Genomic DNA, 72089 nt, shown 5'->3' on the forward strand with positions numbered 1-72089 from the left:
TCTCTATTCTTTGATTAATGCAATACATATAGGAAGGGGTTTTGAGAAACTTCTTTCCCCTAGATAAATCTTTGTGTATGTGTGATAAATTTTCTTGAATGTTTATGATTTATTTTCTCGATCGTGAATTAAATTCCACAGAATAGTAGAATAGATTTGAGTCTTCTGTTTTAGTAAATTACATGAGCAGTTTCATATCTACACAATAATTTCTACATGTTATTTCCTTATATGTTATTATTGGTATAATAATAAATAATATTTGTTATTATCATTCCAATATATTATAATAATAATCATATCCATTATAAGTATTATTATATTGACTTCACATATATTATTGATTACACAGAGTGACAATTATCGAACATATGGATGAATGGAGGAGAGAGACTGAAAGAGAGGGAGAAGGAGAGACGTGGAGAGGGAGAGAGGGGGGAGAGAAGGAGAGAGGGAGGGAGATAGTGACAGAGCTTGAGGGCAGAGAGAGAGAGAGAGAGAGAGAGAGAGAGAGAGAGAGAGGGTGGGGTAGAGGGGGGGATGTGGGAGTTGGAGGGAGAGAGAGGGAGGGAAGAACAAAGACATAGAGAGATAGATGTGGAGAGAAAGAGAGAGTGGAAAGGGAGGGATGGGGAGAGAGTGCGGGAGAGGGAAGAGGAGTGAAGAGAGAAATAAGGAGAGGAGAAAGGGAGAGAAGAAGAAGAGAGAGAAGGAGAGAGGGAGGGAGATAGTGAAAAAGTTGGAGGGAAGAGAGATAAAGAGAGAAAGAGTGATGGGGGGGATATACAGAAGGAGGTGGGAGATAAAGGAAGAGAGAGGACTTTAGAGAGAGTTGAAGAGAGGGAGGGAGAGAGAGATGGAGTTGGAGGGTGAGAGAGAGAGGGAAGAAAAAAGAAATAGAGAGAGAAAGGTGGAGAGAGAGAGGGAAGAAAAAAGACATAGAGAGATAAAGGTGGAGAGAGAGAGAGAGATAAAAACATATGAAGAGAGTGTGTGCATGTTTGGGTAGTGAGAGAGAGATACAAAGGAGGAGAGATGAAGGGAAATAGAAATATATATGGTGAGGGGAGAGGGAAGAACAGAGAGAAAAAGAGAGGGAGGGAAGGAGAGATAGATAGATATGGAGAGAGTTTTGGGGAGTGAGATAGAGATACAAAGGAAAGAATGAGGGATGAAAAAATATGGATGGAAGGGGAGAAGAGAGGGAAGAAGAGAGAGACGGAGAAAGGGAGTGAGATAGACATAGATATGGAGAAATAGAGAGAGGGAATATGGAAGAGACACACAAAGGCAAATACATATATAATATAATATTATATACTATTGAACAATATTAACCATAGAGGAAGAGGAAGTAATGATTTTACAAAAGGTAAAAGAAGTTGGATTTATAAAGCCATGAAATTTTGGTATTTCACTAAAATAGATGCATTGATTTAAATGTAAATGTTGATTTCTAATACTATTTTATTCCTTGCACTAGATGCATTGATTTTAGTGTGGATGTTTATTTCTAATTTTATATAACTATATCTATGATTTACGGTAATTTCAAAGTAATTAGATTAACAATGTGCATTTATTTTAGTGTAATGTTTATAGTGTTGCACCCACCAACATTCATGGGATCTCCCTGGTATGAAGTCCTAATTAGACCTCACACTGTTTGGTGTAGAAGTCCCATCGGGTATAAAGGCTTGGTTTCCAAATCCTTAAATATTTTCCTTGGCTATAGTTGTCATCACGAGAGAGGGATGCAATGGTGTCTTCAAAAAGCAAGGGAGGTGTGCCTAGTGAGTGTTTAGTTGCAAACATGTCGAGGTTATTCTACTACAGAGAGGGGAGAAAAGTGAGCCTCTAAGTGACAAGTAATAGTACCACACAAGAAGAAACACACATAAACCAAAAAATATCATCTAACACCTAGAAGAATAGTCCACAACGGATGCGACGATTGTTACAACCAACAAATAGAGAAAGGTATGTTTGATATCCCGTGAAATATTCCATAAGGATGGGACAACGATAAAACCCATTACAACACATTCTCAATAAGATAAGTACTAAAATGATCAAAATAGTTCAACTATCTTAGCGCATGTGAAAGCAAACATGAAATGCAAACATCTCCAGAATAGTCTTACAAACATTCATAGTCCATGCATGAAGAACGTCCTGGTCTTGAAGGCTTCTGTTATGAAGTAAAATTTCCAAGACACATGTTAACAATTTACATCACTATCACCAATAATGGGACATTAGATCGACTCCTTGATCCTCAAATAACTAGCTGATCTCTTTAATTCCTTGCAGAAGGAGCCAATGTGAAAAGTCTTTTTCTCATACAATGAGGGAGTATATATAACCAAGGGTGAATCTTTAACTACCCTCATGACTATTTGACTTCCTATTACTTTTCAACTTACATGACTCTTTACATTTCATGTGTGTCCTTCGGACTTCCACTTTACAATACATTTGAATACAATATACATGGTCCGCAATAGTGATGTGGCATGTGACCAATCATGACATGACATGACATGACACTGTTGACATGGACTGCTTGATGACATGGAAATGTCAAGTCATTGTTGCTGCTAAGTGATGGATATCTTCTTGGATATGATTTCTCTTTACCTCTGCATGGCTTGGAGATGCGGAATCTTCAATGATCTTTAGTCTTAAATGGTGGTTGCAAACTTGCATCCCTTCGCTTTCTCTCGATTGATCCACTTGTGATTTCAACTACAGGAGAGTATTTAGGCATGCTTCCCTCCTTCTTCTCCTTCTCCACCATCTTTCCATGACATGATAGTGTATATGTTCCTACTATTCACTCATGACAAGATGACATAAATATGAAAATCCCCTAATCTAAGATGATACATTCTGATCCATCAATTAAGCCCATAACAAGTGACAGGCTGGGGAGAGGGGTGTAATGACTGCACATTGCATATTTCCAAGAGTCAGGGGGAGATCTTGAGCTCTGAGACTACATATTTCATAGCTCATGGAGGCTTGAAGGACAAGACTGCACAGTTTTTGGAGACACTGGGGTCTAGCTAAGGGAATGGATGCTAGGAAAGCCAATTGCACAGTTTTATATGTCAAGGGAGGTTGGGCTTATGCGCAAATTGAGTAGGTTTTAGTAGCCAAGGGAATATATTGAGGGTTGAAGATGCTAAGTAGACAGTTCAAGGTAGGCCGGGATACATAACTACTCTATTTTGGGGGTCAAGGTTGGGAGTCAAGCACATAAATTGCACAATGCAGTAGCCCTGGGAGACAAGGATTGCGCATTGCATAGTTCCAAGTAAAAATATCACAACTTAGAGGGCTGAGACTGTGAAATGCACAGTCATTTGGGGCTCGGTGAAGCTAAGTTGCTCAGTCGGGAAGATTTTTCGAAAATAGCTAAGTGTGGGATAGGTGATGAATTGTGATGAGCCTTGACTATGATCACACACTTTGCATACTTTGATGACATGACAACATAGATCATCCAAACACATGAACAACCATTTCCCTTCATGTGATTGGCTCACGACAATTGTGACACTTAAGATAGGATTTAGGACGACCATGATGACACTTGTGTGACAATATTCAAGACTTTGTGTATAGATGTTACAAATGTTTACATGGTTAGCAAAACTTATATACACAAAGACATACCTTTGAAACCTCCAAAATAGGCTTGCGAACATTGTATGACAGCCAAACATGCCAAAAGAAGACAGTTAACCCAACATGCAAAAGGAACCAAAGGACTACAAGAAAGCTCATGAAATGAGCTCTAGTGTTTGCAACAACAATGTAAAATACCAAGCAAGGGTATGAAATCGACTATAAGCTAGAATTTTGGAGGGTGTTGTAGCAGCAACAACACTTGGAGACACACTAGTTGGACTCTAACTTCTTTTTCTTGGTTAACTTCTTCTATGCAGGGCCTTGGTTCTTCAAGGAGTATTGATTCATCATGCAAATTATTTTGGCCTTCCCACTTACCCAACGAATAGACATGGTCTCATTTATAACTTCTCGGTTGAACACAACATAAGATTCAACATAATCACAATGTTTCGACTTGAGAAGGGTAGTGTAGCTCACGAACTTAAGATTTTTAGAGTATAATTTTTCATTTTTGGTGTTTCTCCGCTACTAGTAGGCCTAGATAGTACCCCGACGAAGTTTCACAGGAAAACAAACATTTCTATACTACCAGCAAGCCTGGACGGTGCCCTGACGGAGTTGCTTGCTTCACGTCTTTGTGTAGCATGCCTTTCTCTTATTTTTCCTTTATTTATTTATTTAAATAGAATTGTGCATTCTTACTTATTTATTTTGGGGCAGAAGAGGGATCCCGACTTATTGAGAGCATAAGCGGTTGTTCCTTCAGAGAAGCTTATGTAGACCTATGATTTAGGTTTGCTCATTTATATTTTTCCCTTCTTCGTTTCTACTAGTTGGATAAGCTTGAAGACACCAAAACATAAAAACTGAGTATAGGCATGAGGTTTCCGGACTAGACATGGGTTCATGGTTGGACCAAAACTCTCCTAATGTATGGATCATATTTTATGTCTGAACTTCATCATTCAAAATATGTAACCAAAACAAGGAAGACAGACAGAAGGCTAGCCAAATGCTGAAGTGTCACAAGACTTTTTATAGTTTGGTTGCACACATATTTCGAAGCCACAACGTATTCATGCACAAAACTTATTCACATAATGAAAACCAAAACAAAACTCAAAAAACAAATGAACAACAACAAAAGAAAAGACTATGTACACGATGTAGGGCACAACCCCATATTTTCATTGAAAATATTGTTTCAAGTCTTGGCCATTGACAAGGAGAGATTCAATCTTCTCGTCAAGTGATTGAAGATGATATGTGTGTTGGCCAAGCTTTTCGTGCACCGTGAATGGCCCAATCCACAGGGACTGAAACTTAGTGTGTTTTCCTTTTTCCTTGTGGGCTTTATCCCACTTTAAGACTAAGTCACCCACACTAAAGTTGTTTTTCCCTGCAGACTTCTTATCAAACCACCTCTTGATATGATTCTAGTGAAGTGAAATTTTTTCTTTTTCTTTCAACCTTTCTTCCTATAGCTTATGAAGGGTATCCATCCTACATTGAACTAATAGACATGGCTTGCCTTAGGATTCTTGTGAGAGTTGGAGAGCATGCAAGTAGATGTTGGGAGGGAGGATGGATTCTTTTCTGTACACCAGGAAGGAAGCAGAGGTGTTCATGGAAGGTTTCAGTGTGACTCGATCATCCCATAAGGCATTTACCATACCAGAGTGTCAGTTTCAATGCTTAGAGAATATTGTCTTTTTTATAATGCAGATTAGGTTCTTATTCATGGATTCAATAATACCATTCCCTACGGATAATAATCGACTGAATGTTTCAATATGATACCATTTTCCAATGCAAAATCATAGATTTTAGTGATGAGAAGTATGTTTGATTATAAAAAACAAGTGAAGTAGGAATGTCAAACCTGGAAATGATGTTGTGTTGTAGAAAGCTTATGACTTCATGATCATTCACCTGTTTGAGCATAATTTCTTCCATCCATCGCGTGAAGTAATCTGTGGTAGTTAGGATGTAGCAGTGTTTCTTTGATGAATGTGGGAAAATTACCCCAATAATGTCCAAGACCCAATGTTGAAAAGGTTCTTCTGTTGCAATGGGATGTAGTGGGGTGGCTAACTTCTTGTTCTTGTCGGCACACCTTTGACAGACCAGACACTTGTGGTTGTAAGAATGAGCACCTTAAATAATGTAGGCCGGTAAAATATGGTCTTCATAACCTTATTCACTGTGGTGTTTCCTGCAAAGTGTCCCCTGCATGGTTTGTCATGGAGATCACACAATACCTACTCTGAATCATGTGCTTCCAAACACCTAAGCAGTACTCTGTTATTGTTAGGTCCCTATAATACTAGTGATTCCCCCATTACTAGTGTCATTGTATCCCTTATTGTTATTATTGTGCCCCTATTGTCCCCATATTTTTATTAGTGTTCCCCATAGAAACCCACTATTGCTATTGTTGTGCCCTTATGTTATTACTGTTAGGTCGGCTTGATTATATTGTGACCCCTTAGAATCCTATATATAGAAGGGAGGTTTAGTCATTTGTATCATCAAAGAATTGTTCATTTGTGTAATGTAAAGGAGGTGAAGAGCATGAATTATAAGGTGTTGATCTATATTTTCTATATTTTTGTGAGCTAGTTTCCTAACATTTGGTATCAGAGCTTTGGATTCTAGGGTTTCGCTACTCCAAATAGGTCATCGTGGCATTTTCTCTATAACTCTTTTTTTGCGAAGTTTCAAAAGCTAAAAAAAAACATTTGAGCCAAAATCGTTTTGAACTTTGGGTCAGAATTTTAGAGCTTTTCTCGCTATATTTTCAGAAATATGATCTGAGGAAGTTAGGGTTTTTGCAGACTCCCGAATTACATTCCAAACAAGTGACCTGGGGAAAATTATCATAAATTTTGTTCTGAGCATCAGATTGAAATTTCATAAGAATTTTAAGAAAGAGAACGACCTGTAGTTTTCCGTATATCAGTTTCAGGTACTAAGGTCAAAACAACGACACATGGTACTTCGCACATGTTTGTTCTACTTAACTAGTCTATAATCAGGTCACCGTTGGAGATTTGGCATAACTCTTCCTTGGAGAATCCAATCTTGATCAGACTTGCAGGGTTAGAAAGGGGACTCAAAGGGCTATTGCGTGACGCAATTTCAGATATTCAAGATCCGCAGTTATAGAGATACAACAAATTCAATATCGAACTCTTACAAAGAGACAAAACGGTGTGTAGTTTTTTTAAAATTTTGTATAAGATTAATTTGAAAAATTAGTTTGAAGGAATTCAAAGGGAATAATGAAGAATTATTAGCACTAATTGATGCCCCAAAGAAAGAAAATGGAAACACCTAGTAAGAAACCTGAAAGCTCCAACATGACTCGTGAAGAAGACGAAGAAATACAACATGATATATCAAAATTACAAGACCAAGTACAACAAATTGCACTCTCACAAAAGTTATCTAAAGCCAAGATGAATGGCGTGGAACCTAATATGAATGCCATGCAAGTTAATATGGATGGCATGGATGCCAATATGAATGGAATGGATGCTAAGATGGAAGAATTGAAGATAAATTTGAATAAGTTGCTACAAGAAATGATTACTAATGGTGAAAGGGTAGGAAAGGAAACTCATGATGAGAACAAAAGAAATGTTAATCATGATTTCGTAGACTCTAATGTTGGATTGAATACCCAACATGTTCCAAAAATTAATATGAGTAAGTTTGATGGCAAGGATCCCGGAACATGGATACTATAGATGGAGCAATTTTTCGATCTCCATAATGTGCAAAACACACAAAAGGTATGTATTGCAACTTTATATTTGGAACCAAATCAGTTTGTATGGTAACGATGGATTTTCCCCTGTAAACAAATTGTCACTTGGGCAATTCTTATGGAAGAAATGATAACATGTTATGAGGATACAAAAAGAAACACCTTTTTTAGCCAATTGGTAAATCCCAAACAAAAGCGTTCATTGATGGAGCACATTGAGGACTTCCAAAAATAGAACATAAGGGTAAAAGATATTCCAGAGGAGCATAGGATTGGTGTGTTCACAGGGACTTTAAAGGATAATATCCAACATGAGGTTCACCTTTGGGAACCTAATTCATTGGAGAAGGCATTCAGGTTAGCAAGAAAAATGGAAAGAAAAATTATGGCAACCACGAAGCCTACCACTCACAACTATAAAGATGGAAGTGTTGCTGCCCCTAACCTTGCACAACCTACAAGGTTGACACCACAACAATTGGGAGAAAAAAGATCAAAAGGGCTTTGTTACAGTTGTGATAGAAAATACACTAAAGGTCATAAGTGTGTTGAGAAGAAATTTTTCTACATACATTGTGAAGAGGATGAAGAAAAGGAACAAGAAATGTCAAAAGAAGAGGATATACTCTAGGAACAAACCCTATATAAAGAAGAAATGAATCCGACCATATCTTGTAATGCATTGGCTGGAATTACCACTCCTAAAACTATCAAGATAGAAGGACATATCAAGAAGAAAAAGGTGATAGTGTTGATTGATTCGGGAAGTACCCATAATTTTATTCACTGTAAGATAGCCAAGGAATTAAAGTGCTTGGACCTATATCCAACATCAGAGTGTCAAGTGATGGTTTCAAGTGGAGGAACCATAAATTTCTCTGGAAAGTGCCATAATATCAAGCTATCCATGGGAGAATATGTATTGAATATCCCAATGCTTTCCATTCCAATGGGTGGTGTTGATGTTGTATTAGGAGTCCAATGGCTACAATCCTTGGGTACAATAGCTTTTAATTTTCAAGAAATTTTCATGAAATTTTGTGTGGAAGGAAAGGAAGTTGAATTAAAGGGTATTACAAGGAAACCGGGAAAGATAATAAGCTCTAATGGTATGACAAATCTTCTAAAGAAGGAAAAACGAGGCGTAATTGCACAATTATGTTTGCTAGAGGTTCCCACATCGAAATCGTCTATTTCTCCAGATCTCCAAAAGTCTTGGACATTCATTCCAAGGTATTTGAGACTCCCAAAGGCACCCTACCTATTCGTGATCATGATCGTGATATTCATTTGATTCCGGGAAGTGTTCCTCCAAACATCAGGCCATACAGATGTCCCTATGCCCAAAAGAGTGAAATTGAATGTATGGTTGCAAAAATGCTAGAGGCTGGTATAATTCAACCTAGTCAAATTTCTTTCTTTGCTCCAGTAGTATTGGTGCACAAGAAGGATGGATCATGGTGCATGTGTTTGGATTATAGGGAGCTCAAAAAGCTCACTATTAAAGATAAATTTCCCATTCCTGTCATTGATGAATTATTGGATGAATTGTGTGGATCAATTTACTTCACCAAATTGGATCTTCATTCAGGATATCATCAAACCAGAATGAAGACTGAAGACATTCCGAAAACAACATTTAGAACTCATGAGGGTCATTATGAATTTTTTGTCTTGACTTTTGGCCTTACCAATGCACCTTCTACATTTCAAGGTTTGATGAATTCCATTTTCAAACCCTTAGAAAATTTGTGTTAGTATTTTTTGATGATATACTAATCTACAGCAAGTCTTCGAAGGATCATGTTGAACATGTTGACAGGGTGCTCAAACTATTGAAGGAGAAACAATTATATGGAAAAAGCTCCAAATGTTTCTTTGGAGTACAAGAGGTGGAATATTTGGGTCATATTGTATCTCATGAAGGTGTTAAGGTAGACACTAGCAAAATTAAAGCCATTAAGTAATGGAAAATCCCCACATCCATAAAGCATCCTCGAGGATTTCTAGTGTTGGCAGGGTATTATTGCAAGTTTGTTAAGAATTATGGGAGAATAAAAACACCTATAACAACATTATTGAAGAAAGATGCATTTTCATGGAACCCAGAAGCAACAAAGGCCTTCGAACATCTTAAAGAGGCAATGTGCCAAGCACCGGTCTTAGCTACGCCATACTTCACAAAAGCCTTTATTGTGGAATGTGATGCTCTAGGAAATGGAATTGGTGTTGTTTTAATGCAAGATGAAAGACCCATTGCTTTCAAGAGTCATCCAATCAAAGGAAAGTATTTACACAAAGTTATTTATGAGAAGGAAATGTTGGCAATACTACATGCACTTAAGAAATGGCGACCCTACCTAATGGGAAGACACTTCAAAGTAAAAACGGATCATGATAGCCTTAAATACTTTTTAGAACAAATATTATCCTCTAAAGAGCAACAAAAATGGGTCACAAAGATGTTGGGTTATGACTTTGAAATCATCTACAAAAAAGGGAAGCAAAAAGTTGTGGCAGATGCACTTTCAAGAAAGGATGAGGATGTGGAAGCATTGTTGTGCGCCATTTCTATTATCCAACCAAATTGGATAAACGAAGCAAGGGATGAATGGAAGAATGACGAAGAAGTGTGGGCACTCATTCAAAAGTTACAACAAGATCCCAGTACATCTGATACATTTAGCTGGAAAAATGATTCGTTACAGTACAAAGATCGCTTACACCTATGTAAGAATTCCCAACTCAAACAAAAGATTCTTGTGGAATTGCACACTTCTCCCTTAGGAGGGCACTCAGGATTTTTAAAAACTTACCACATGGTTAAGAAGGAATTTTTTTGGGATGGCCTTAAATCAGATATTCAAAAGTCTGTTGCGGAATGTTTGCTTTTCCAACAAAATAAAGTTGAAGCAATTAAGACCTCAGGTCTATTACAACGTTTATTCATTTCAATCCAATGTTGGGAGGAGGTTTTAATGGATTTTATCACAGGTTTACCCAAGTCCGAAGGAAAGAGTGTCATCATGGTAGTAGTTGACAAACTTACCATGTATGCACACTTTTGTGCATTATCACATCCATTTAAATCCAATATAATTTCTACTACATTTATGGAAACAATTCAAAAGCTAAAGATTATTGTAAGAGACAAAGATCCCATTTTCACTATAAATTTTTGGACAGAATTATTTTCTTGTCTCGGTACTCAGTTAGCTCATAGCTCACCTTATCATCCTCAATTTGATGGGAAAAATGAGATAGTAAAAAAATGTTTGGAAGGATATCTTCATTACTTTGTATCTGATAAACAAACACAATGGGTCAAATGGTTGCCTTTGGCTGAATGGTGGTATAACACTTCCTTCCATACTGCAGCAAAAATTACCCCATTTATGGCACTTTATGGATATCATCCACCATCCATCACATCATATTTAAGAGAAAATTCTAAGGTTCAAGCAGTGGAACATCACATCGAGCATCAACAACAAGTTCTCCAACTCTTAACGAATAACCTCATGTTGGCATAGAATAGAACGAAACAACAGGCAGATCAACATCGCAACAAAAGAAGTTTTGATGTAGGTGATTGGGTATTCCTACAACTACAACCATATAAAAAAATGTCCCTCAAGCAAGCTACGAAGGATAATAAATTATCACCAAAGTATTATGGTCCATACAAGGTGTTGCAAAAGATTGATACTATGGCATACAAATTGGAGCTTCCTGCAGCTTCCCAAGTGCACCTATTTTTCCATGTTTCATGTTTAAATAAGTTATAGGTGACAAGCTCCCAGTTCAAACAATATTGCCAGAACTTGACGAGGAAGGAAAAATCATATTGGAACCGAAAGCAGTCACAGAAACAAGAACTCGATAGCTACGAAATCGATCAATTTCGGAGTATCTCATCAAGTTGAAGAACTTATCCGCTGAAGATTCCACATGGGAGGATGAGAATTTTATACAAAAGCATCCAGAACTACTCAAGCATTGAGGACAACGCTTTTCAGAAGGAGAGGGGCACATTAGGTCCCTATAATACTAGTGATTCCCCCATTACTATTGTCATTGTATCCCTTATTGTTATTATTGTGCCCCTATTGTCCCCATATTGTTATTAGTGTGCCCCATAGAAACCCACTATTGTTAATGTTGTTCCCTTATGTTATTATTGTTAGGTCGGCTTGATTGTATTGTGACCCCTTAGACTCCTATATATAGAAGGGTGGTTTAGTCATTTATATCATCAAAGAATTGTTCATTTGTGTAATGTAAACGAGATTGGTGCCTCAAAGATGTTGAATTCTAAGGCGATGATCTATCTTTTCTATCTTTTTGTGAGCTGGTTTCCTAACAGTTATGGTGCTTTCTGAACAACACCCAATGCACCAACTGATAATACAATGCTTCAAGTCTGATTGGCCTCTTTTGTCATGCGAAAAAGTGGGAGGGCATTGTGTCGTGCTCAAGGTATTGGCGTACATCCGTGTACAAAGAGTTTGTGCTTTTAGTGGGGGAGGCTCGCTCAACAATGTACATCTTAAAAGTTGAGACCTAGTGAAGCTAAATTTTAACCAGTAGAGTACAAAGAGACAATTACCTTAAAAGTATAATTGTACAAAGGAGGAAATAAATTACACAATTAAAGAAAACCGAAAGAAAGGACTATAGATTTTGGTAATAATTGTTTTAATGATGTTAAAAATTATGGTTATGATAATAAAGGAGAATCTGAAAGTTAACAGTTTAATTGTTTCCTATGATAAATTTATTTCATGTATAGAAGTAGAGAGAAGTATAGGTTTTAAAATTGGAAGCAGATAAGATTTCATAGAAAAACAATAGGATTAGATAAGGCATCTCAGTGATCCACAAATTTTTGGACAGAGGTATGAGGAAGGACGAATGAATCTTATAACTCCTCTACATCAAAGTATTATTGAAGTACATAAGCTTGGTATGGATGGATAGGACCATATTTTGGTATGTGAAAATAATCTAAGGATGACACAGAGGTTGCAATATTCTCTTGTGAAGACATGGAAAAGGATGAGCTTGAAAAAGAGTTCTAGATTTTAATTGAATGAATTCTGAAAGATAGTATTGCGACAAAAAGGAAATACGCTATGGAGGATGAAGAATATCTTTAGAAAGGAGAGATTAATGGAAAATACGGTCATGTAAGAGTTTGGTACAAAGGAGATGATGATGAAGAATGAAAGAACAAGTAGGACGACTAGAATTTGACATCTATATAGCTAGAAAATTCAAGGCTCAAGACCATTCAAGGGTTAACCTTAGCATGAAATATAGAGTTCAAGATGAACAACCAAATGATCATTATTATATGATCACAAGTTTTAATGAATTTATGCAAAGAAATGAATTAAGAAATGACATTATTTATGGGCTATGTATGGTGGACAGATGGATAATAGTAATGGTCATACAACTTGTGAGTACAAAAAGGAAGTAGAAGTAAGTAAAAATGGTATGAAAACCTGGAAAATTTAAGATATTAGTGTTGTATAAAAGAGTTGAGGCATGTAAACAATGGAAACAACATAAAATTTGGAATTCATGAAGATGTCAAGCAGTAGTAGCAAAACAATACACTGGCCAAGTGAGAGGAGAGCAGTAAAATCAAGTTTGTGATCTTGGAGGGTTCAGTGATCAAATACACATTTCCAAGAGGTCATAAAAACTTTTACCTTGGGAGTCTAATGCAAAAGCATAGTATCTTAGAAATCAAATTTGTGACTAGACCTATATGGTCTTCATAATTATACCAAGGGAGTTGGTTCCTTTTAGTAATTTATTTAAATTTTAAATATTTAATTTAGAAGAATTTGTGTAGTTAGGAAGTTGTGTTGAAGTTTCCTTAAGGGACAAATATAATTAGATTGTTAGGAACATGTGGAATTAACTTCTAGAAGTAGAGACAAATGTAATCAAAGGAGAGGAATGCTAGTTAAGACATTTTGTAATGGGATATTGTTTTAGCTAATGGAGACATATGTTAGAGAAATATAGTGAGGGGATGGTGCTGATAGAGGAGAGAGAGGCCACAAGACCCAAAAAGGTCGAAAAGTATAGATAAGGGAAAATTAATTGTATAACTAAGCTAGACTATTAAAATCTGTGTGAACTAATATATATGTGTGTGTGTGTGTGTGTTGATATATGTGAGCCTGAAATAATATGGGTTGATGCTAATCGTTGAAGAAGAGTTAACTATGAAGATGAGTGATGCATCGCTTTGAAGTGAGAGTCCCAATTTCATGAGAAGGCCTTTTTCTTTATTTATCATTCATCTAATCAGTTATGGTGTAGACTCAAATTTAGAATTTGTGAAAAAATTGTTTCAAAGAAAAGGAATACACATGGGTTGATATCAGTCTTGCGACGTATGGTTTAGGTAATAAAAAGTAAGGGTTTTAAACCTTATTAGAGTTGAAGGCATTGTAATTTGTGGAAATGATAAAGCCGAGTTTTGGCAAAGTGTCATCAATTAATGGTGTTGACAACTTCCCCATTGAGCGTTCCATCCGCCATCAATCAATCGAAACATAAGTTTAAGTGTGGAAAAATGATTACAGGGCCAAGTTGAGACCATGAAAGTTGATTCGTCATAATATGAGCCCAACAAGAGAGATAATTCCCCATTGACTATGGTCTATCTAGAGATTGGGACATTAGGGAGAAGTACAAAGGCAGAGGTTTGAGATTCTGCGAGACTCGAGATTTGACATTTTCGGCTAACTAGATCTATCAACTAGCAGGCCTGGAAAAATTAATAGTTTATTTTATGTTACATATTGGTAGCCACTCTACCACCGACTCAAGAAGTGTTGAAGAGTTCAGGAGTAGCTGCAAGCAGTACTGTCAACAAATGAAGTTGAGTGGTGGAAAGTTTCATGTCACTTGTTGTGCCGCTTCTTGCCATTGAAACATTAAAGCAAGTGGCATCGACGTGAGACTTGATGTTAAACATGTCAACTAACAAGCCTAACCAACATATCCTTTTGCATTAAGTGTTGCTTGTTCTTGGTTTTAGACTTTTGGGATCAATGAATTGTTCTTAGGAGATTGTAATGGTTGGACATCGAGATGTTAACAAGCACCTAGTCCCAGCATTGGTCGTAGGCAGCAAAGTGAGGTAAGTTTTTGGGTTTCAGGGGTTTAAACATTTTTCCTTTATAATGAAAATAGGCGATAGGAGATGCTCGATAGGCCTTAATGTCTTCAGAGCTTAAGTTGTGGATTCCAAGCCATTGGTCATGTTAATTAGGTATGGATTAAGCCAAGGAACTAAAGGGCTATCAAGTTTGAGGGTGCACACAAAGTTGCATGTGGTTCAATTGTTTCCCTTGGGATTTTAAAAAACTCTAATAGTGTTGTTTAAAGAGGAACAAACCCACAATCTTTATTTGTAGGAAATCAGTGTGGGCCACCAACTAGATGGGGAAAAGTGGATGCACCCACTATCAAAGGGTGTCCGGAGAAACTAAAGGTCGTTGCAACTCTGCAGTTGTTGGAAAACTAAGGTACTGTGAGCAATGAATTTAGTCGAGGTCCTTCTATCCCTTTAGCAAAGATGTATCCAACATCTCACACTATATAATTGATTCAAAATGTGAAATTTCCTTTAGATCTACGACAATGCATAATCAAATTGTAAAACTTTGTGATTGTAACTCAAATTAGGTTGTAAAATAACATGATTAGCTTGGAGGAAAATAATGTTCCATATAAATAATCTGATGCACAATTAAAACAAAATCCCTATTCATATCGAAACCAACATATCTAATAAAATCACAATAAATTTTTTTGTGAAACCCAATTAAAAATAAAAACTAAAAATTCAACACGGTACCATGTAAAAGTATAAATTATTTATGGGATTAGTTACATCTATAATATCTTTATTATATAATAATAGAAATATACTATAGCAACTGATAAAATATTAATGGCTATAAACTTACAACTCACTCTAACTAGCTGAGAAAATAAGTCTTGGAAAACATCAAATTTAACCTAAATATTAAAGTAATTAGAGAAAATAACACATAATTAAATAAAACTAATCTTCAATTCAAAATTACCATTAAAATATGATATTTTCAACGAATAATAAATCAAAACTAACGTTTAAATTAAAATTATTTCTGATTAATACAAACTTTAATTTTTAAATAGCCATTATTTTATAAAATTATATTTTAAAATTTCATCCCATTTTAAATTTGCAAAAAATATCTCATAGCATTCACTACACTACTAAACAATGCCAACCACAATACACTTCATTTACTAATTATTAAACGATTCCAACCACAATGCAATATATTAGCTTACAAGATTTGTTTCATAATTTTTACTATGTTACTAGCATATTCTTTTAATAGTGAATGGAGATGTCAAAGTACTTCGAGAAGAGAATACATAATTAAGTAAAAATAATCTTCAATACAAAGTTATTATTAAAATATGATCTTTTCATCAAACTATAAAGGAAGCACTAATATTTTCACTCAAATTATTTTAGGATAATAGATTTCTAAATATCAAATTTTAACATTTTACCATTGCACTAGTGAAAAACTGGAAAACGTCTTAAAACATTTAATTTTTATTTTTATTTTTAACCATTTTATTATTTATAAATTGTATTTTTTAATTTTTAATAATGGTATCTATTATCTTAAAAAATTTAATGATTAATTAATCTGTCTTAATATTTTTATAGAGGGAAAATTTTATTCCTTACATAAATTAATAAATAAAGTAAAAATATCATTATTATTATAGATATTATAATATTTAATGTAATATTTTAAAATTATTTATTTAATATTTATATTTTTCAAGTCTCGGAAGGTAGTTCAGTAATGACAGTGAAAATGAAGTGTTATGTAGAAGGAAGTTCTAAGTTCAAATTCTCTTGATTCACCTATGTTTATGGAAGGAGCATAGCTCAACCCCTCGAGATTATAGTAATAACAATTAGAATAGACATGTATCAAATGAGTACAAACCCAACCTAATTACTGATTCCTTTATATAAATAAATATATTTTTTATTATACAATTGTTTTTTTAATTTATTATTTATAAATCAATTCATCTCAATATTTTAAACTTAAAAAAAAGACTTTATAAATATTCTTAATATATTAATGTTTAATAATCTTAAAATTAAAATAAAGCTAATTTTATAGATATTTTTAATATATTAATGTTAAATAGACTTAAAATTAAAATAAATCTAATTTTATATTATAAATATTAGCCTATGTTGTACAAGGACCCAATTTCCCAAAACAAAAAAAAACCATGTACCCTCTCGAAACTTTTAGATCCTTACAAAACATCTCCAAATTGTTGGGACTTTAGGATTCAGGGACGTGCTAGTTGATGAGCCCCAGAAATGGGTAACTATATGCACTCATTTTGCCTATTGTTTCCATTTAATCCACCATTCTCCATAGTTTTGTGCATGTTTTTTAATATTTTATGTCAATTGAATGAATGGGATAGTCACTTTACCACGAAGTCTAATGAGTGTTTATTGCAGATTTTTGGACATTTTTGGACCAAGATCGAGCATTTATGAGTAGATTGGCAGCGAAATTCGAAGAAACAGGGTTGAGGACTTATAGGAGGGGTGTCTCCTGCACTAAATAACCCCTTCCTCGAGTTCTCCATCAACAGCTCAGAGTACAACAGCCAAAAATGATGATTTCAAGGGGCAGCCGAGCAGGTCTAGTGAAGTTGTTGTTATCTGCAGTTTTGGCAGCCGAGTTCCTAAAGTTTAGGAGGACTGTTGGGAGTCCTCACTTGTATAAATAAGAAGGCCTCAGGCCTCAGTAGGTTAGCCATTTGATAGACTATTTTCGCACTTTAGTGCAGCACTTGTATTCAGCTCATTTTCGAGCTCCTTTTGCAAACAGTTTTGTGATGTAATTATTATTTTTTGATCAATGAAGATGAATCCAGCCTTGAACCAACTCTGATCTTTCTTAGGGGGCTGTAGCTCTTGGGGTTGGGCCCAACCCAAGTGCCCAACACCTCCTCTGTGTATTTATATGTTCTTTTCTTGCATTCATGAAATAATTTCTATTGTTTAGGTTAAATCTTGCTTTGTTACTTAGGTTTTTTTTATGATTAGAATAGTTCTTGCTTTAGGTTGATTAGTTAGTTTGCTACAATAATAGAAAAGGATCCACAAAAAGACTACCAAGCAGACCTTGATCTCCTTTCTCCCTCCTTGGGACCATGAATTGAGACCAAGTCACTCTTGTTGCCACCAAAACATTGTTTTTGCTTTCCAATGCAATTGCTAGTGTGTGATTTCGAGTTGGAGAAGTTGATATCAGTTGTATTTACATGCTTATATTTTTCCTCGTTCAGTTTCCATAGCTTTCTTTCATAACTTCCTATCCATAAAGTTCTGTTCAACACTTTTCTGGTTTTTAGGTCAGAATTAGGTTAAAATAGGTAAAACTCTATTTTTTTAGTTCTTCTTGAATCAATTTTCAGAAGTAGGTGTGCAGCTCACTTGAAAACCATTCCAGCTTATCCTCCTTTCGTCACCCAACTTGCTCCAATACATCTCTCAAGATTTCCTCCACTCATTCTCCATACTTTCCCAAACTGCCCTAATTTCTACATTCTTGTTCAAAATTGTTTTCTTATCTTTTGAACTAATCCAACCATCTCCTTCATGTTTGATCTTCATTGATAGAGTCCTAGACCCTTTAACATCCTCATCCAACCTTCATTTCCTTGTTCCCACCATTTTCCCTCCTCCAAACCTTCAAAAATCACTTTCGGCCTCCTCCTGTAGAACTTCCTATAGATCCCCTACAACCTTCCTGTAGAAGTTCATGCGAGCGATTTTTCGAAATCTGATCGCAATGGAAATCTCTAGAAGGGTACTAAGGACTTCTTAGGACCCCTCCACACCTTCCTCATCATCTGCAAAAGTCAACTCCATCTCCCTTCGCCACCAAACCTCTACATAGTCACAAATCGTTAAAACACAAGCATAATAATTCTGCATAAAATTGCTTAAAAGTACATGTCAGGCCAGGAGTAACTCCAGTTTGGCAGAAAACTGATTCAATTTATTTCATTAGGTAGGTATTGTTATATACAAAGAATGTGACTACTCAGTTCATCTTCTGATGACTGTTCACATTCCAAATTCACCCAATCGCAGAGGATTAGGTGTCAACATTCCCCCCCTTAATCTGAAGGGATGTTGGTGAGTCCAAGAATCGTTCTGAATCTTTCAAGCTTTTCTCTTCCAAGCGCTTTGGTGAAGATGTCTGCAATTTGCTCATTTTTGGAACAATGACGGAGATGGATTGTTTTGGCCTCAACATGATGTCGGATCAGATGATATTTAGTATTGATGTGCTTTGTACGATCATGGAACTTTGGGTTCTTGGCCAACTTTATTGCAGAGGTGTTGCCAATCATGAGTGGAGTTGATTGTACTTGTTTTACCTGCAAATCTTCAAGAATTTTCCTGAGCCACACAATTTCTTTCGTTGCTTCAGCTGCTGCCACGTATTCTTCTTCTGTTGTGGAATCTGCTGGAACTGATTGTTTGCGTGATCTCCAAGAGACAGCTCCTGATCCAAGACTCATAGCATATCCTGAAGTAGATACCCCTGTTTCTTTGTCTCCATCGAAGTCTGAATCAGAGTATCCAATCAAGCTGAAGTCGTCCACCTGTGTATACTTGATTCCAAGGTCTTGAGTTCCCTTCAAGTACCTTAGAACTCTTTTTGCAGCAGACTAATGTCCCTCACAAGGCTTTTGCATAAACCTGGAGAGGATTCCAACAACAAATGAAATGTATGGTCTGGTAGTAGTGAGGTAGATGAGACTTCCTACAAGCTGTCTATACTTTGTTGCATCCTCAAATTCCTTTCCTTCAATAGATATGAGCTTTAAGTTTTGTTCCATTGGAGTAGAAAGAGGATTGCACTCTGTCATTCCAAATCTGTTTAACAAATCTCCAATGTATTTCTTTTGAGAAAGAAATATGGATTTTGGATGTTGGGTTACTTCAATGCCAAGATAGTAATGAACATAGCCCAAATCAGTCATTTCAAAACTTTTCCCCAATTCCTTCTTTATGGATGCAATGTAGCTTTCATTGTTCTCTGTCATTAAAAGATCATCTACATATACCACAAGATATACAACTATTTTGCCAACTTTCTTGACAAATAAAGTTGCATCATCAAGATCAAAATGATTGAAGTTGAGTTTCAGAAGATGCTCAGTTAGTTTTTCATACCAGGCTCGTGGTGCTTGTTTGAGGCCATACAAGGACTTCACAAGTTTGCTTACTTTTTGTTCATGTCCTTTCACAGCAAATCCTTCAGGCTGGACATAAAAACATTCTCTTTTAGATCTCCATTCAAGAAGGCAATTTTTACATCCATTTGATGGACTTTCCAACCGTTCTGAGCTGCTAGTGCAAAGGGTGTCTGAATGGTGGCCCATTTTGCTGTGGGGGAAAAATTTTCCTCATAATTGACCCCTTCCTTCTGTACAAAACCTTTTTCCACAAGCCTAGCTTTGTGCTTGTCAAGTGAGCCGTCAGCTTTGCACTTGTTCTTGTAGACCCACTTGCAGCAAATTGGTTTGGTTCCAAATGGAGGATCAACCAGCTTCCAAGTGCCGTTCTTTATGAGGGCATCATACTCCTTTTGCATCGCTTCTTTCCATTTATCATGAGAAGCAGCTTCTTTGAAGGAAGTTGGTTCAAAATCTGTAGACAAGTTCATTTCACAATCATAAGAAACATCCATATCAACAGGTGAATTAGAGTCATCTACATCACCTCCATTTTGTCGCTTTGAATTTCTGGTTCCTATTTTTCCAATTTCATCAGGATGAACACTTTCAAGTGTCTTTGTCAGCCACTTTGGGGGACCTTTCTAAGATGGTCCAGGCTGCTCTGTTGATTGAGTGGGGACTGAATCAAGATTGAGTCTCCCAATTCTATCAATTACATCACTTAAAGCATCATCCGTTGTTGGAGTTTCAGTCGGGGGAGAGTGTTCTTCAGAAGAAGATTCCACATGTTGATATAGTATAGGAATCCCCCCTTCAAGATGTGGAATCTGATTATCAAATTCTTGAAATGATTTCGTTTTTGCGAATCTATCCAAGCGATCAAGTTGCCGCTCAACAACATTGTCAGATTTGGATGATTCAAGAAAAATTACATCTCTAGATACAACAAACTTTTTATTTACTTCATCATAGAGGCGGTATGCTTTGGAGGTGTTTGAATACCCCAGGAAGATACACTTATGACTTCTAGCACCAAGTTTGTTTCTATGTAGCTTTGTTATCAAAGCATAACAGGTGGAACCAAAGATCCTGAGATGTTTTACCGAAGGAACATGTCCATACCACAATTCATAAGGAGTCTTGTTTCTTATAGCATTAGATGGACACCTATTCTTTATATATGCAGCACATAGAACAGCATCAGCCCAAAACATTATCTTTACATTTTTGAAGAAAAGCATGGATCGTACCATATTCAAGATTGTTCTATTCATTCTTTCAGCTACACCATTCTGTTGGGGATTATAAGGCACAGTTGTTTGATGTTTGATCCCATGTTGGCGAAGATAGTTTTAAAATTCATTTGATGTATATTCTTTTCCATTATCAATGCGAATAGACCCAATATGAGATTGTGCATCATTTTTAATCCATTTATGAAAATTGTTGAATGTTTGAAAAGCATCAGATTTGTTCTTCAATAAATAAACCCAACACATTCTGGTGTAATCATCAATAAATGTCATGATATATTTATTTCCATTTGCAGAAGAAACAGGCATTGGACCACATAAATCTGAATGAATGAGTTCAAGCTTCCTATGTGCTCTTGAATGTGAATCATGAAAAGACTATTTGCTATGCTTTCCTAGAATGCAAGCATCACATTGCTTATGTTTCCTAGGAATTGTAGGCAAACCAGCAACACCATTTTTCTTCAATAAGCGGAGACTGTCATAGTTTAAATGTCCAAATCTAGCATGCCATAATAAACTTGATGGAAGTGTACCTTCTTCATGATGAGAAATATATGAGAAATGTTGTGCATGAGTAGAGGTTCCTTGCAGTTTGAGAAGCCTTCTTCTATTCCCCTCATGACAAGTGAGTGGTCAGATGCTTTTCTTACCTCAAGCTTTCCATCAAACATATGAATGGAGTGACCATGTTGGCGGATGTGAACCAAGGACAACAAGTTTCTCTTGAGTTGTGGGAGATATAGAACATGATCCAGAAGAAAGTCTGGAAGACCAGGCAGTTTAAGCCTGATTGTGCCAAGCCCTGATGGCTTGATTTTTGACTGATCTGCAAAGTATACTGCTCCATCAACATTGTCAGTGAAATCTTCAAAAAAATCGTTTCTATGAGTCATGTGACAGGTTGCTCCTGAATCAAGCAACCAATCATTTTTCGAAGAAGCAAGTGAAGCATTAAACAAATCTTCATTTACTCCAATTTTACATTGTGCCTCAATATAGTGAGCGGATTCAGGTGCTTTACCTTTGTCTGTATCATCAGTTTTACCTTTCTGTTGGTTTCTTTTCTGCTCAATTTTGTCCCATGGTAGCTAGCATGTAGAGGCATCATGTGATCCATTTCTTTTGCAGTGAATGCAATGTAAGTCTGCCTTTTCTCCTTGAGAATGTCTGTCCCCCTTGCCTCTGAAATATCTTCCTCTTCCTCTTCGTCCACCTCTTCCTCTTGTAGAATCTGGAGTAGGATGCTTTTCTTTATGAGCAAGGCACAGAGTCTCTTCAGAAGATTCAGGGGTTGTCATCTTTCCAAAGGCTTTCTCTCTTTCAGCAAACTTTTTCACAAGAGAGTCAAAGGTTATATCTTTAAGATTTCCATTTGATTGTAAAGACTCAAGATAATTGGAGTAATTAGGATAGAGTGCCTTGAGAAAAACAATAAGAGGGATATCCAGCTCAACCTTAGTGGATTTGATATCATGCATTATAGACTTTACTTCAGATGCAAGAGCAAGAGGATCATTATTTTTTAGTTCAAGAGTGAAGAGTTTAATCATGAGTTGAACAACTTCAAGTGCAGAATGTGAGTCATAGAGGTCTTTCAGCTTTTGTAAAGCTTCAAAGGTAGTTGAATATGATGAAATATGGCGACTTACTTCTTCATTTACAGATGCTGCGATTAATGCATAGGCTTTTCTATTCTTGTTTTCCCAAATGACGAGCTCTTTGTCTGATGTAGGCTGCACTGGGTCATTGTCTCCTTCTCCGACACACACTCCTTTCCACATCTCATTGAAGATGAGGGTGTGTTTTATCATCTGGGACCATTCAGGATAGTTCTCCTTGCCAGTGAGAACTATTCCTACCATAGAGATGATTGAATGCATTCTATAAAAAAAATACTTCTGCTGATATACAGTGAAATTGTACTCAAAAAAATTTCTGTGGGAAACAATTTTGGTTGTTTAATTCATATCACAGTCAATAATCAATCTTTCACCGCGAGCTCTACAAAGTTGGAGCAGCAACGACATCACAATTTTAAAGCTCACTGAAAAGACTAAAAATTCACCATAAATCCCTTTGATTCTCTAGACCTGGGCCCATAACCAGACTTCCTTCCAGCGCTAAAACATATGGTAGCGTTAAAAATATGGAGACCGAATCTTTCTACTACTTTAAGGCTTTAAAACATTAGCCACAAGTGTGTACTAAACATGCGTCTAGGATTGCTCATAGAAGTCACTCTTAAGAGATGCACATAGTAATGTATACATATTGTTTAACAATGGGACAACATTTAAAAACATATCGGACAACGTTTAAAGCATATGGGACAACGTTCAAATAGACAACGTTAAAACATATGGGACAACGTGAGCTTAAGATACCAATACTGCAGTAACAAGTTTGAGGAGTCCCGAATTTTAGATCTGGAAAATACGGCGGATCAGATCCTTTTTCAGCATATGTATAATGCCTGGAATAATGGTTTCAAATGCAAACGAAATGTTTACCGGATGGGAGAAGTTCAAGAAATCAATTTTGCAGCATTAGATGCGTGTATATGAGAGATCTCAGGACAGCGTGGTTTGGAGAGGCGGTATTGAACAGTTGAGAGGCGTATTGACAAAGTCTGCATGGACAAAGTCTGCAGCAAGAATGTTGTTCACAGCATCCAAGGATGAAATAAGTTGATCACTGAGGTGACAAAAGTAGTGCAGACTAACCAGGTCATTACCAGGATAGCATTCAATACCACAGTCAATTCACATAAACTTGAACAGCATTCAATACCACAATACACAGTTAATTCATAGATTTGTGCATTCCAATTGAACAACGTTCAATACCAGCGTTAACACAGCGTTTCAATGGAATGGTGTGAATGGGCGCCATAATAGAGATTCAAACCTTGACTATTCAGTTTCAGATGCGGTCAGAGACAGGCTGCAGCTTATGAGAGACAGATGCGTTAGTTATGGATAGAACCCAGTGGCACAGCTGAAAGGAATATGGACAGATGCGTTAAGGCAATGATACACAAGACAGAGGTTAGGCCAGTCAGGCTAGTCAGAACAGTGCTCAAACCAGCGTACAACCCATAATAGCAAAAATGAAGGGAGTTACAACTATTTTAAGAACTGGCTCTGATACCCTGTCAGGCCAGGAGTAACTCCAGTTTGGCACAAAACTGATTCGATTTATTTCATTAGGTAGGTATTGTTATATACAAAGAATGTGACTACTCAGTTCATCTTCTGATGACTGTTCACATTCCAAATTCACCCAATCGCAGAGGATTAGGTGTCAACGGTACAAAAAGATGGTTCTTCCACAATTTCCTTCAGAAGTGGCTTAAGTACATGCATTTTACCTTGTCAATAGTCCATGGCATCCATTACAGTAGTTTCATCTCTTTTTCTTGCAAAAGTAGGGTTAGTAGGTAAAACTAGGGTTTGCTAGGGTTTGTGTTTCCTTTTAGTTTTCATCCTCTTTCTACACGTAGAATAGCCTCTTTCGAGTTAGCTTTCTTCCATCACAATTAAAAGCTTCTTCTGAGAACTCATAGAAGTTGGCTTGAGCTCCTAACGAACTTGTGCCAGCTAATCAAGTGATAGCCTGCAGTAAGAGCTAGTATTTGTGCGTACAACACCGTCGCTTCCAAGTTTGTTACGAACTACCAGGTTGATAAAAGTAAAGTAGGGAGTCCCAGGAGTTGCAGCATCATTGCTGCAATACTGAAGCTCACCACCTTTTTGGTGCCGTTACCAGGGAAGCATCAGAGTATTTGTGATTACTGCTTTTCTTCTATTTTCTACTACAACATTCTGCTAAGTAGTTTATTTCAGCAAGAGTAGAGTAGTTGTTTCATTTCAATTCTGCAATTTCATTTCTGCAAACGTAGATTAGACATTTCATGTTTTCATTTCAATTCTGCAATTTCATTTCAACAAGCGTAGATTAGACATTTCCTGCTTTCATTTCAACTCTGCAATTTCATTTCAGCAAGCGTAGATTAGACATTTCCTGCTTTCATTTCAATTCTGCAATTTCATTTTAGCAAGTGTAAATTAGTTATTTATTGCTTTCATTTCAATTATGCAATTTCATTTCAGCAAAAGTAGATTAGATATCTCCTGCTTTCATTTCAATTATGCAATTTTCATTTCAGCAAGATTTATTTTAGTTAGCTGCAATTTGTTGTTCAATCCATTTCAGTTTTGCAGGTACAAGCAAAAAAAGAAACACAAAAATTCAAAAAAGAGATTTCTTTTCATGCCTCGTAGGAACAGAGACAATTCAGGAAAATTCCTACCCAACACGCTCAACACATCACTAAGTCACCCTTCTCTCTTCTTTGGTGCAGTGATCTAGAAGAACCTATAGGTGAACCTCCAGAGATATACGAAGATCTTATAACAGAAGAAGAGAAAGAAAACATTCCTCCTGAGACCATGGCTGAAAACAGAAATGGTAGAGGAAATGGGGAGAGAATAGAAGGTACCTTTCCCATCCGAGAGACCAATGGGGACACAAAGATGAAAAGCATAAGTCCCTTGGCCTTATCTCACTTCCATGGATTGACTACTGAAGACCCTGATACCTTCTTGTTTGAGTTTGCTGTCCTTTGTCGAACCTATGACTATGCAGAAGACGAGAAAAAATTGAAACTCATTCCTTCTACCCTCAAGGATGCAGCACTATGCTGGTTCATGGGTTACCTGGAAACAGTGTCACAACTTGGGCTCAGATGCAGCAAGCCTTTAACAACAAATATTGAGACTACTGTAGGTCAAAGGAAACAAAGGAAGGAATCTTTCGAATGACCATGGGAAGTGATGAATCTTTAGAAGACTATGAAGAGAGGTTTCAACTCAATTATAAAAGGGCCAGGTGCACACTTGACCCCGAATCTCTAAAGTTGGTTTTGCTCAGAGGAGTCTCTAAAGACCTTCTAGATACCCTCCATTTGCTGGCTGGGGGAAGCATCTACCAACTACCTTATGATGACATAAAGATTGTGTTTAGAAACCATTCTAGGGCAGCCAGAAAAAGAGGTAGGGGAAGTCAACTTTTAGCCAGTACCCCCTTATCTAGTTCATTCTTTAAAAACAAATTTGTAAATCAGATGGAAGATTTCAAAAGCGAGATGAGATAGACTATTGCCATGCAAATGGATACCTTGCGAATCCAAAAGAAACAAGAGGAAGCTGAGAGGGCTTTAGCCATATTTTGTCCCAGATGCACTAGAAAGCATCGTAGGAACGAATGTCCATTACACTCTGTAGAAGTGTGTTTTGTTTGTGAAAAAGACCATCCTACCAATCAGTGTCCATCCTTAACCGGATTTAAATCTATGTACCAAGGGGCTAAAGGAGCCACCAAACCACTCTACTTCATGAACCAAAGGAGGCCACATGGACCCAGACCTTACCAACAGGGAATGCAAGGGACATCTTAGACTTATTACAACCCCAATCAAGCCACTTCCATGCCTTATTGGGGTCCCCCTGCTCATCCTTCCTGGTCCACACCCCCTCCTTGGTCGTATCCATCTCAATACCATACTCAACCTGCTGCTCATTCGTTTCATTCTCACATTCAACCACAACCTCAGTGGAATGCACCTCATCAAGGGTGGAGGCCCAAATACAACTCTCCTCCTGCTCTTTTGCCTCCACCACCTGCTCAACCACAACCATTACCTCCTACTCCTCCAAGACAACCCCAAATACCTGCTCAACTGAACCTGAACCCCAATAACAGACAGGCCTAGCAGGTATATACTGGAGAAACAACATGTCCTACCTATGCTGTGGAGATTCAGGAGATCAACCTACGATCTGGGAAGGTCCTCCCAGATAGCCAACCTCCTCCTAAGGAGGATGAGGAAGAGAAATAGGAAAGTGAACCAAAAGCCATTCCACCCTTTCCTGAGAGACTAACTGGAACCACACAACCGACCCCAGAAGAAACTGAACTTTTGGGAGAACTGAAACAATTATGTGTAAAAATACCCCATCTCCAAGCCATAAAGGATGTGCCTATATACAACAAGATGATCAAGGAGAAGTACTTCAAACACCCAGGTAGGCGAAAGAGAGATGCCCCAACTATCAATGTCATAGGGAAACTATCCAATCTGATGTTGGGGCAGGTAATTTGTCCGAAATATCTTGACCCTGGGAGTCCAGTAGTCGATGTCCACATCAATGGCACCTTAATCCCCCATACCTTGATTGATCTAGGGGTTGCCATTAATGTGATAACTAGGGACACTATACTCAAGCTTATCCTTCAGGGTTCCCTAAGAAAGATCTCAATAGTATTGCAGTTAGCAGATCGCTCCACCATGACCCCTGAGGGGATTGTGGAAGATGTCATGGTCTTTATTGATTCCTGGGAGTACCCTACTAATTTCTTGGTTCTCCAACCAAAGGCAAAGCTCACTGGGTATCCTCTCATCCTGGGAAGACCTTGGTTGGCTACTGCAGATGCCTACATCAGCTGCCGAGTTAGGAACATGACAATCAAGAATGGGCATATGTCCAAGCAGCTAGTCCTCTATCCTCCTGCCCAACCTCTACTGGAACATTATTTACCCCTCTAGTTGGAGGAGGAAGATGAGGATGAAGTCTATTTTACACCATTGTGTACAGTAGAAACTACCATGGGGGGTCCACAAACTGAGGATGATCTTATTGAGAACTTGATCCATAATCCACCCTCTAGTGTGTTGCCCTTAGAAGAGCTGGTGGAAGAAATGCAAGCTAATCCTTTAGTTGATCCCTTTGTGGCTGATCCAACCTCCCACCGAGTCAAGAACGTGGAATTTGGCCCAGAAAAAACTTTGAATATCAACTCATCGTTGTCCATCTCTCAGGAGAAAGAACTATGTCACTTATTGAAGAATCACTTGGATGCTTTTTCTTGGAGTTATAAGGAGATGAAGGGAGTCCACCCTTCTGTCTGTACTCATCACATTTACATTAAGGAATATTGTAAACCAGTTAGGCAGCCTCAAAGGAGGATGAATCCAGCCCTTGAGGACATTGTCAAAGAAGAACTGCAAAAGTTGCTGGATGTAGGATTCATCTACCCCATCTCTGATAGCAAATGGGTTTCTCCTTTGGTGCTAGTGCCAAAGAAAAACGGGAACTGGAGAAATTGTGTAGATTATCGGGAACTAAACAAGGCCACCAAGAAGGACCATTTCCCTTTGCCTTTCATAGATCAAGTGTTAGATGGCCTAGCAGGGAAGAAGTTCTTCTCCTTCTCAGATGGGTTTAGCGGGTACAACCAGATCCAAATCAGCCCGGAAGACCAGGATAAGACCACTTTCACTTTTCCATGGGGTACTTTTGCATATCCAGTCCTTCCTTTTGGATTGTGCAATGCTCCCGCCAATTTCCAGAGAGAAGTACTGAGTATATTTATTGAACTGGTTCATGATTCAATGGAGGTATATATGGATGACTTTAACCCTTATGGTTCTAACTTCCAGGAAGCTTTGACTAACCTGGGAAAAGTTTTAGCCAAGTGTATTGAAATGAACCTATCCCTCAGTCCTGAAAAATGTGAATTCCTGATGACTGAAGGGACTATGCTACATCATACAATTTCTCAGCAAGGATTACAGGTGGATCCCAACAAGATTTCTCTCATCTAGAGGGTCCCACCTCCTCAAAAGGTAAGAGATGTTCAGAGTTTTCTAGGCTTAGCGGTGTATTATAGAATATTCATTAAGGGTTTCAGCAAGCTATCCTCTCCATTGTTTGGTCTTTTGGGGAAATATGTTGAGTTTATATGGACTGACAACTGTCAGGAGGCTTTGGATGCCTCGAAAGGTAAGCTGGTAACTGCCCCAATCTTGAGAGGTCCAAATTGGGCCCTACCTTTCCACATTCACACAGATGCCTCGAAAAAAGCAATAGGAGCAGCCTTAGGGCAAGTTGAAGAGAAGCTGCCTTATGCCATATATTTTGTCAGTAAAAACCTCTCGAAGACAGAATTAAACTACACTGTAACTGAAAATGAGCTCTTAGCCGTAGTCCATTCCCTAAACAAGTTTAGAAACTACATCATCAATTATAAAACATTCGTACACACTGATCATGTTGCAATTAGGTATTTGATGAATAAACCAGATGTAAACGCTTGTATCATTAGATGGTTACTTTTATGCAACAATTTGATTTGACTATTGTTGATAAGCCAGGTAAGGAAAATGTTGTTGCTGACTTTCTGTCCAGACTAGATCTCCATGAAGGTGAAGAAGGAATGGTGGATGATCAAATGCCAGATGAACACTTATTTGCTATTTTAGTACTCTCTCCATGGTTTTCTGATATAGCAAATTACTTGATTTCAGAACTGTTTCCGCCACACCTGTCTTCAAAATATAAGAGCAAGATCGTGAGGAAAATCGCCCCATTCAATTGGATTGGGGGCAACCTGTTCAAACTTGGCCCAGATCAGATTTTAAGGCGATGTGTCAAGTAAGAGGAAGTCTTTGACATCCTCTTAACCTGTCATGATGGACCTTGTGGGGGCCACTTTGCAGCAAAGAGGACTACTTTCAAGATTTTGCAGGTAGGTTACTATTGGCCCACTCTTCATCAAGATGTCAGGAAATACATCAGCCAATGTGATTGATGTCAAAGAATGGGGAAATCGACTCCAAGGGATGAGATGCCCCTGCAACCTCAAGTGACTTTCGAGCCATTTGAGAAGTGGGGCATGGACTTTGTGGGTCCTATCAACCATCCTTCAAAACAGAAGTCTTACATCATTGTGTGCATGGACTACCTGACAAAGTGGGCAGAAACAAAGGCAATCAAAGTAGCAACTGAAGAAAAAGTAGCTGAGTTTTTAAGGGAAAATATCTTCTACAAGTTTTGCTACCCAAGAGAGTTAGTTACAGATCAAGGGAGTCAGTTTACCTCCAATTTAGTTGAAGACCTGATCACACACCACAAGATTAAGCACAGAACTTCCACCCCTTATCATCCACAAGCCAATGGATAGGTGGAAGTCACTGACAGAGCTTTGGAAGGGATTTTGACTAAGGTAGTGAGCAGCGGCAAAAAATATTGGGCAGACTGATTGGTTGAGGCCATCTAGGCCTATAACACTACTTGGAAAACCACCACAGGTTTCACACCCTATGAGCTGGTCTATGGGAAGAAGGTTTTGTTGTCCTTAGAATTTGAATGCAGCTCAGCTAGACCTAGATCTCAGCCATGCATAGAGGGATAGATTGCTTCAACTAAATGGATTAGATGAATAGAGAATGTAGACCCTTCTCCACTCAGAGGTAGTCCAGCTTCAAAGGAAAATATGGCATGATCGGCACCTCAAAGAGAAACAATTTCAGTTGGGAGATTGGGCGCTGTTGTATGATTCAAGTTACAAAGATTTCAAGGGCAAGCTGAGGAAAAGATGGCTGGGACCATATACAGTAGAAAAATTCAATGACAATGGTTCAGTCCTTATTCGGACCATTGATGAAGAAGCCATCCCCATGCTCGTTAATGGGCATCGATTGAAGATCTACAGGAAGCCCCTTTCCAAGAAAGAGTTCATTGATACTCTGGGAGCAGGTCCCTGTCTCCACTCCACCCACACCTTGAACCAAAAAAAGAAGGAAGGAAAAAATAGAAAAAAACAGAGGAAAAAAAGAAAATGGAATAAAAGATCCCTAGGTGAAAACCTCTTAGAGGCACCCAGGGCAGAAAGTGAGGGTGAAAACCTCTTGGAGGAGCCCCAACTGTCTCAAAAAAAAAAAAAAAAAGGAAAAGAAAGAAGAAAAAAGGAAGACAAACCTAACTTCTTTTGAATAAATTTCAGGTTGCAGGAAGGTCGTTGCAGGTTGCAGGAGGGTCACACCAGAGGAAATGACATGGCCAAGCTGCATGCACCCTTCACAGTCCATCACCCCATCACTGTTATCCTTTCCCAAGTTTTGGTCTCATTTGTTCTGAAATTTCGCATCCTACAGGAAACTCTATGTTTTCTACAGGAGGATTGTGTAGAAATTACAGGAAGGCCAAAATCCATTTTAAAATAGAACCCGAGGGTTGGAAATTCATCTAGTAGCCTTGCGAACCTCTTTGCCACCATCCATCATCCTATTTCACCATTCCATCCCTGTACACCTACATTTCCACTCGTTTTATTCTGTGTCCCTGCACAACCACATACAACAATTCTGTTTCTTTCATTCTGCAAACAAAAAAAAGAAAGAAAGAGAAAAAATGATGACAAATAAAGGCAGCAACATTTTTACTCATTCCTACCTGATATCTTCCAATTGTGATTTCTTTTCAGTCGAGACCCTACTCAAATATTAGCTTGAATTTCAGAAGGAGAAGCAGCTACAGGAAATCCTACAAGATTCCTATAGCAGCTGATCCCTTTGAAACACATACTCCAGAGACAGGGTCAGCGCAGCAGGACATATGAAACATGCAAGGAGTGGTGTTTTAACGAGAGATCATCAAAACAAGCCAAGGCCAAGTATGCAGAGTGAAAGCAACAACAGCAACGAGGAAACGAAGTGCCAAAATCCGAAATATGCATAACACAACAGCGACTGAGCAGGTAAGTGCCTAAACCTATTCCTCGATTGCATGAATAATATTTCAAAACTGCATGAACTGTGGGAATGGTCAATTACATGGAATCGGTGGCCAGCTAACTGGCCACCCTCATTCAGTTCACACACCTTCGTGGAATTCAGTTGAGCCACATCCAAATTCAAACTGTTGATCAGATACGCAGTCAGCATGTGCGGCATGTCAACTTGGGAAGAAGGCATTTGAAACTGGTAGTGGTGGCAGTGGATAACGGGAGTAAGGGAGGTGATGGTGGTCAGGCGGCATGAGGAACCATAATGACACTGGCATCAGACCAACGGTCTGGATGGGGATAACGTACCCATCCGGCCACCTCATCTCCTCACCGCAGATTACGCCAATAGTTAAGTACAGTGCACTCCAAGCCTCCACCACCCTTTTGGTTCATTTGCATGTTACGAAGCTCTCGACTGCAATGTTCGTCTACCACCTTCAAAGCAACAAACCAGTCATCCTCCACCAGTTTTCTGCCAGTTTTTTCAAAACCCTCCTGCCTATCGGGCTCTACAGGAGCCCTGTTGCATTCTACAGGAGCCGGAAAATTTCTATAGGAAGATTTCTACAGGAAAGGCAGAGAACAGCCAGCAGAAGGAAAACCCAGGATTTTTGTCAAAATTCGAGCTTAAAACGAGGTAGGCTCGGGAAACCTCCCTGCATATGACTTATTTGTATAAGGTGGTGGATTAAAAACACAACATTGGATTAAAGGAAAGGAGAGTGAAGTTTAAAAGTCTACCTGCATATTTTCCCTGAGTTCTACACAGTTCTCTGTTTTCTTCTCTACATTCGAAGTCTATCTTCTTCTTTCTCATATTCTACTGTAAAGAAAACACTTGCAATCGTAGAAACCAGCCTGTGTGAAAAAAATCAAATTTTCATATCTGTCTATTCTCTGAGAAAAACCCTGTGTTATTTATCCTCTGTTCTGTCAAAAAAATATTTTCTTTCCAAAAGCAGAAAATCAAATTCAGGATAAGAGCAGTTTGAAACAAGGGAAATATTGCAATTTGATGTTGTGAAGAAGGAGCACATGGAAATTCCTCCTACAGTTCAGAGAGAAAAAAACAAAACTCAGCTGTCCCTCTGTCTCTGATTTTTGAAATTGTTGTTTTTCTCCTCACCTAAGCACTTCAAAAACCACTCAACACCATGCCAGGAGGTTTTATGAGGAAGGAGCCTTTGAACTCCAACCAATTGCATGAGCACCCTGAGGTGGTGGCCCTCTTCACCAGGGAAAATTGGATGATTTTCTTTGAAAGAATACATGGATATGATGATGAGGTGACTAAAGAATTTCTAATGGCCTTAAGACCCCATTCGAAAACACATGCCACAGTCAGTTTCAGAGGCCTGTCCCTAGAACTTACACATGATTTTATTAGTCAAATCACAGGCCTTCCACTTGGGCTACCTTGGAGCAAGGAGGAAAGAGCATTGGGACAGGTTGCCAAGAAGACATTTTTTCAACCTAGGGAGGATCTTGTAGAGGATAAAAATGGGGTCAGAAGGACAAGCTTACTTCCTCCATGGAGTGAAGTCAGCTACCAAATAATGAAATACATCACTTGTGAAGCAAGGCTTAGCATAATTTATGGTTATCACTTCAGGCTATTACATGAATTGAGGTATGGGATGGACCTACCTCCAGTTAGAAAACTGAGTCTCCCATATTTTCTCCTCCAGTCTTTAATCGAATGTAGTACCAAGCTAAATGCAGGAGTCCCAGACCAGCTGGCCCACCGTGGGCTCATCAAACTATTGGTAGAAGATGCCTTACACATCTATACCATTCCCATAGCTTGGGAAATTTTCAGGAATATGTCCAGTGAAGATGACATCAAAACTTTGACTAAGGATATCAGCCCATCTGGTAGTGAGGAGGAGGAAGAGAAAGAGGAAATTGAGGAAGAAATGCATGAGGAGACACAACACATTCAAATAGAGGAAGAACAAGAAACAGAGGAGAAGCAGAAAGGAAAGGAGAAATCTGATAAAACTACTGCTGAGCCTAAGGCAGAAAAGAAGCTAACCTCAAAATCAGAGAAGAGAAAAAGGACAAAGGCTGAAAAGAAAAAGCCCAAGAAAGGCCAAAAGAAGACTGCCACAGGCAAGGCAGGGACCCAGCAAGAAAAAGAGCAGACATTACTAGAGATAGCAGAGACCGAAACAAAAACAGCAGAAGATGAAGGGGAACAACAGCAGGAAGAAACATCCCCTGAAACATTGGCAAAAGAAGCAGCAGTTGTGCTGGCTGCATTAAGCACTCCAGCAAAACAAAAGGGAAAAAGAAAAAGAGAAACATCCATGTATTTCAAGGCTAGAAGGAGCACCAAGATAAAAGTGGGAAAGCCCCAGCCACCATCAAAAGAACCTATAATAATTGAGGATACACGTACTGAGAAAAAGGAGGAATCCCCCTCAAAAATATCTATCACTTATGAGAGAGGAAGTCCCAAAACTTCCACCTAGAAGGAAAGAATCAGACTGATGGACACCAAAAAAGTTCTACAGGAAGCGAAGACCTCTCTACAGAAAACACTGGCCAAGCTAAAGGAGACTAAAATATTAGAAGAGGAGGCAGTGGAACAGTAACAAGAGGAAGACAGGACCGAAGAGATACCTGAACCAAGCCCTCAGCCTAATTTGGGCTCATATTACAACTTGCTAGATGGTGGGAAGATCATCCCACAGAAATTCGCTATACCCCTTTTCTTTGAGTTAGAACAAGAAAGAATTAGAGCACACACCTGGATGAAAATTGCTAAATCCAAGGGAGTTGCAGATATAGGCCACATGGAAGAACAACTGAAAGAATTAAGAAGGGAGTTGGCAATGGTGAGACACACTGAGAGCATTAAAAGATCCCAACTACAGGAGGAAAATGCACTGCTGAAAAAGCAGTTACAGCAACAGGAAACTCAAAGGGGAAACATATCACAGATTTTTGAAGAACAACAACTACAGGAAGGTCCCCTAGCAGATCAAGAAGCAGCAGAGGAACAACAGCAAAAGGAAGAGCCACAGCCTGATGTTGAAATGATGATAAAGCAGCAGCAAGAAAGGGAGTCTCACGCAACAGCTGAAGTCCTGATGCTGAAGCAACAGTTGCAGGAAAGAGAAGCCCATATGGCCTACATGGCCAGCTGGGCAATAGAAGCCTTGCAATGTAGAAAACCTGCTAGATCTTATGCATTGTATCTTAAAGACCAATGGCTCCAGTTCCAAATCAAAACATTGGCCCAAAGGGGCACAATCCCTTTCCAAAATTATGGTCAGTTTATGCATCTATGTGCTACTAGTTCAGCTGAGGATAAGGCCAAATTAGCAGAGTTTTACTTACACAATATGGCACTCCCTGATATGAACTTTTGGGATCCGAATGCGGCACTGGGAGACCTACAGCTCATGGCTATGGCTTCTTGGATGAGCCATGAGGAAAAAAGAGCAGTAGAAGTTCAACAGATCATGGCAAAAGAACTAAATGAGCCCCTGCTAATTAGGGCAGAACCGGAAGACCCCTCAGCTCTCATATATGCTCATCAACACCTTGCAAGAAACCCGCAAGTCATCCGGGATTATGTTGAAAGGAAAGCACAAGATATTGCCCATTTTGAAGATATGGAAAGACTATTTGGTGATGATTGCCTTCATGCTTGCATGAGGAGATGGAATACCTTGTCATATAGCTTAAAGATTAGGGAGTATCACTCCCCAACCCAAATGAGGGAGGCTTTGGTAAGAGTGCCCATATACAAGCAATCAATGCAAAACTTGAAAGCCAACTGGATTGGCCTTAAGTTCAATCCTCCACTACTCTTGGGACTATTGGAAGGGGTTAAGGAAGAAGAAGAACAAAAGCAATGGGAGGAAGTGGACAAAAGGGCAGGTTTTCCTGACAAGGAAGAGGACATCACCTCAGAAGCTTGGGATGTTAGGGAAGCTATTAAAGCTATCAAGGATGAAGATCTGGATTAGTTGCTCAAAGGATGAGCAACCCATTCCGCAGGGGGGTGATGATGAGCCCCAGAAATGGATAACTATATGGGCTCATTTTGCCTATTGTTTCCATTTAATCCACCATTCTCCATATTTTTGTGCATGTTTTTTAATATATTTATGTCAATTGAGTGAATGGGGATAGTCACTTTACCACGAAGTCTAATGAGTGTTTATTGCAGATTTTTGGACATTTTTGGACCAAGACTGGGCATTTATGAGTAGATTGGCAGCCAAATTCGAAGAAATAGGGTTGAGGACTTATAGGAGGGGTGTCTCTTACATTAAATAACCCCTTCCTTGAGTTCTCCATCAACAGCTCAGAGTACAATAGCCAAAAATGATGATTTCAAGGGGAAGCCAAGCAGGTGTTATTTGTAGTTTTGGCAACCAAGTTCCTAAAGTTTAGGAGGACTGTTGGGAATCCTCACTTGTATAAATAAGAAGGCCTCGGGCCTCAGTAGGTTAGCCATTTGATAGACTATTTTTGCACTTTAGTGCAACACTTGTATTCAGCTCATTTTCGAGCTCCTTTTGCAAACAGTTTTACGATGTAATTTTTTTTTTTTTATCAATGAAGATGAAGCCAGCCTTGAACCAGCTATGATCTTTCTTAGGGGGCTGTAGCTCTTGGGGTTGGGCCCAACGCAAGTGCCCAGAACCTCCTCTGTGTATTTATATGTTCTTTTCTTGCATTCATGAAATAATTTCTGTTATTTAGGTTAAATCTTTCTTTGTTACTTAGGTTGTTTTTTTATGATTAGAATAATTGTTCTTGCTTCAGGTTGAAAGCTTGATTAGGGAAACTACTTTGATCCTCTCCCTTCCCTTCTATCGCTGAAGGGGAAACAGGACATTTGGCTGGGGGAGTCTTTTCTGGGGATTAGTTAGTTTGCTGCAATAATAGAAAAACATCCACAAAAAGGCTACCAAGCAGACCTTGATCTCCTTTCTCCCTCCTTGGGACCATGAATTGAGACCAAGGCACTCTTGCTGCCACCAAAACACTGTTTTTGCTTTCCAATGCAATTGCTAGTGTGTGATTTCGAGTTGGAGAAGTTGATATCAGTTGTATTTACATGCTTAGATTTTTCCTCGTTTAGTTTCCATATCTTTCTTGCATAACTTCCTGTCCATAAAATTCTGTTCAGCACTTTTCTGGTTTTTAGGTCAGAATTAGGTTAAAATAGGTAAAACTCTGTTTTTTTAGTTCTCCTTGAATCAGTTTTCAGAAGTAGGTGTGTAGCTCACTTGAAAACCATTCCAGCTTATCATCCTTTCATCACCCAACCTGCTCCAGTCCATCTCTCAAGATTTCCTCCACTCATTCGCCATACTTTCCCAAACTGCCCTAATTTCTACATTCTTGTGCAAAATTTCTTTCTTATCCTTTGAACCAATCCAACCATCTCCTTCATGTTTGATCTTCATTGACAGAGTCCTAGACCCTTTAACACCCTCATCCAACCTTCATTTCCTTGTTCCCACCATTTTCCCTCCTCTAAACCTTCAAAAATCACTTTCAGCCTCCTCCTGTAGAACTTCCTGTAGATCCCCTGCAACCTTCCTGTAGAAGTTCATGTGAGCGATTTTTCGAAATTTGATCACAATGAAAATCACCAGAAGGGTACTAGGGACTTCTTAGGACCCCTCCACACCTTCCTCATCATCTACAAAAGCCAACTCCATCTCCCTTCGCCACCAAACCTCTGCACAGTCACAAATCGTTAAAACACATGCATAATAATTCTACATAAAATTGCTCAAAAGTACAAAAAGATGGTTCTTCCACAATTTCCTTCAGAAATAGCTTAAGTACATGCATTTTACCTTGTCAATAGTCCATGGCATCCATTCTAGTAGTTTCATCGCTTTTTCTTGCAAAAGTAGGGTTAGTGAGTAAAACTAGGGTTTGCTAGGGTTTGTGTTTCCTTTTAGTTTTCATCCTCTTTTTGCAAGTATAATAGCCTCTTTCGAGTTAGCTTTCTTCCATCACAATTAAAAGCTTCTTCTGAGAACTCATAGAGGTTGGATTGAGCTCCTAACGAACTTGTGCCAGCTGATCAAGTGACAGCCTGCAATAAGAGCTAGTACTTGTGCATACAACACAGTCGCTTCCAAGTTTGTTACGAACTACCAGGTTGATAAAAGTAAAGTAAGGAGTCCCAGGAGTTGCAACATCATTGCTGCAATACTAGAGCTCACCATTAGTCATCCCCAAGACCTTTACAAGCCTAGTCTAATTGTCAATTCCTATATATATATATATATATATATATATATATATATATATATATATATATATATATATATATATAAAGCTAATTTTTTAATTATACAATTATTTTTATAATTTATTATCTATAAATGCATCTCATGTCAATATTTTAAACTTAAAAACAAAGAAAGCTTTATAAATAATTTTAAAATATTAATGTTTAATAAACTTAAAATTAAAATAAATCTAATTTTATATTATAAATATTAGCCTGTGTTGCACAAGGACCCATCCTCCCATAAAAACCCATGTACCCTACATTTTGGGGACTTTTAACATCATTGCTGCAATACTAGAGCTCACCATTAGTCATCCCCAAGACCTTTACAAGCCTAGTCTAATTGTCAATTCCTATATATATATATATATATATATATATCTATATATATATATAAAAAGCTAATTTTTTAATTATACAATTATTTTTATAATTTATTATCTATAAATGCATCTCATGTCAATATTTTAAACTTAAAAACAAAGAAAGCTTTATAAATAATTTTAAAATATTAATGTTTAATAAACTTAAAATTAAAATAAATCTAATTTTATATTATAAATATTAGCCTATGTTGCACAAGGACCCATCCTCCCATAAAAACCCATGTACCCTACATTTTGGGGACTTTTAGACCCTTAAAAAATATCCCCAAATTGTTGGGACTTCATGAGGGACTTGAAACTTGATAGCCATCTCGAAGACGTTTTGGGCATATTTCAAGGATGTTTTTTGGCAAATTTCAAGGAATGTTTGTGCAGATTTCAAGGATGTTTCGGGTAGATTTCAAGGATGATCCAAACATATATATTTAATTTTGACAATCTTAGACATTGATTATTGAACAATACGATCAGTTTTTCCATCCATTATTTTGTAATGCATTGAATCTAAATTTATTACACAAGTCACGACTCAAAATATGGGTTTTGTATGATGGGTTTCAATTTTGATTTCTAGTAACTTAGATATTGTATTTCAGTGATAAAATTATAAGAAGCAGCCTAAATGTCAATAAAACATAAAATGCAACATTTTAAAATACTAATCCTTGTGGTTATTATTCTTGTTTTTTTCTCCTTTTTTGTATCATCTCAACTTTTACATATTGTATTTGGGTTTTGACGAATCATTAAAGTTTGTTGATTCCACCATCCCAACCACAAGCATTTTGAGAACAATTACATAGTAGTGATTGTTTGGAGCTTGATAATGCTAAGGGGGGGGTGTGGGGTGGGGTGGGGGGAGGGGTGCTTGAATACATTTTGTGCCAATGGATCACTAATTAACACTATTTACCTTTCCCTTACAATTGGCTAATCATACAATGATTACTAGCATAATATATACCAAATACAAACATATCATATGATCAACATGCACAAGTAAACCATAATAAAAACATATAAACCATCAAAGCACATAAAGACCCCAGATATTAGGTGGGAACCATTCTATGAGAAAAACCACCGTACACTTTGTCTTCTTCTTCTTCTTATAAAACCTTCTTTTACGTCTCTCACTTGCACCCACCAATGTGAAAGCATTGACTTATGATTTGCAATAACCCACTTGCTACAAGACATGATCTGATGGAATCATTCACTTCTAGAACTATTTCAAACACCCATCTGCTAGAGGAATCGACCCCTAATAAGTTGTAGGCACCCACCTGCTCGAAAGCACCCACTCTTGAGTAACTTTACAAACATTGACATGTTGGAGGCACTGACTCCCAAGTTTTTCTCAGACATCCACTTGAAGGAAGCCACTACACCCTAATTAGCAAGCCACCACTTGCCACTGAATGCAAGAACCTTTAAATATCTGTGGACCTTGTTTCAAACATTTTTACACATTGATCCACCTCTACTCATTCTCTGCTCAATAATAACAACAAAAAGATACAAAACCTCTCTAGTCATAAATACAATCAACGGCATGCCAACACACTCTCTCCCTACTCAATAATGCATCTAACTATCAACCTGAGCAACAAAAATAACTCTACTCAATACCCAACAACGCTCAATTACACTCTTTGCTCATCAATATCATCAAACCCTAGCAGCAACTTACATCTCACTACATCAAAAATAGTAGTAATACATACACATGATAATAACAATATATTCTCAAGAAAATAGTGTCATCTAGAACACTTTGTCCTCATACTCACTCAACCATACAAACACTTGCACCCTTGCACATAACAATTAGATTAGTGTTTCATTGGATCACACTACTTCAAGCTGACAATGGTCTTTGCTCAGACATATTTAATAGCTCTAATCACACTAGTGTTACACAAAAATATCGTCACCATGATTATTTGCAGTCAGTATGAGTCTATCATCACTTGTACTGTCCTCCTAAGCAAGTCTCAGACCTCAGTTCTTCAAATCAAGCTTTGGAAATGGGAGAAAGGCATTAAAAATCAATGTAACTCTGGTTCCGCACTTTCTCTCATGGTCACCTACGGTCCCGCACCTTCTGTGTACAAAAGCTGCGGACTTGCCCGCTCTGTCCCTAACGGTGTAGGTGCGGACCCCTGTGAAAGTCAAAAGGCACAAGTTTTATCTTAAAAAACTCACTTTGGGTTAATTCTAGAGCTTTCTAGAAGGAATTTTGATGTGGATTGTTCGCTCTGAGGTGGTTCATGCATCCCAAAAGAGAAGGAGCTAATCCCTTGATGAGAGGAGCTATCCCTTTGAAGGAGGGCTTTATCCCTTTGAAGGAGGACCTAGTAACCTCCCTCCATTGCACTATAAATACAGGCATTGGGCTGGTTGCTAGAGAGGTTAGAAGCTGAACATTTTTGAGGGTAAATGCTGGTGAAATCAAGACTTCCTAGTTGAGCTTAAGAGGAGAGATCACACATCTTTTTGGCTTCATTGGGGAGTGAGTGAAACTTTTCAAAGTAGAGGAGACTTCTTGTTGGACCCTGGGAGGAGCTTGTACAACGTCAAGGCAAAGGTTGTAAAGTTCTTCTTCTTTTGAATTAATACAATCAAACTCATTTTTCTCAACAAGTATCTTATGTTATTTGTTTCATGGACTCCTTGACTTTCATGTTAAATATGTTTTATGCAATTGGCTTTTCAGGTGCTATTTAATTTGTTTGCCTTTTTTGTGTTTGCAGATTCGCGAAAAGGAACTCATTTGGATCGAAGGAGCGAGGGAATCCGCAAGCTAGCATTGGACCTAAGGTAGGCCCTAAAAACACTTGTTTGCTATTGTTTATCAAAGCATATTTAGAGAAAGATAGTGTCTGGTTGGTTTGTTTGTCATTAGGTCTTCTTTAGATTCTAGGAAGGTCTATCTTGTCCGCAAGATCGACTTATTCCGTGCGACAAAATGGCGACTGCGCTGGGGACTTGATTGTTTTCCTTGTTTTTACTTTGACCTGAGAAACTCTATTTTGTTTCTGTTTTTGGCTTGTTGTGTGTAAAATTGGGTAGAGTTTGTAGATCCAAGGCTATTTTTAGTTTTTCATAGCTTTGGGAGAGGACCCCACCCTAGCTATTTGACACAGTGCGTACTGACCCGCAGCTTAGCTTTTAGCACAGAGCAGGACCGCACCTGTGCCAACTGTGGGCTTGCGGACCCTGTCAAAATTTTGAAAACCCTAAAATTTCCTCTGTTAGTCAGCTTAATTTGTCTTTAGAAATTGTTATCCACTGCCCAGACCTGCATATAACTTGTCAGAAGCTTTCCTTGGATTGATTTCGTTAGTGTTAGGGTTTTAGGTGAAATTCCTAGAAGTTTTTCTTGTTGGGTTTGTTTTTCATTTTGGTTGTGTAGTGGCTCTGAGCTTAGAGGCTGTAGGGACTTCAGATCACCTTAGTGTCTACCAGCTTTCTTATGAGTCTGACCATTTATGAAATCTCCCCTTGTTTGAGGAATCCGCTTTGAGTTTTCTCTTTACAAAACTTCGAAAAGGTTGTGTTTGAGAGTTTGGATTTTCATTTTCAAAAAGAAAACAAAATTGGTTGTTCTTGACTGATTTGTGATTCTGCATAAATTAGTCCTTAGCTTGCATCTAGCTGAGTAAAACATCCTTAAAGAAGACTTTTAGTAGGCTTTGACTTCAAATAGATTTTTATAGTTTGTAGATCTCAAAGTTAGTCATTTTCATTAGTTTTGAGTCTTTTATTAAAAAATATAAAAAATCTCTTTTGAAAAAAAAGTTTGTTTTTTGTAGTGATTGAGTGCTTTGAAACGAAAAAGGGAAATTTTTGTGAAATAACTAGTTGTCTCGTTTTGAGTGCTTTGGAAAGGAAAAGCTCTTCTTTTAATTTGTTTAATTGAGAAAAATTTGTCTTTACAAAGTATTTGCATTCTCAAACTCTTTCTTAGTTTAGAAGTTCATCGAAGAGAAAAAGATTGTTTAGATCATCTTAGGTGCATTTTTAGTGATTTTGAGTCGAGTCTTCATACCATGAGTTTCATCTCCGCACCTTTGAACTTAAACAAAAACCACTAAAATTAACGCTTAAAGTAAAATTCACCTAGTAACATTTTTATTTCTAGGGCTCTGATACACCAACTTAGCTTAGGCTAGTGTCCTGGAGTAGGAGAGTAATTAACTCTCCAAGACAGTAAAAACAAACAAGTAGTTGTATCTTGTGATAGGGAAGAAATCCAATTGTTGCATTTATGCTCTCGGAAAGCTCCTCTTAAAGGAGAAGCACGAGATCGTGTCCGAACCAGTGTGGGAATCAATCCTTCCTCATTGGGAACGACGCCAGATATTCACGTACTAAAAACGGTAAACCTCGGATTAACCATTGTCGAGGAGCCTGGGGTCACTTGTTGGTAAAACTTGGATTATGTCAAGGAGCCTTCAAAGGGATTGAGCTTGCTACTCTGCCCTTGCGTGCGTATCGGATCGTAGACTGTTCCCCCAGGTGTATTTGTCTGAGTTGGTAACCTTAGTGGCCATATTCTTTAGGACTCTTCCTGAGGTGACAGTGGTGGGAAGATCCCACTGTACCTAGAGCAGATGTCGGCTAGACTCACTTGGATTTTCTGGGGGGTTCACTTCACTTGAGACGGTTAAGTGGAGGAACTTGTGCCAGTCTATTCATTAAGCAGGTTGCTGGGGTAACTGTTCCAAACGCCATTTCTGTATTGAACTCTGCAATGTTGGGTTTCATCACCAACTAGTGTTTTCAGTCCGGAAAGTTACTGTTTGTGTGTGTTTGATCTCCTAGATTCTTTAGGCGTGTGATTCAAATTTGTTTGGTTCTTTAGAGACTTTAGGTGCTTTTCATTGAGATTTTACTTTGTTTGCGTGTGAAGTAGTTAAAAGTTTTTAACTGTGGCTGAATTACCAAGACAGTCCCGTAGACTTCGGGGCCAGTCTCCTGAGATTGTAAACGTGGCTGAGTTACTGAGGAAGTCCCGTAGACTTCGGGGCCAACCTCTTGAGGAAGTACCAAGCCAACTTGAAGGCTTGAAAGTCCTCGTAACTCCTAGAGATAGTAGAGTTGGGTCACCGGAAGAATGAGAATCTTCTTTGATAGTACATCCTGATTTTCAAACGCGAGTAGCAGATTATAATCCGCAGTGAGTGTCTGTTTCCGAAATTGCTAGTAGCTTTTCATCTACTAGTGATATAGGTGAGGAACCTGAAATATCTGAGCCTGAAAGTGAATTTGTTGCTACTCCAACATTGGGGTTTGTTTCTCCAACTTTTAGTGGTCCTGGTTCACCTAGGGTAGAAAGAGTAATCACTCAAGATCTTCCTTCTGGACTTATTGCTATTGAAGAACTTGCTCCAGAAGAAGAAGAAGTAGGCATCCCTATCCCTGAAAATCAACCGGTTATTGAACTAATGGAGTGTGAATCAATTTTTTACAGTCCACCTAGGAGCAGTTCTTGGTATCTTTCTTTGACTAATTATTTAGAAAACTTAAGGTTAAGTTTTTCACCACCTCGTGCTCCTTATCACTCAACACCTAGAGGTTTTTATACTCCCGTCAATATGGCAGGACAGTCATCCATGTTTACTCAATCGACCGAATCTTTTTTGTACGGCGGTCCTTCTGTTCCCTCTGGGTATCAGTCTCTTTCTGGTACTTTTTTGGGAGCATCTCCTCAACCCATTGAGCAAGGGTTATTAACTGGAAGCAATAGTACAAAGCTGTTGAGCGTAGAAGACATTCTTATGATGTCAGGTTCTATTCCCAATCCTCAACCTCAAGGTGGCAAGTTACCGCCTGGGGGGCAGCCTCAATTAATGCCTGGGGGGCAACCTCAAGGACAGTACATACCTATGGGACAGTATGTTCCTCAAGGTCAACCCCAGACTCAATATGTACCCCAAGGTCAACCCCAGTATCAATTTATACCTCAAGGTCAACCCCAGTATCAGTATATGCCTCAAGGGTATCAACCCCAAGGTCAATACTCGAACCAAGGTTTCCAACCACCCCAAGGTCAAACGTATGTTCAAGGAACGGGAAATGTACCTTTCAATTATCAATCCTACCCTCAACCGGTTATGGTCCTCAGTATTCTCAACCAGTTATGGGTCAATACCCTGGAATGAATATAGTGTGGGATCCATCGCAAACCCAACAGGTGTTGCAGCCAAGTGTTCTGTTGTCATCTCAAATTGGACAACCCTTAGTTTCTGGTTCATCCCAGCAACCAGTCCAGTCCAACATTCAAACTTCTGTACCTTCAGTAGTTTCTCAGTCTGGGCCTAGTACACCTTGTACTCCACCTCAAACGACTGCTACAACTGTCGCAACATCTGTTCAATCAACCCCACCTACTTCTGGAGTATCGACAGCTCCAGTTTCTACTGTTCCTGTATCTACTCCTCAGACATCTTTACCACCGTCTGCATCTATGATTCAAACTTTGGTTCAAATGCCTGTAGGACAACCTGGTTAAGTACGGTTGTCACAAGTCAACCACAATTCACTTATCAACCGTACCAGGGACAGTACCAACTCGGTCCTGCTGTGCAGCAGCCAGTTTATCAGTATCAACTGTACCCTGGGTACACTTATCAACAACCTCAACAACCCCAGTACGGTCCGATTAATCCTGGTTTTCCAGGAGGATACAATATCCCGAACACCATTCCCATTCCTAGTTATCCTGGATATCCTCCTCATGGGGCTGGTCTCATGACCCAGAGTTTTAGGGACCCTAATCGGCAGTTACCATTTATCGCAACTTTGGACTTACTTGACTTGTCGCGCCTAACAAACGATCCCATTAATTATCTTCCGTTTTGGCCGCCAATGCCGAATAAGTTGCCCAGTGACATTCCCAAGTTCGAAGGAAAATCAGGAGAGGACCCGTCGAACCATGTGATGACTTACCACCTCTGGTGTGCATCTAACTCCATCACAGATGATTCAATCCGTCTTAGACTTTTCCAGCGCACTCTAATTGGTCTCGCGGCCAAGTGGTACATTGCGTTACAGCGAGGCACTTTTTATAATTTTATTCAGTTAGCTACCTCGTTTTTAACTCACTTTCAGTTGCCAGTCCGATATGACAATGGCACGAAATTGTTAACTTCACTAAAACAATCGACATCCACTTACATTTCAGATCATATTCATGAGTGGAGACGTCGACGTCGTTTAGTGAAGGTATTTATTCCGGATCAGATCTTGGCTGAGTGGTTTGTAAAATCTTTATTGCCAAAGATCATTGAAGATGTTGCTAAAGCCGGAGTTGTTACTGAGGAGCAAGTCATTGCTCAAGCACAGTACCTTGACTTGGTCTACACTCAGTCAGGTACGTTACATGAAAAAATCCCCGATCTTCCCAAGAAAAATCAAATCGCTGCAGCTCCTTCGGGATCTCATGCCGCCGATGGTATGATTGGCACGGTTAACACTAAAAGTAAGAAGAAGTCTTCCAAGAATTCTTCCCCTATCATAACCTTGCCTGACTCCCCAACAGGAGATTCTTCTGCATAGATTTCCGCCGATATTCATGTTGTAGAATCATCTACAGCCAAATCAAAATCCAGTGGGAAGAAGAAAGGAAAGAAGAAGAATAAAACGGACAAAAGTTCAAAGGAGAAACCTGAAAAGGCAGAATCCAATGACGAAAAGCGCAAACCTCGTTATCCTTGTCTCATTTGTGACGATGAACATTTTACAAGAGATTGCCCTCATCGTGCAGAGGTTGCGAAGATCGTCAAGGGTTCCCAAACTCCTGCTGTTTTGAAGGATCCTTTTCCGGCTCAAGACAGTAAGATGATAGGTTCATCCTCGAGTGCCAATGAAGAACCCATACTGATGATGTCCCATGTTAGGATTGCGACTCGATCGCAAGATTATGGTAGTAAGACTCCTGTTGATGGTAAAGAAGAAGAATCTTCTCATTCTAATCCATCAACCTCAGCTCCCAGTTCCGATCCACTACAGATCGAGAAACCTAATCCATACTTGGTGATCAAACCGCCCGCCAAGGGTATACTTCGAAAGTCAGCTTTCAATCCACATGCGAGAGCGGCTCAGAATTCTAACATTGTTGAGGATTTAGCTGTTTCACCCTCAGCAATGTCGGCTTTGGAAGTGCTGCAATCATGCCCAGCACAACGTAAATTACTTTTGTCGGCTATAGGAGCTGTTGATGTTCAAGACCCGCACCTAATAATTTTCGATCTAGAAAATAGTACACCGCGTTTACCTCATCAAATGGATTTCCAGATTCCAGTGATAGTAAAAAACAGGCCTATTCATTGGACTGTAATTGATGAGGGAGCCTCAACGTGTATTATGTCGATACAGTGTTGGAGATCGCTTGGTTCTCCTTCGCTAAATCAATCCCCGACAATTCTAAAGGCCTTTGATAGTCGTGGGTTTCATCCTTTTGGCATTCTACAGGATTTGCCTATAGGGGTTGAAGGAAAAACCGTTAGTCTAGATGTGGAAGTGGTTGATGCCCCTCTAGACTACAACCTTCTCTTGGGTCGAAGTTGGTCTTATGCTATGACAGTGGTCGTTTCATCAGTTTTTCGAGTAATAAAGTTTCCACACAATGGAAAGATCGTAACAATAGACCAGCTGGCTTACTTTTCATCCGACCCAGCCTCTTCTGAGAGTATTCAGCATGTTGGTAAAACGACTATCCCATATAAGGATGTTGGAGTAGGACTAGTTAAAGATGCCGGTTTACTGGGAACTTTTCCTTTTCCTCCAATCAACGCATCATCTTCATTTGCAACCATTCATATGATTACATCAGACACCATTATTTATGATGATCCTTGGATCATCCCTTCTAAATCTGAGATAGACTCATTTGGAAATTCCATGCCTTTGAGCCCATATGAAATTGCCTATGAAGCCGTGCAATCGTTTGCTGACCCATGTTCAACCGAAAATGACTTAATGAATGTGGTCCGTGAGGAATCACTTTTCACATCAACCTCGGATTTAACTAAGTTTTCTGAACTTGTTCACTCTGATGAGAAAATTCGTGAAATCCTATGTGTAGATGATTTACCATGGGAAGATCTCCATCACAGATCTTCGTTTTTACCTGAGGATGATCGTTTTGAAAATGATTTCTCATCAATTTTTACAACTGAATATGTCAAGGAACCTTAGAATCCAATGAAACATCCCGATTCAGAGTTAAATTTGGGAAACATCTCTCGAACTATTCCTATTGACATTTCGGTTAAGCCCGGAATTGTTGAGAACATTCATATAGGTGCCTCGTGTACAAATGACGAAATTCAATTATATAAGGCCCTATTTCAAGAATTTTGTGACGTGTTTGCCTGGTCCTATGAGGAAATGCCAGGAATTGATCCTGCGATTTTTGTTCATGAAATCAAGACTTACCCAGACACTAAACCCGTCCGACAACGTTTGCGTCAGATTCACCCACGAAAAGCCGCTGCAATTAAAGCAGAAGTTGAAAAACTATTGAAAGCAGGTTTCATTTATCGGATCCTGTTAATGGATTGGTTATCGAATATTGTTCCGGTTAACAAAAAGCAGGGAACAATAAGAATATGCATCAACTATAGGGACATTAATCGAGCCTGTCCAAAGGACAATTACCCAACCCCCTACATCGATCAAATCATTGATGATTGTGCCGGCAGCGAAATATTTTCCTTTATGGACGGTTTTTCCGGATACAATCAAATCAATATTCTACCTGCCGATCAATCAAAAACGACTTTCATTTGTCCATGGGGGACATTTGCTTATTGCAAATTACCTTTTGGCCTTAAGAATGCCGGAGCAACTTTTCAAAGGGAGATGTCTTATGCGTTTCATGACATCAAGCACATTGTGCAACCCTATCTCGATGACTTGCCTGCTCATCATTACATCGAGCTGATCACCTCGTCCATTTACGAGCAATCTTTATGAGGTGCAGGCATATCGTATTCGGTTGAACCCACACAAATGTGTCTTCTGTATAGAAACGGGTCGATTGCTGGGGTTTGTAGTTTTGAAAGCCGACATTCACGTTGATCCCTCAAAGGTCGAAGCCATCATCAAATTGCCTCCTCCTTCGAGTCTTCACCAACTCCAAAGTTTGTAGGGGAAAGCAAACTTTTTACGACGATTCATTCCTAACTACGCCGAGGTTACAAAGGGTTTTCCCCGGTTGTTGAAGCGAAACACTCAATTTTATTGGGATGAGATAGCTCAGAAATCTTTTGATGCACTCAAACACGCGTTGACCCATGCACCGTTGTTGCATCCTCCCAATTACAACCAGGATTACTTCTTGTATCTCGCCGCCTCTCATTCCACCATTGGAATGGTCTTAGTTCAGGAAGATGAATCAGGAAATGAACATGTGATATATTACCTTAGTCGAACTTTAAATCCAACTGAGCTAAAATACTCACATGTGGAGAAATTGGCATTGGCAGCCGTTCAAGTTGTCCAACGTTTTCATCACTACATTTTACTACGTAAAACTATGGTAATTTCTGATTGCAACCCTATGCTCTACATTTTGACCAAGCAATTGCTAGGGGGCAAGTACTCTAAATGGATCGTTATCCTGCAAGAGTTCGACTTGGAATTTGAGAAATCTAAGTCTAAGAAATCTTTAGTTTTTGCGGAGTTAATGTGTGACTTCCCGCGTGCTGACACAGAAACTGTGGTGGAGGAGCCCATTACGGACGAATCCTTGTTTCTAATCAGCACTTTAGATCCGTGGTATGGGGATATCATCGTTTATCTCCAGACCCAATCCTTTCAGCCAGAAATTTCAAGGTCAGAACGTCGGAAAATTCGATTCCAGTCCCAACAATTCAGAATTATTGGAGATACTCTTTATCGCCGTGGGGCGGATTCTGTTTTTCGACGTTGTTTAACTCATGAGGAAGCTGAAAGGGTTCTAAATGACTGTCACTCTAGAGCGTGTGGCGGTCATATTTCTGGGTTTGCCACAGCCCAAAAGATATTGCGCGCTGGCTACTTTTGGCCGTCTTTATTTAAAGATTGTATTACGGCGGTCCGAAAATGCCACAACTGCCAGATTTTTTATCGTAAGATGCGCGCTCCACCTGCTCCTCTCCACCCTATAATTGCCGTTGGTCCTTTTGCCAAATGGGGTATCGATTTTATTACCTGTAATCCTCACTCAGCCGGGGGGCATGCATATATCATCCTTACGGCAGATTATTTTACTAAGTGGGCCGAGGCGATGCCTACATTCGAGGCAGACGGCAAGACAACTGCAATTTTCGTGTTCAATCATATAATTGCTAGGTTTGGTGTCCCACAAGCGATAATCACTGATCATGGGCATCATTTTCGAAACGCTATGATGACCGAACTTACAGGCCAGCTTGGTTTACGTCACGATAGTTCAACCCCTTATTATCCACAAGCGAATGGTCTGGTTGAGTCCATCAACAAAGTTTTAGTTATCATGATCCGATGAATCATTGGGATTCATCGGTCAAATTGGCACAACATGCTATTTTTGTCACACGGAATAAGTCGATCTTGCGGACAAGATAGACCTTCCTAGAATCTAAAGAAGACCTAATGACAAACAAACCAACCAGACACTATCTTTCTCTAAATATGCTTTGATAAACAATAGCAAACAAGTGTTTTTAGGGCCTACCTTAGGTCCAATGCTAGCTTGTGGATGCCCTCGCTACTTCGATCCAAATGAGTTCCTTTTCGCGAATCTGCAAACACAAACAAGGCAAACAAATTAAATAGCACCTGAAAAGCCAATTTCATAAAACATATTTAACATGAAAGTCAAGGAGTCCATGAAACAAATAACATAAGATACTTGTTGAGAAAAATGAGTTTGATTGTATTAATTCAAAATAAGAAGAACTTTACAACCTTTGCCTTGACGTTGTACAAGCTCCTCCCAGGGTCCAGCAAGAAGTCTCCTCTACTTTGACAAGTTTCACTCACTCCCAAATGAAGCCAAAAAGATGTGTGATCTCTCCTCTTAAGCTCAACTAGGAAGTCTTGATTTCACCAGCATTTACCCTCAAAATGTTCAACTTCTAACCTCTCTAGCAACCAGCCCAATGCTTGTATTTATAGTGCAATGGAGGGAGGTTACTAGGTCCTCCTTCAAAGGGATAAAGCCCTCCTTCAAAGGGATAGCTCCTCTCATCAAGGGATTAGCTCCTTCTCTTTTGGGATGCATGAACCACCTCAGAGCGAACAATCCACGTCAAAATTCCTTCTAGAAAGCTCTAGAATTAACCCAAAGTGAGTTTTTGAAGATAAAACTTGAGCCTTTTGACTTTCACAGGGGTTCGCACCTACACCGTTAGGGACAAAGTGGGCAGGTCCGCAGCTTTTGTACACAGAAGGTGCGGGACCGCAGGTGACCATGAGAGAAAGTGCAGAACCAGAGTTACATTGATTTATAATGTCTTTCTCCCATTTCCAAAGCTTGATTTGAAGAACTGAGGTCTGAGACTTGCTTAGGAGGACAGTACAAGTGATGATAGACTCATACTGACTGCAAATAATCATGGTGACGATATTTATGTGTAACAGATTTCCCCCTAAAGTGCGAAGTCTGTAGTAGATGAGGATTTCTTATCATTTAGGAAGAGTGAAGTACTTTATCATTTCGAGGATCATCTTGTGGAGAACCCGGTTGGAACCTGTAAAAACATTCAATGCAAGATATATATATGAGATCATATCATCACTGAGGTAGGCATTCCCATACTCAGATAAAAACTGACTAGAAACTAACTACTGCTCTGATACAGGAATGATCTTGTAAAACATCACAAGTATAGACTCATGTGGACACAGTATGGACGCAGCCATCTGTTTATGAATAGGCCATTATATAATGAATACAAAATTCCTCGCAACCTAGATTGTGGAAACTAGATCCAGGGTCTTCATTTCTACTTCCCGAAACAGTACGATTCTATCCATGCGAATGAATGTGTTGCTGTCAAACATGGTAGAAACCACTTGATTACCAGTCAATGATGTAAACTGTTAGCAAGTGTGAGAGAAACCACCAGTGATGTCAATGGTTCTCAAAGTACCCAGTACAATCCATGAGATGCGAATAAATGTGTTGATGTCGAATATGTCACGGAATCCTTTGATCGAAATTCAATGATGTAAACTGTCATCAAAGGCGAGAAACCTGCCATTGAGGCATGCAGACTTCAAGGTATTGATGGTTCTTTGATCATCTTTCTAGATAATGAGCTGATGTCGATAGAAAGCGATCCGTCATAGGCAAGCCCACAACACGAAATCATGGATCGAGTTGAAGAAATTTAGTTGCAAGGACTGACTCAGGGATGGTCAAGATGGATGACAGATATTTTGCAAATGAATGGCTTATTGGCAGTGACCTCTTGAACACATAACGACACGACAGATGGCTTGGTGACAATTGACCCAAAGTTAATACCCAGAAACCGGCTGAAGACTTCCAATGTGGTTTGATCAACTATTAGGCAAAGGATTTCCCAACTGTTAGGTGAATAAAAGTGTCATGTTCAAGAGTGGTTACAAAGTATGACAAACAGGCTCATTTTTCTCTCTTTTCCCACACCATTTCTGGCAAGTACCTCTTTATTTTTGACAAGCTTGAGGAGGATTACATTTGCTTGATTATAAGCTCATCCTTCAGATGAGTCCAACTTAGTTTAAATTCAAACCCTAAGAAGGAGTGGTTCATTCCTGTTTGTAATTGAATAGGTCCTTTACTGTGAAATTTTAACGAGTCTAGTATAGGAGAAACTCGGCGTTTTTCAATTTTAGAGAGTCTGAAAAAACTTAAGAAGACTCCGGGGTTGAGCTTTTTCGTAAATTTGTGTCTCCCAAGCCCGAAAAAGTATAAAATAATACTTGAGAGAACCGCTTGATATTTTACGACCAAGGAGTACTTTTCGTCATTAGTGCCTTTGACCCGAAAAATTAAAAAAGCGATCAATGACACGTCGTTTTATAACCAATATCGAATTTGAAACGACAAAAATCCGGCAATCTTTTCATGCTTTTACGGTCGGAAAAGAGTTGTAAGTGGATCGTCTTTTAATTCCGTTTTAACGAGTCTAAAAGAAACACTCGGCAATCTTTTCATGTTTTAGGAGTCAGAAAAGAGTTTAAAGATGACTCTACATGTCTTTTCGTTGAAAATGATAGATTTCGCCTGAATAATCCTTTATTTTGCACAAAAACACAACATTACTCATACGTGTTTGAAATGGATAAAAATGTCGCAAAATACCTTTTCAAAGTGAAACATAAACAAATTTACAATTTATTTACTCAAAAAACTTATAAAAAGGGCCTTTGTCAATTCATTTTTACCGTTTGAGTTTGGGTGAGAAAATAGTGTTTTTGCTCAAAAAACTTCCCGTGAATATTGCGGAAAATACAATCGTCGGAATCGAACGCCGTCTTCTCCAGGTAATCCACATCATCCCACTCTTCATTTTTAACCATTTAATTTTTTGTTTTAGTCTTTTATTTCATTTTTTGGGAGGGGTTTTAGGCGCAAAACCCACGCGCGGGGACCCGCAGGTTTACCATTGCGGGCCTACGGACCCCGACTTTTTCTCCATTGGGAAAAAGCTCGGGGTCCGCACCTTCCGTGTAGACAAAGTGTGGTCCCATGCACTGTGTCTAACCCGGAGGGTGCATACCCCGCCGCAAGGGTTTTGAACCCAAAAATTCTCAAAAATGGACCACACAAAATATTTTCTAGCATTTTAATTTGTCTTTATACTTGATGCAGAGAGTACATCATGCTAGATTGGCGTGAATGAGAGCATGAGGATGTGGATGCTGCCGCATGGAATCATCAGCCTTCACTTGATGCTTTGAGGGTGTGCGGATTGTACAAATTCTGGGCCATTACTGGCATGAGGGCTCAGGTGGATTTCTTACAGTGGCTGGTTGACAGATGGAGCATACACGACCAGTGCTTCTTCATTGGTGGCCACCAGCTCAAAATCGAGCCAGCGGACATATATTTCTTGACTGGTTTTCCTAAGAGAGGCGAAGACTTGACTCTGCATGGGACTAGGCCAGGTGGCCAGTCTGTCGATAGCCTCCGGCTAGAGTACTGCAACAGCCAGGCTAGAGACAAAGGGATAGACATAAAGACGATATCCTGTCCTGAGCTCATGGTGATTGCATTCACTGTCACCAGACTTTGCGCAGCTTCTGTATTACATATTGCCACTGGATCCCAGATGCGTATGGTAGTTGATTGCTTTCGAGGCACCATCTTCAACTGGTGCGATGCCGTGTTGGCCAATGTGAAAGGCCAACTGACCAGGGCCAAGAACAAACGACTAAAGACCTTTGGTTATGGGGCTTTGGTCGTGAGTTTTGGCCTGCAGAGGGTTCCTATGCTGATCCCACAGCACCTTACTGTTGGAGCTGGGCTTCCTTGAGAGCCCAAACTGATGTGATGGGTCGCAGTCATGGCCCGTCACCTGGACAAGAGGACAGAGGTTGCTTGATTCAAACCTGAGTATTTCCAATGGCTAGAAAACTAGGTCTTTTCTATTCAGGACTTCCCTTATGCTGGGATAGATTTTCGTGGTGACCCAGACATGGTTCTTCCACCAGGAGAGCAGTTGGATGAGTCAGGTAAAATCCTTTTCAACATTTTTTCTATTTAATTTTTTTTATTTTTCCATCGTCTCAAAACTGATAGTAAAAAATTTAAAATGCAGATGTGGGTCCACAGTGACCAGCCGCTCTCCGGCCTTTCAAGAGGAAACAACCAGTTGCACCCGCGCCAACCCCACAGGACGAATCAGCAGAGGTTTTGGCCGAGTTGGAGGGTCATCTCGAGCGCTTGACAGGAGATATTCCTGAGACCACTATAGACAACATTCCTCGTCGACTTCAGTGCTACGTGATTGGAGTCCCGGGACCTTTTAGGAGGTTCCTTTGCAAGGTGGCCCGTGCAGTGGTTTCTTATAGAGATCATCACCAGTGATAGGATGATCGCTTATTGTGGGCACATATGACATTTTTGTTTTTTGTACTTATCATTTTTGCCGATCATAAGGTGTTTTTCAACCTATGATCGAGGACGATGCATTTTTTGACACACTCCTATATATATATATATCACTATTACCGGCTTATCTTGTAAATCATGTTATGGAATGGTTTTAAATTTACATGTATGATTATTGCAAATGTCTATTTAACATTCGAGAAGCAATTTCATCTACTAAAGTATTTAAAGATCTCGGAATATGCTGATATTCAATGTAATCAAATTCACGTTCCAAGAGACACACTCTCAAAAATAATCTTAATAACACTGGATTTCTAATGGCATACACTCTATTAAGCTGTAATACAATGAGTTCAGAATCTAACCTCACTATCAAACTCCGAATCCCAAATGAAATAGATTCAGATAATAACTCAATCACTGCACTATACTCGGCAATGTTGTTCGTTGTTTGACTGAGGCTTACCCCATGCATAGATACTAACTCGTCAGAGGGCGAATAGATAACCCAAGCTGCGGAAGGGATGTTCCGTGTATTACGACAAGCACCATCAGCGAAACCAATGTATGTTTGGAGTGGCATCGACATCTGCAATATCAAGAGTAAAACCAAGATAAGCAGGAATAATGACGGAAAAAACACTCTCTAAGCTAAGCACACTGTTTAAACTAAAACACACCAGCTAGAAAGAAAAACTATCCTAACTAAAAATCTCCATACCCATTCTTTGAAGCATAATACCTATTCAAGTAAAGGCCATTTCTGGGTTTACCCAAAGAGTCCCCATCAAACTCTACCAATTCATAAGCCCCTTTGGCTAGCTTTCGCTTGACAACATAGGGACCATGCCACATAGGAACGAATTTTCCAGCGCCTAATTTATCATTAGCTTGATCATAAACTAAGACTAGATCTCCTTCCAAAAAATTTCGAGGGGTCACATTTCGATCATAGCGAGCTTTCATTCATTTTGCGTGAGTCTCGATTGCCAATGCAGCATCACGTCGGTTCTCATCTAATTGAGCCAAGTATAACAAACGCTTTTCCTCTTCGGAAGTGGCTGGAAGTAACTCGATGGCCATTTGCAGTGACGGGATTTCACATTCAATGGGTAACACAACTTCCAAACCATAGAATAGTTGGAAAGGAGTGAACCCTGTTGATATTTTTACTGAAGTTCGGTATGCCCAAAGCACTGCAAATAGCATGTTGTGCCAATTCGACCGATGAATCTCTGTGGACCTTGTTTCAAACATTTTTACACATTGATCCACCTCTACTCATTCTCTGCTCAATAATAACAACAAAAAGATACAAAACCTCTCTATTCATAAATACAATGAACGGCATGCCAACACACTCTCTCCCTACTCAATAATGCATCTAACTATCAACCTGAGCAACAGAAATAACTCTACTCAATACCCAACAATGCTCAATTACACTCTTTGCTCATCAATATCATCAAACCCTAGCAGCAACTTACATCTCACTACATCAAAAATAGTAGTAATACATACACATGATAATAACAATATATTCTCAAGACAATAGTGTCATCTGGAACACTTTGTCCTCATACTCACTCAACCATACAAACACTTACATCCTTGCACATAACAATTAGATTAGTGTTTCATTGGATCACACTACTTCAAGTTGACAATGGTCTTTGCTCAGACATATTTAATAGCTCTAATCACACTATCATTTGAACTAAATGATACATATGCATCCAATCTCAATACACAAGAAATAATTCACACCCATTGAATCTAAATTTATTTTTGTAATGCATTGAATATTACACAAGTCACGACTCAAAATATGGGTTTTGTATGATGGGTTTCAATTTTGATTTCTAGTAACTTAGATATTGTATTTCAGTGATAAAATTATAAGAAGAAGCCTACATGTCAATAAAACATAAAATGCAACATTTTAAAAGACTAATCCTTGTGGTTATTATTCTTGTTTTTTTCGCATTTTTTGTATCATCTCAACTTTTACATATTGTATTTGGGTTTTGACGAATCATTAAAGTTTGTTGATTCCACCATCCCAACCACAAGCATTTTGAGAACAATTACATAGTAGTGATTGTTTGGAGCTTGATAATGCTGAGGAGGGGGGGGGGGGTGTGGGGTGGGGTGGGGGGAGGGGTGCTTGAATACATTTTGTGCCAATGGATCACCAATTAATACTTTTTACCTTTCCTTTACAATTGGATAATCATACAATGATTACTAGCATAATATATACCAAATACAAACATATCATATGATCAACATGCACAAGTAAACCATAATAAAAACATATAAACCATCAAAGCACATAAAGACCCCAGATATTAGGTGGGAACCATTCTGTGAGAAAAAACACCGTACACTTTGTCTTCTTCTTCTTCTTCTTATAAAACCTTCTTTTACGTCTCTCACTTGCACCCACCAATGTGAAAGCATTGACTTGTGATTTGCAATAACCCACTTGCTACAAGACATGATCTGATGGAATCATTCACTTCCAGAACTATTTCAAACACCCATCTGCTATAGGAATCGACCCCTAATAAGTTGTAGGCACCCACATGCTCGAAAGCACCCACTCTTGAGAAACTTTAAAAACATTGATATGTTGGAGGCACTGACTCCCAAGTTTTTCTCAGACACCCACTTGAAGGAAGCCACTACACCCTAATTAGCAAGCCACCACTTGCCACTGAATGCAAGAACCTTTAAATCTCTGTGGACCTTGTTTCAAACATTTTTACACATTGATCCACCTCTACTCATTCTCTGCTCAACAATAACAACAAAAAGATACAAAACCTCTCTAGTCATAAATACAATCAACGGCATGCCAACACACTCTCTCCCTACTCAATAATGCATCTAACTATCAACCTGAGCAACAAAGATAACTCTACTCAATACCCAACAACGCTCAATTACACTCTTTGCTCATCAATATCATCAAACCCTAGCAGCAACTTACATCTCACTACATCAAAAATAGTAGTAATACATACACATGATAATACCAATATATTCTCAAGACAATAGTGTCATCTGGAACACTTTGTCCTCATACTCACTCAACCATACAAACACTTGCACCCTTGCACATAACAATTAGATTAGTGTTTCATTGGATCACACTACTTCAAGCTGACAATGGTCTTTGCTCAGACATATTTAATAGCTCTAATCACACTAGCATTTGAACTAAATGATACATATGCATCCAATCTCAATACACAAGCAATAATTCACACCAACAATCTGTCAAACACACAATTGAGTCAACATTGCCATCACTAATCCAAGGGATAAAAAAATTCTCAAAACTGAAAGTGTCCGACATAGCTAAAAACTTGTATGATTGGATATAACTTGAAAACCTGAATCCAAAGCAACTCGTTTCACCCAAATCTGACGTCGTATGTTCCTGATATTGTGTTTTGATCGATTTGGTAAACAACAATAAATTTGAAAAATGGTTTGCAGGGATGCCCAGTCAGCAATCCATATGCTAACTGGGCCATGACTTGGCAGGATGAATGGGTCCTTCATTGGCCAATGGTTGGTCGAAATTTGGCATCAGCTAATTGGTTTAGGCGTGGTTAATTTTCATTGGTTGAATGTTTGTTGTGGTTTCCCAATGAGTGAGTGCCACATGGGCCAACTAGTCGCTACCACGTGGCCTCCTCATGGCCGACCAAAATTTTGTATGGAGGGCGAACAACCCCTGAGGAATCGAACACTAGACCTTGCATAGACCAAGCAAGGTCTCCACCAACTCTCCTACAATGGTACTTGACCTATATAGTTAAGCGATTGTATTTAAATTTTAACCGTTGCCATGTTTGGGGGTAGGGTCGAGGTTAAGTCCCCACCCTAGTCATCGAGTCCAAGAGAACCAAGGGGCGGGACCATGGCCCAGGGCTTAGCCACAAACCCGTGGTAACCTCCCTCCATACAATGCACTAGACCCATGGCTGAGAAATGTCAGCGAATGAAAAGGGGGCCAACCCCAAAGAGCCAGCCTCAGGCCATATGTAAGTCTATATGACCACTGATGGAAGAGTAGGAGGTGCTAGCAGTTAGGAGCTTGCAGCAAGGGCTAGCTGTTAGAAAATTATATATTACGGAGCAATGGAACACATAAAATATTGCAGAAATATAAACACAGAGAACGCATAAAACAAGAGAGACACAGATATACGTGGTTCACCTAGTTTGGGCTACGTCCACCCCGAACAACCAGTCCTTCCTTTCTATTATCCAGCAAAATGAAGAGACACAACCTACAGCAAATCCATTGTAATATCCTCTGTTTTCTCTCACAGTCTCACCTCTCAGTTTCTCGCTCACAGAATACATATCTATATCTCAGCCTCCAATACAATGCCCTCATACAAAGAGAGGGGTTGCCTTCTAGGGCAAAATAACCCTAAACTAAACATAAGTTCTACCGTCAAATCATCTGCCTAATGAACGACCCAGATTGACTAGAAATTACTATACTTTTACAAGGCAATTTTACATTTGTTTTTAGCTTTAGGGGCGCTGCCCCCGAGCCCCCGCCGGGGGACCGCTGGCCCCCGGACCCCCCAACCGGTCGGCCCCCTTAGACCCCCGCGAGGGGGACAAGTCCCCCCCGCACCCCCCCCCGCGTGGAGGGGTGTACAGACTTCCTGGGGTATACATCCGGCTGAAACAAAGACCTCTGAACAATCATGCTCCACACACAACACTAGCCTCGGGCGATATAGCCACCAGGTGACCTCACCACCAATATATGGAAAGTGTAGTCTTCAGTGTAAAAGTTAAGCCCTAAGCCCTGGATTTTATGGAGCATGATATGACCACGTGTCAAGCAGTTGGGTTCCTGGTCAGCAGGTAATTAGCCCAGGTCCGTGGGCACGTGGCCCCGATGTGGCCCTAATTTTCAGAATTAGGGGCTGTTATGAAACCAACTCAAGAAAAGATAATTTTTCCTTCCTCATCAAGTTCTGGAAATATTGTTTGAACTGGGAGCTTGTCGCCTATAACCTTCTTTAAACATGAAACATGGAAAACTGGGTGCAATCGAGAAGCTGCAGGAAGCTCCAATTTGTATGCCATAGTACCAATCTTTTGCAACACCTTGTATGGACCATAATACTTTGGTGATAATTTATTATCCTTCTTAGCTTGCTTTAGGGACATTTGCTTATATGGTTGTAGCCGTAGGAATACCCAATCACCTACATCAAAACTTCTTTCACTGCGATGTTGATATGCCTGTTGTTTCATTCTATTTTGTGCCAACACGAGGTTATCCTTTAAGAGTTGGAGGACTTGTTGTTGATGTTCGATGTGATGTTCCACTGCCTGAACCTTAGAATTTTCTCTTAAATATGATGTGATGGATGGTGCTTGATACCCATAAAGTGCCATAAATGGGGTCATTTTTTTTTATGTATGGAAGGAAGTGTTATACCACCATTCAGCCAGAGGCAACCATTTGACCCATTGTGTCTGTTTATCAGATACAAAGCAACGAAGATATCCTTCCAAACATTTGTTTACTATCTCAGTTTGCCCATCAGATTGAGGATGATAAGATGAGCTATGAGCTAACTAAGTACCAAGACAAGAAAATAATTCTGTCCAAAAATTTCCAGTGAAAATGGGATCTCTGTCACTTACAATAATCTTTGGGTTTCCATGTAGCTTTTGAATTGTTTCCATAAATGCAGTAGAAACTGTACTGGCTTTAAATGGATGTGATAATGCACAAAAGTGTGCATACTTGGTAAGTCTGTCAACTACCACCATGATGACACTCTTTCCCTCAGACTTGGGTAAACCTGTGATAAAATCCATTGAAACCTCCTCCCAACGTTGGCTTGGAATGGATAAAGGTTGTAATAGACCCGGTGTCTTAATTGTTTCAACTTTATTTTGTTGGCAAACCAAACATTCTGCCACAAACTTTTGAATATCTGATTTAAGGCCATCCCAAAAAAATTCCTTCTTAACCCTGTGGTAAGTTTTTAAAAATCTCGAGTGCCCTCCTAAGGGAGAAGTGTGCAATTCCATAAGAATCTTTTGTTTTAGCTGGGAATTCTTACAGAGGTATAAGCGATCTTTGTACCATAACGAATCATTTTGCCAGCTAAATGTATCAGACGTACTGGAATCTTGTTGTAACTTTCGAATAAGTGCCCACACTTCTTCGTCATTCTTCCATTCCTCCCTTGCTTCGTTTATCCAATCTGGTTGGATAATAGAAATGGTGCACAACAATGCTTCCACATCCTCATCCTTTCTTGAGAGTGCATCTGCCACCACATTTTGCTTCCCTTTTTTGTAGATGATTTCAAAGTCATAACCCAACATCTTTGTGACCCACTTTTGTTGCTCTTCAGAGGATAATCTTTGTTCTAAAAAGTATTTAAGGCTATCATGATCTGTTTTTACCTTGAAGTGTCTTCCCATTAGGTAGGGTCGCCATTTCTTAAGTGCATGGAGTATTGCCAACATTTCCTTCTCATAAATAGCTTTGCTTAAAAACTTTCCCTTGATTGGACGACTTTCAAAAGCAATGGGTCTTTCATCTTGCATTAGAACAACACCAATTCCATTTCCTGAAGCATCACATTCCACAATAAAGGTTTTTGTGAAGTCTGGTGTAGCTAAGACCGGTGCTTGGCACATTGCCTCTTTAAGATGTTCAAAGGCCTTTGTTGCTTTCGGAGTCCATGAAAATGCATCTTTCTTCAATAATGTTGTTAGAGGTGCTGCTATTCTCCCATAATTCTTAACAAACTTGCGATAATACCCTGTCAACCCGAGAAATCCTCGCAGATGCTTTATGGATGTGGGGATTTTCCATTCCTTAATGGCTTTAATTTTGCTAGGGTCTACCTTAACTCCTTCATGAGATACAATATGACCCAAATATTCCACCTCCTGGACTCCAAAGAAACATTTGGATCTTTTTGCATATAATTGTTTCTCCTCCAATAGTTGTAGCACCCGATCAACATGTTCAACATGATCCTTCCAAGACTTGTTGTAGATTAGTATATCATCAAAAAATACTAACACAAATTTTCTAAGGAATGGTTTGAAAATTGAATTCATCAAACCTTGAAATGTTGAAGGTGCATTGGTAAGGCCAAAAGGCATGACCAAAAATTCATAATGACCCTCATGAGTTCTAAATGCTGTTTTCAGAATGTCTTCAGTCTTCATTCTGATTTGATGATATCCTGAACGAAGATCCAACTTGGTGAAGTAAATTGATCCATGCAATTCATCCAGTAATTCATCAATGACAGGAATGGGGAACTTATCTTTAATAGTGAGCTTGTTGAGCTCCCTATAATCCGGACACATGCGCCATGATCCATCCTTCTTGTGCACCAATACTACTGGAGTAGAGAAAGAACTTTGACTCGGTTGAATTATACCAGCCTCTAGCATTTCTGCAACCATACGTTCAATTTCACTCTTTTGGACATAGGGATATCTGTACGGCCTGATGTTTGGAGGAACACTTCCTGGAATCAGATGAATAGCATGATCATGATCACGCATAGGTGGGAGACCTTTTGGAGTCTCAAATACCTTGGAATGATTGTCCAGGACTTTTTGGAGATCTGGAGAAATAGATGATTCCGATGTGGAAACATCTAGCGAACATAATTGTGCAATTACACCTCTTTGCTCCTTTTTTAGAAGCTTTGTCATACCATTAGAGCTGATTATCTTTCCTGGTTTCCCTGCAATACCCCTTAATTCAACTTCCTTTCCTTCCGTAGAAAATTTGATGAAAAGTTCTTGAAAATTAAAAGCTATTGTACCCAAGGATTGTAGCCATTGGACTCCTAGTACAACATCAGCACCTCCCATTGGAATGGAAAGCATTGGGCTAGTCAATACATATTCTCCCATGGATAGCTTGATATTATGGCACTTTCCAGAACAATTTATTGTTCCTCCATTTGCAATCATCACTTGACACTCTGGTGCTGGATATAGGAAGCAATTCAATTCTTTTGCTACCTTACAATGAATAAAATTGTGGGTGCTTCCTGAATCAATCAACACTATTACCTTTTTCTTCTTGATTTGTCCTTCTATCTTGATGGTTTGAGGAGTGGTAATTCCTGCCAATGCATTACAAGATATGGTCGGATTTATTTGTTCTTCATCTAGGCTTTGTTCCTGGAATATATCCTCTTCTTTTGACCTTTCTTGCTCCTTTTCTTCTTCCTCTTCACAATCTATGTAGAATAATTTCTTCTCAGCACACTTATGACCTTTAGTGTATTTGCTATCACAACTGTAACAAAGCCCTTTTGCTCTTTTTTCTTCCAATTTTGTGGTGTCAACCTTATAGGTTGTGGAAGACTAGGGGCAACAACACTTCCGTCTTTATAGTTGTGAGTGGTATGCTTCCTGGTTGCCATAATTTTTCTTTCCATTTTTCTTGCTAACCTGAATGCCTTCTCTAATGAATCAGGTTCCCAAAGGCGAACATCATGTTGGATATTATCCTTTAAAGACCCTATGAACACATCAATCCTATGCTCCTCTGGAATATCTTTTGCCCTTATGTTCAATTTTTGGAACTCCTCAATGTGCTCCATTATTGAACCCTTTTGTTTGAGACTTATCAATTGGCTAAAAAAAGTGTTGCTTTTTGTATCCTCATAATGTGCTATCAATTCTTCCGTAAAAATTGCCCAAGTGATAAATTGTTTACGAGAGCAAAGCCATTGATACCATACAAACTGATTTGGTTCCAAATATAAAGTTGCTATACGTATCTTTTGTGTGTTTTGCACATTATTGAGATCGAAGAATTGCTCCATCTGTAATATCCATGTGGCGAGATCCTTGCCATCAAACTTCCTCATATCGATTTTTGGAACATGGTGAGTCTTCGATCCAACATTAGAGTCTATGGAATCATGATTAACATTTCTTTTGTTCTCATCATGAGTTTCCTTTAGTACCCTTTCACCCTTAGTTACCATTTCTTGTAGCAACTTATTCATATTTATCTTCAATTCTTCCATCTTATCATCCATGCCATCAATTTTACCGTCCATGCCATTCACCTTAGCTTCCATGCCATCAATCTTAGCTTCTACGCCTTTATTTAAACCATCCATCTTAGCTTCTACATCTTTCCTTAAACCATCCATCTTAGATTCTGTTGCTTTTTGTGCAAGTGATACTTGTTGCACTTGTTCTTGTAATTTTGATATATCATATAGCATTTCTTCTTCTTCTTCATGAGTCATGCTAGAGCTTTCAGGTTCCTTACTAGGTGTTTGCATTTTCTTTCCTCGGGGAATTAGTTACCGATAATAATTCTCTATTATGCCCTTTGAATTCCTTCAAAATAAATTTTCAAACCAAGCTTAAGCAAAAATTTAAGAAAATCTACACACCTTTTTTCACTTTGTAGGAGCTTGATATTGCCTCTGATGTATCTTTGTACTTTTCGATCATCTAGTTCTAAATTTGTGACTTGTAGTAGCCCTCTGTGTCCTCTTTCCAATGCCACAAGTCTGACCCAAATTGAATTCTCCAAGGAAGAGTTATGTGAAATCTCCCACAGTGACTTGATTATAGACTAGTTCAGTAGAGCTAACTTGTACGGCGTGCAACGAGTCACTCTTTCAACCTTTGGATCTGAAAAATGCATACAAGAAACTACAGTCTGTCCTCTTTCTGTACCTTCTGATGAAATTTGAATCCGATCCCCAGAGAGAAAGTTATGACGATTTTCCCCAGGTCACCTGTTTGGAATGTAATTCAGGAGTCTGCAAAAGACTAACTTCCTCAGATCATATCTCCGCAAATATACCACGAAAAGCTCTAAAATTTGGACCCAAAGTTTAGCGCGATTTCTTCTCAAATGGGTTTTTGTTTCAACTTCTGAAACGCCACAGAAAAAACGTTATAGCGAAAATTCCACAATGACCTTTTTGGAGCATCGAAACCCTAGAATCCAAAGCTCTGATACCAAATGTTATGAAACTAGCTCAAGAAAAGATAGAAAAGATCGATCAACACCTTAGAATTCAGCCTCTTCGAGGGGGCAACCTCCTTTACATTACATAAATGAACAATTCTTTGATGATTCAAATGACAAAACCTCCTTTCTATATATAGGAGTCTAAGGAGTCACAATATAATCCAGCCGACCTAACAATAACAATATAAAGCCACAAAAATAACAATAGAGGGATTCTATGGGGCACAGTAATAACAATATGGGGGTAATAGGGGCACAACAATATTAATAAGGGGTATAACTACAATAGTAATGGGGTAATCACTAGTATTATAGGGACCCAACAAGGGCTTAATGGCAGAGTTATCCATCCTACAATTCACTTGCTAAGCAGGAATGTAGGCCAGGTTTGCACGTTGTTTCCGTGTTTGGGGTGCTTAAGTTAGGTTTGGGATGAATTATAAGATCACTAGTGAGAAAATTGGAGAAAAGAGAAAATAAGCATAACTTTCTCAGTTTTTGGCCAAATGAGGTGCAAAAAGAACCAAAATGGGGGTTTTTTACTGTTTTGGAGCCATTGAAGACATTTTTTTTTTATCATTTGGAGCACTATAACTTTATGTAAACACATATTTTTGAACATAATGAAAGATGCCCAACATTGGAAGTTGGACCAAGAGATGTAACTCGGGAGGGGTGAACTCCTTCATCATTTGATGTCTTGTGTATGTCATTATGGTACTGATGTCTTCTTTATTTTCTACAAAACTGAGATAAAAATCATGTTTTATGTGTTTAGTAAATTGATCCTCTACCCAAAACACATAATTTTCACTTGCAAAATTGTTAAAAATATTCAAGTTTACACATACAGATCATTTTGGTATCAGAGCTCAAGGTTTTTGTGAATATTTGATTTGTTTGCAAGTGTTTTCTGATGCTTACAAGGTTGAAGCTCAAGAGAGGAGAGGGAGAATTGGTGGAGACAAGCTCTCATATTGTGTCAAGGAGAACATAGAAACCTCAAGCTTCAATATTCATGGCACATGATGAAGAACTTGAAAGGATGTCTGACAATGAAAGAAATTTTAGAAAGGATTTCTTTGAAATGTCTCAGATGGTGAAGGTTTTTTATGAGGAGAGGAATTTAAGGTTTCAAGGAAAAATCTCAAAACCTCATGGATGAAAAGGAGACAAACCTCCAAAAGGGAATGGAGGAAATGGTGACAAGCCACCACCTTCACCTCCATCGTCACCTTCAACTTCAGCCTCATCTTCTTCTACTACTACTACCCTTTCAAAAAGACCTCCAACTTCCCCAAACGGTCATGGTAAAACTCCTTTTCTTGAGCTTGACATTAAGTTTGAATTTCCTATGTAAAATGGAGATGTAAATGAAAAGGGAATGGATAATTGGATTCATTAGATTGAAGTGTATTCTAGGATACAAAGAATCAAGGATGTTCAAACCAAGATTCAACTTGCTTCTCTTAGATTGGAAGGTGCAGCACTAATTTTGTGGGAATCCAAAACTCAAGAGGACATGAAGAAACATGGCAAGGCTTTATCCTCTTTGAATGATTTTGTTTTTACAATAAGAAGAAAATTGTATCCATTAGCATACATGCAAAAAGCTATTATGGATTGGCAAAACTTTAGACAAGCTAAGGGGCAAAATGTGCAATCTTATACTCAAGAATTTGAAAAAGGGATTTGATTTTGGGTATATATTTGTCCTCACAAGATACTTTTCTCAAATACATTGGAGGATTGCATAGTTATTTGAGACACACAATTATCATGTTTAACCCTACAAAACTAAATGAAGTTTGTGTACATGCGTCTCATTTAGAAGAAAGATGGAAGAATGTTCCTGAAGAAACTCTGAAACATCTTCAGAATATGACCACACACAATTTCAGTTAGATTCTGACATTGAGTATTTATCATCAAGACAAATGTCTCTTTACTTTATGGAAGAGTTTGGTAGTTCTACCATTGAGATTTTTCCAGGTAAAACATTGAATATCAACAAAAACTTGGAAAAATCACAATAGGGAGAGCTAACCAAAATCTTGCAAAGACATTCTACTACGTTTGCATGGGAGTATACTAATATGAAAGGTATTGACCCTAAGACTTGCATTCATCACATCTACATTGAGGAAAACAATATACCAATCAGACAACCTCAGAGAAGGATGAATCCAAACCTTAGGGAAATAGTGAAAGAAGAGCTCCAAAAACTACTCAATGTAAACTTCATTTATCCAATTTCAGATAGCCGATGGGTTTCTTCTTTGGTTATAGTACCTAAAAAGAATGGTAAATGGAGGGTATGTGTTGATTACAGGGAATTGAACAAAGCAACTTTGAAGGATCACTTTCCTTTGCCTTTTATCGATTAGGTATTAGATACATTAGCAGGGAGAAAGTACTTTTCATTTCTGGATGGTTTTAGTGGCTATAATTAAATTCAGGTAGCACCTGAAGATCAAGATAAGACCACATTTACCTGTCCATGGGGAACTTTTTCTTATCGAGTGATTTCTTTTGGATTATGTAATTCACTTGCAACATTCCAAAGAGCAGTACTATGAATATTTTCTGATCTAATCCATGATTGTGTAGAGGTTTATATGGATGATTTTACAGTTTATGGTAATTCGTTTGAAGAGGCATTAAAGAATTTGGAAAAAGTCCTTGTAAGATGTAAAGAAACAAACCTTTCATTAAGTCATGAAAAATGCTTAATGATGTTTACTGAAAGTATTGTTTTGGGACATCACATTTCAGGGGATGGGATTAAAGTCAATAGATCAAAAGTTGAAGTCATCTCAAAGTTGCCTATTCCAGATTGTCAAAAAGATGTTAGAAGTTTTCTGGGATTTACTGGGTACTATAGAAGGTTTATAGAGAACTTCACTAAAATAGCATCTCCACTCTTCAAATTGCTTACAAAAGACTGTGAACTCAAATGGGATCCTGATTGTCAATCAACATTTGAAACTTTGAAAACAAGAATATCTGAAGCACCTATCTTAAGAGGGCCAAATTGGAAACTTCCTTTCCATATTTCTACAGATGCTTCAGATACAGCTCTAGGGGATATGTTGGGTCAAAAGGATTTAGTTCTTTATGCCATTTACTATACCAGTAAAAATTTGACTCCCACTGAGTTGAACTATACTGTAACTGAAAAAGAGTTCTTAGGTGTTGCTCATGCAATCAATAAGGTTAGACATTATATAACAGGCTATGAAACTTTTATTCATACTGATCATTCTGCGATTAGATATCTAATGAAAAAACCTGTTACTAATGGCAGAGTTACAAGGTGGCTCTTACTTTTACAAGAATTTAATATTACTGTGTTGGATAGACCAGGGAAACAAAATAAAGTAACTGATTTCTTGTCTAGGATTCAGAATACTAAAGAAGATTCTCCTGTAGAGGATAAGTTTCCGGATGAATATTTATTTGGAGTAACTACTAAGACCCCTTGGTATGCAGATATTGCTAACTATTTGGTTATAGGGAAACTACCTCCACATCTATTTCCTAGTGAAAGAAGAAAGATTATTCAGGAGAGTTCAAAAATATTCATGGATTTCTAACAAATTGTTTAAAACAGGGCCAGATCTTGTGATCAGAAGATGTGTTAAGGAAGATGAAATGCCTGACATCCTCAAGGCATGTCATGATGAACCATGCAGTGGACACTTTGCTGACAAAAGGATAGCCTATAAAATCCTTTCTTTAGGATATCATTGGCCTTCCCTCTTCAAAGATGCAAAAGAATATGTCAAAAGGTGTGACAGCTGCCAAAGAGTAGGGAAACTGACCCTTTCAAATGAAATTCCATTGCAACCACAGGTACTCATCGAACCCTTTGAAAAATGGGCTTTAGATTTCATTGGACCTATTAATCCACCATCTAAACAAAAGAAGTATATATTGGTATGTACTGATTATGTCACTAAATGGGTAGAAGCCAAAGCATTATTTTCTACTACTGAAAATTCAGTTGTTAATTTTCTTTATGAGGATATTTTTACTCACTTTGGTATTCCAAGAGAAATTGTGACAGTCCAGGGAAGTTAATTCACATCCAACCTGGTGGAGAAGCTGATGGAAGAATACAAAATCAAGCACAAAAAATCTACTCCTTACCATCAACAAGAAAATGGTCATGTGGAGTCTACAAACAAAGTTCTTGAAGGAATCATTACCAAGACTATTCATCTACACAGAAGAGATAGGGAAGAAAGGCTTCCTGAAGCCTTATGGGCCTACAAAACTACATGGAGGAATACAATAGGACATTCTCCCTATGAACTTGTTTATGGGAAAGAAGTTCTGCTCCCCATTAAGTTTCAAGTCAAAACTTTCAAGATGGCAGTTTAGTTGGGGATGGATCTATCAGAAGCCCAAAAGCATAGAATGGAGCAGTTGAATGAGCTAGATGAGATCAGACAAGAAGCAATCCTAAGAACTGATCTAGTTTAGTATCAAAGAGCTAAGTGGCATGATAAATACATCAAAGAGAAAAAGTTTCAAGAAGGAGACTGGGCATTGCTATTTGATTCCAAGTTTAAAGACTTCAAAGGTAAATTTCAGACTCATTGGCTTGGGCCATATGAGATTGACAAAGTCTTTAGCAATGGAGCGATAAGAATCAAAACCATTGATGAATTTCAAACTCCTCTTATTGTGAATGGCCATAGATTAAAGATCTATCATAAGCCACTCTCAAAAGAAGAATTTGTCAAAATGTTTCAAGATAGTTCTGCAATAAGGCTGGTGAAGAAGAATCCTTCTTCTCCACCAGCCTAGCCTTTGTTCCTCTTTGTTTATGTAAAAAAAAAAAAAAGCTCCTCTCTCATTTCACAGTTTTGTGACACTCCACTTCATTTCATTCCACTTAATTCCACTCCACTTCATTTCATTCCACTCCATTTCATCCATTCCATTTCATTCCACCAATAAAAGTTTTTTTTCATGATCATTTTCATTCAGTCAGTTATCACCTATCCATCTCCCTTCAGTGAAATAATTGCTATGACAGTTTCCGCAGATGAAACCAGTTTCCGCAGCCGAAACCAGTTTCCGCAGCCCGAAGCAGTTTCCACAGCTATCACCCTATTTTTCAAAACTAATAGTCAGATGTTAGTTTAATAATCATGAAATCAAATGCAGGTATGACCGAGGACATATTATGAAGACATGTGGTGCCTAAAGGCATCAACAAGGAGCAGCTGATCAAGGGTTAATGGACAAGAAATGGCAAAAATTCCAAGGTATGAGTAAAAATGTATTTCAAATAGCAATCAAAGCACATTTCTTTATAGTTATTAAACCATAAGCTCCACTATATGCAATGATTGGCATGATAGCCTCCATAACCATTCCATGACATTCCTCCACGAACCATGCATTTATTTTCCAAAGGGTCTTATGATTAGCCTTCGGATTTAATTTGTGTTGGCTGCATTTTAACACTCCACTTGTAATCATGAGGACGTGGTCGATTTCACTACAGCTCTTCTCATCCACACAAAATCCGCAGCCGTTTCATAAACGTGTTCGCATCTACTCTACAGCCACCCAATTTAAAATTCTTCCGAATGCACTTTACTCCCCCTACTATTCTATTGACATCACGGCTGCATTTCCACCTTGCTCACATAAGCCTTCACCCCATTTCACGAATTCACTTCCGCTGCCTGTCCTCTGTTTTCCGCTCACAGTCACTGGTTTTCTCCATAAACTCTGTTCACTCCCATAACCCAGCCATCTCACTTCCGCTAAACCCTCCTCACGCAGACAAATTTTAAGAACAGAAGGAAGGATGGGTCTGTTGTTGAGGGCAGAACCGGAAGGGCCCAAGTTTTTGGAAGGATACCCGCAAGTGAAAAACATACTGAAGAAGGCAAGGTGGCTACGGTTCATTCAAAAATTCAAGGGCTATAACAAGGAGATTACAAATGCTTTTGCGAGGTCTTTCAACGACTTGGAGGTGTAAATTAGGGACCTCAAGTTTACAATCAACGAGGCATCCATAGCAGCCGCTATAGAACTCCCGCAGGAGGGTGAATGCTGGTTCAAGAACAAGAGCTTTGACGATAAGGCTTGGAGGGTCATACTACGCAATATAGGTATGGATGTAACTATATTCAAACGAGGAATTCCTGTCCATGCTTTAAAAGAGTAGTGGGCCAGTTTATTGTTAATTATTCAAAAGTTCATTACTTATGAGGGCTGTTTCGGGTCAATGTATATGTATCATACCCGGTTGTTGATGAACTTTTTAGAAAACCAAACCCTCAATCTGCCCTACTTTTTATTGCTGAGCTTGAAAAATATGTGCACAACAGTCCAAAAGAATATAGAAGACATAGAACCCCATTTGTATCATCATAGGCTTGTGAAAATTCTAATTGAAGACCAGTTGAAGAAAAAGAGGGACACCTGGGAATGGGTTTTGCTGAGAAACTACTTTCAAGAGCCACCCGTGGTACCTAAGAGCAGTACAGCAAGAAGGATTAGGAGGAAGGAGACTAGTATAAGAATTCAAGACCCTCCTATTAGCAAAACCAAAGAAGTTAATCAAGAAGAAAGGCTGGAAATAACCAAGGATAGAAACCAAGGAAAAGCAAAAGGGAAACAAAACATAGAAGCTGTATATCAAACTTCAGAGCCTTCTCAAAAAGAAGACCACCAAACCTTGTCTAAAAGATTAGCTTATCTTTGAGAACAACCAGCTGCAGCCAAGAAGAAACGAAGAGAAAAACAGAGCATGGAGGAAGATATTAGTCCACAGCATGTAAGAAGAAGCTCTAGGCTTAAAGGGAAATTAAAGACAGTAAAAACCAAAGGGCCCCACTTTATTGATTTGGGAGGGGAAACCCTAGAAAAGCCTCTAGCAACCTCTCCTGACTATAGCCCACACCATACTTCCATTTCACAGCATGATGTTGACATGAGTCCCTCTCGGCAAAATATTGAGATCAGTCCCTCTCAACTGGATTTTGGGGTCAGCCCAAGGAAGACTACAACCGAGGTAGACCCGAATCAGCAGGAGATGTATTATTATATAGAATCCTTAGAGAAGATAGCTGCAGGTCCAAGCATGTCATCCACTCAGCCTCACACAGCACAAGAAGCTCTAGTCCAATCATTGAAACAAGAATTTTTTGAATTGGAGGTCTTAAATAGACACATTAAACAAGAAAATGAAGTACTAAAGGAACAAAGTAGATTAGACAATATCATTCATGACAACACAATGTTACGCCTTGGGCTATGGCAAAAGAAGAACATGAAATTAAAGAGAAAGTGCAGGAGGTTGAGTAGGGCATTGATCAACCTCAAATTCAGATGCTTGATGAGGAAGCCAAGGATGTTAGCAGCACCAAAGAAGAAGAGAAGAGGGCTGGATGTACTGGCAGAAGTTTCAGAGCACATGGACTAAAGGGAGAATGATCAAAATTTTGGTTGCATGGGGACATGCAACACCTTCGCAATGGGGGTATGTTGAGCCTCGAAACCACACTTTTCCTACACATTTTCCTAAACTTTTTCCATCCACCTGGACCTCATAAGCTATCAACATCATTGCATATTGAGTTTAAAAGAGCACATAAAGTGGTTTTCTAACTATATTTTGTGTTTGTTGTTTGAACT

Source organism: Pinus tabuliformis, chromosome 1_2 (genome assembly GCF_031772625.1).
Source record: "Pinus tabuliformis cultivar Carrire ecotype Pingquan chromosome 1_2, CPIR1, whole genome shotgun sequence".
Classification (NCBI taxonomy): domain Eukaryota; kingdom Viridiplantae; phylum Streptophyta; class Pinopsida; order Pinales; family Pinaceae; genus Pinus; species Pinus tabuliformis.